Genomic DNA, 71,893 nt, shown 5'->3' with positions numbered 1-71,893 from the left:
AGGAAATGGAGAACGGTGAAGTATGAAGTGTGTACGAGAAATCTCTCAAGTTCTTTATTTATTTATTTTTTATAAATAATCTGGAGATATTCTCATACAATCTCCTTCAGTCACTTTGTTATCAGAGTATGGCTCTTAAGGCTAGTTGACTAATTCTTCGTTGAAATAAAGGGTACATTGGACTATTGACAAATTCTTTATTTTAATATGAAAATAACTGTATCCTAATTTAAAATTAGAGTAAATATTTACACACAAAAACTAGAGTAAATATTGAGTTCCATCTCTTAATGGTAATCAATTTTTTTTATATATATAATCGTGGGCATTGTGGTTAGAATCTACCCTCTCATAAATATTATCCAAATCCCTCATTATTAAACCAATCCTAAATGGTAATAATCATTCTCGAAGTTTGAAATAAACCATCATTAATTAAGTGATCAACTGTTTCTATTAATAATTGATAGGTTTTGAACAAATTATATGACTTAAGGAAAACAAACAATGTTTGATTATCTTTGGTACCATCTTTAGGAGAAGTTTAAAATTTTAATTCTTGATCCATTCCAAACAAAATTGACTCATGTGAAGAATATATGTGGTTTATAAAAAATAAAAAAAGGAAAACAAACAATTGCATTTGTGTTACAAATATTTAGAAGATAATTGCATTTGTGGCGGTAAATTGCAAAACTACATTCACACCAAATTTTTCCTATTTAGTTTTCGGTTTTATTTGAAAAGTGCAACTTGTCAAACTGTAACGTCGATCACAAGCAAATTGTAAAAAGACGATACCAAACTGCTCACTGCTCTTTTTAAATATATTCTAAGCAAAATTCTTGGCGCTCCAAGATCATTAGTGATTAATTGGCTTCGTCCTTCGAACACAATGATTAGCATGACCATGCCATCAATATAAGTTATATACATATACGAGGCAGGTTATATTTACAAACTTTTTTGTTTACAAACTTTTACAAACTACACTAAGTACGACCGGTCATACTTTAATTATGAAGTGTACGACCGGTCGTACTTAGTGTAATTTGCAAAAAAAATTTGTAAACGGATCCTATCTCTCTCTCTCTCTCTCTCTCTCTCTCTCTCTCTCTCTCTCTCTCTATATATATATATATATATATATATATATATATATATATATATATATATGGAGGGATCTTTTAACTCCAAAGTAAGACTTAAAGTCTTACTCATCATCTCCACCTTACATTTATTTTAAATCTAAAGGTCACAATTTATTTGATTTAATAGTCACGTGAGTTCTTCTACTTTCTTTCTCTCTCTATCCTTTTTTTTTTCATCTTCTTCTCTCATCCATATCCCTTTATCTGCTGCTGTCGTACCATTGGGGACACATTTCATCTTCTTCTCAAAGTTACCATTTCATCTCCTTACCTAGCCATTTTGGTTCCTTTGCTGTGTGCAGTTTCGTATTCTCCTTTGGTTCAATAGTCACGGTGAGTTCTTCCACTTTTTTTTCCCTCTCCATCCTTAGCATTAATTTTTTTTTTTATCTCCTTCTCTCATCCATATACCTTTCTCTGTTGCCATCATACCATTAGGCATTCAAAGTTACCGTTTCATCTCCTTAATCAATGTTAACTTTTTTTGTGTGCTCAGAGCTCCGGTACTTGAGAAGGCACCAATTTTTACTCTAGTTTAGTTCTTGAGGTTAATATAAGGGAGGGTTTTTTGAGACCAGAGTGGTTGAGAAAGCTGTGGTTGCTCTTTGCAATAATTATGACAGTCTGGAGTGTACTTATTTTTCTTTGTCTTCAGGTGCATTTGCTAGAACTACTCATTTTTTTATATATATAATAGCTACATGTTTTTCTTATTATAAATTGAACGAGGGAGATATTATAATAGCTACATGTTTTTTTACGACAATCTGTGGTTGCTCTTTGTTTATTTTTTTTCTATTTTTTTGTACTGGTAAAGCATTGTTATTTCTTGATTTTAGTATGTTTGAATATTTGTTCTATTCAACTGGTTGTCTACTTTTTTAGACCAAGTATTTTGTCTTTTGTGTAACCCTTGATGTAACTGGTGGTATATTGGGGTTGGGTCTTAATGATAAATGAAATTCATTAAATAGAGGAAGTTGTTTGGGTATTCCTTAAGAAATTTTTTGAAATCAATGAATTAGTGATATATTTTTTCTTAGGAATGCTTATATGAACAAATTCGCTACTGAAAAATTAGTTTACTTTCGTTTCCTCCACAAATGAGTGTTGTTCTTATTATAAATTGAATGATTCTGTTTTTTTTCCTTCTATTTTTTGTAATGGTAAAACATTGTTTTTTCTTGATTTTAGTAATATTTGTTTTATTCAAATTATGGTTTCAGTTTAGCAAGTCATGGATATGGACTTTGTCAATTATTCTCCCATAAATACGGACACTAATATTAGTTCGAACAACGGAGTGGTAACAGATTTCAACTTTCAAGACGTGCCACATTGTTCTAATGTTGAAGAAGTAATTGTTGAGCCTCATGTTGGAATGGAATTTGACTCATTGGAAAAAGTTGAAGAATTATATAAAATATTTGCTAAGGCAAAGGGGTTTGGAATTCGTACCTGCGATAGTAAAAAGAATTATTGTAGATTTGTATGTGTTAGGGAAGGTGAAAACAAACCAAAAAGTGGTAACATGGGAGAAGTTAAGAGAACGTCTTCAACCCAACGCTTGGGATGTCAATCATCACTTTGTGTGTCAAAGGATAAGAAACGAGACATATGGGTTATAAAATCTTTTGACAATAATCATAATCATATCATGGCTAGTCCTAATAGTGTGTCTTATTTGAGGTGTCATAGGAAAATGAATGGTGCTGCAAAAAATCTTGTTGAAAAGTTTAATGCAGAAGGTTTACCTACTGCTAAGGTTGCTGCAATCTTTAACGGTAGTGATTTAGCTTTTTCTAACCGGGACTGTTGGAATCATTTGAGGAATGTTCGAAGGAAGAATTTGGATGTTGGAGATGCACAAGCTGTTTTGAACTATTGTAAACAAAAACAAGCTCAGAATTCTAATTTTTTTTATGTAATACAATGTGATGATGATGATAGAATGATAAACTTTTGTTGGTTGGATGCTAGGTCAAGGGCTGCTTATCAATATTTTGGAGATGTTATTACTTTTGATACAACATATAGAACCAATAAATATAGTATGCCATTTGCCCCATTTACGGGATTGAACCATCATTTGTAGTCAATTTTATTTGGTTGTGCATTATTACAAGATGAATCTGAGAAATCTTTTGTATGGTTATTTGAAACTTGGTTTGAGGCAATGAATGGAAAGAAGCATGTTTCTATAATAACTGACCAAGATCTAGCTATGGAAAAAGGACTGAGGGAGGGAGTAAATAATTTGGAATAAGAAAAGGAGAATATGAAATTGCACACAGCGAAGGAACCAAAATGGCTAGGGAAGGAGATGAAATGGTAACTTTGAGAAGAAGATGAAATGTGTCCCCAATGGTACGACAACAGCAGATAAAGGGATATGGATGAGAGTAGAAGATGAAAAAAAAAGGATAGAGAGAGAAAGAAAGTAGAGGAACTCACATGACAATTAAATCAAATAAATTGTGACCTTTAGATTTAAAATAAATGTAAGGTGGAGATGATGAGTAAGACTTTAAGTCTTACTCTGGAGTTAAAAGATTCCTCCCCTATATATATATATATATATATATATATATATATATATATATGGAGGAAGGATCCGTTTACAAACTTTTTTTTACAAATTTTTGTAAATTACAATATATACTTCCGGGAGAACATAATGTTGTTTGTAAACAAAAAATTTGTAAATATAACCCTCCCCATATATATATATGTGGAAAAATACTTCTACAGCCACTTTAGATAAGCTTATCTACAGCTACCCATTTATAACTATGTTCTCCCGGGAGAACATAGTTATAACAATAAAGTTGCTTTTTTCTCTCTCTCCACGTCAGCAGACAGGTTCTGAAAAGTAAATGAGGAGAGAGAAAAAAAAGCAACTTTTATTGTTATAACTATGTTCTCCCGGGAAAACATAGTTATAAAGGATAGCTGTAGATAAGCTTATCTAAATTGACTGCAGAAATGTTTACCTCTATATATATATATATATATATATATATATATATATTAACTTTTATTCTTGATCCTCCCGGGATTTCAGACTAAGTTGGATGATTAATGTCCTAAGTTCCTTGTATTGTATGTTTTAAATTTTCTTGAAAAATATTAATGGCACTAGCTAGTTGAGTAGAGGAGGGTAGTATTCATGTAAGGCACTCAAACGATCAAATTAAAAATGACATAAAAGAGTAGAGAGCATAAGAGGAATTGTGTGTGTAACTAGTGTTGGATATATTAATACTATAGTGAATAGTATGTTCACATACAAGCCAAATAGGTGAAAACAAGGTTATTGAGTTCATATGGGTTCATTGGGTTGGAGCTCAATAGCTTGCAATATCTCTAGGGTTCACTAAGTTGGAGCTAACACTGTTGAGCATTCTAAACTTGATGTCTCTTGATATAATAATTCGAGTACCTAAAAACCCTTCTCTCTCAAACACATAACCTCCAACAATCTTGAAGTATTAGCTTCGTGTGTCGGATTTGAGCGAGTAAGGTGTCTATTCGATGTTCTCAACGAGAGGAACTCATATTTTAAATCACTTTCGCGAAAATTTCGGCCATTTTCAGGAAGTGAAACCTACTAGGCTTTGTTTTACTCGTCGAGAAAATCGTTTTGAGTGGTTACTTGCCTCAAACAGAGGTCAGACAAAGGAGATATAGTTGTTTGAAGTTTCAGGAATAATTTTGTGCGCAAAAGAATTTTCCTACAAAAAGGAATATTCCAAGGGAATATTCAATCATGGAATATTTTGGTGAGTTTCTGGCAACAGTGGTAGTTTATCTAAAGGTTTTTGGGTGCTCTTGATCTATTTTTGGGGTCCGTTTTGGAAAATTCCAACTATACAAATTAATTTGATGAAAGTTAGAGTCTTTGCTCTAATTTGCAAAGCCCGTGAACAAGATACACACTTTTTAACTTTTAGCTCTTATTAAAAATGGCTAGGAAGCATAATGATGATTTGTTGAAACAAGTAGCATCATTAAATGAACAACTTGATGATTTGAAAAATGAGAATGGAACTTTAAAGTTGATTGATGCTAGTGCTACTTGTCTTGTATGATTATCTAGACCACCCTAGTTGCATGCATTGCATTGGCATATTGTGATTTTTACCGAACACAATAGCTCCTCGTTTTTTCTATGCTCTCTCTCATTCTCAAACACCAAAGTTAGGGTTTCTTTGAGTGTTTTGTGAGGCTGATATTGAGAGTTGCACTAAGAATCTCACTGTAGCGCTGAAGGGGAAAGTGATCATCTATTCAAGGCACATGTTTTGATCGATTTAGAATTTGGGATTGGTTCGAAGGTGAAGGTTCCTTTCTTGCATGGTGTTCAGGTCTTGAGAGGAGAAGACGAGGATCTACTTGAAGATAGCTGCTGTTTTGAGGTGTGAAGTGCAAGATTGGAGATTTCTTTCTTGTTTTTAGCTTTAACCGTTTATGTTGGCTTTGTATATTGATGTATGATATGTTGCCTTGTGTTTTCTTGCTTGCTATTAATAGCTGGTGTTATTTTTTCTCTCTTTCCTCTGATGTTTACATTTATGAAGCGGTATTGTATAATAGCTTGTATAGCTGCTATGAACATTGTATTCCTTTTATTTGTTATTGAATAAAAGTGCATGCTAGAGGGTGTATAACAATAGTGGAGAGTTATTAACAATCGCTTTGCGGATCTATCTTTAATGACTCCATTGTGTCATTTGAATTTGCATTTAGCATTGGAGCACATGCTCTTAACAATTATAGATGTCATCCCTTACCACAAAATGTCCAAGTTTGACTTGTACTCCAATTGTTTGCATAATTTTCTTGGCGATGATAGTTTATCTAAATTTAAATGTAATTATTATATTATTTTAAATCATAATTATTTGTTAGTTTTGAATATTGATTTGTGGATGAAGATGTTGACAATGACAATGGTATTTATTTGTGTGTGGAATCTTCTTCCTTTTTCAAGGGAGTATCTAATATTCTTGATGTAAAACATAATTGACTTATTATTTATAAATTAAGTTGCCGAGTGGATCTAGTAATGTTTGTTTTGCAATTGTTGTTCTAGCTCCTATGATATTGAGAGAATAATTATCCCCACGAGATTCACTTATATTATAAACGTACAAAAGTGTAATATATAAGGGGAATGATATTGTGACAACCAAGTTGTGTTACTACCAAGTGACTATCAATCAATCTCACCGTTAGATCGATTATATTAATCCAACGGTTATATTTATTTTCATCTTTGTATGGTCATGATTCCCCAAATTTAATATTTTATATTTATTTTCACCTTTGTATGATTATGATTTCCCATATTTAATGCTTTCACTTTAAATATGGAGAATCATGACCATACAAAGATGGAAATAAATATAACTGTTGGATCAATATAATCGATCTAACGGTGAGATTGATTGGTAGTCACTTGGTAGTAATACAACTTGGTTGTCTCAATATCCTTCCCCAATATATAATTATCTTTCATGAGAGAGGAGTGTAATATTTTTTATAGAAGATATGATAGTATAGTTCAAGTATTTATCAAAATAAGTGTGACCAAATGATGGTAACTCATTTGGAGTTAGGGAACTGAGTAGGTGGGGGTGAGAGCATGTGTTCGATTCTCCTCACTACCATTTTTGGAAGGAGTTTACAGTCTTAATCCTGAAACCCATCTCGAATCAGACTAACCGCGAAGTGATGAACTGATTGGAATATTTTCAACCACAAAAACTCAAAGTAAGGGTGCGTAATTTACATTGATAGATTATTTAATATGCGTATAAAAAAAACTCAAATATATATCTCCTTGCTGGAAGGGAAAATGTATGAATTCAATCTTTCAAAATTTGGTCTCCAATTTTATATTTCTATAATTGAAACTATATTAATGGATGTTTAACAAGCCCAAGTTCTTGAAATCCTTATTCTATAACCTAATAATTTTTTTTCCGGAGTTTATCTTCGCGGTAATTGCATAGGTTTTCTATGGACTAATCTGAAATTTGGAATAGATCCAGGATTAAGATTTCAAACTCGTCCCAAAGATGATATTGGAAAGGATCGAAACATGATCTCATCCTCCCCTGCATAGCTCTCATATATCAATTGAGCTAGTATCATTTGATAACAACCTAATAAATTTTAGATATCTCAGTTACATGTACAATGTTGCATTACAGGTAATGTTTTACTTTCTTGGTTTTTTTTCTCAGTTAGTGGGTTTGGAAAGGGCGTTTTTGTGGAAACAGAATCATGAATAAGGTACGTCTGCTTTTCTCCACTCACATGTACTTGGCTTTTGGCATATTAGGCACGCGGTACTTAATTTTGGTAGTCCAAAGTGTTGATTGAGTTCTCGATTGAAATATTACTTTATGGCAACTAAGTTGAAAGTTGAAAAACTTGTCAAATTTCGTTTCAATAGACATTTATAGACATGTGAATTACGTGACAACATAAACTATAAGAACGAATCTTTTACGATACTTGAGCTTGACGCTTTATAAGCTGTAAGCGTAGCTACCTGTCGAATTGCTAGTTCACCAAACATCCATTATCCTCCTGGTATTATGACATTCTCATGGTTATATATAGCACCTTTGCTTCTTTCTTTTAGAAAATCAATGCAATTGCAAAAAAGAAAAACAATTTTTTTTTTTTGGATACAATGATAGGAATCGAACACATATTTTAATATAAACTACTCAAACCCTTTATTAATAGATCAATCCTAATAGCTTAAGAGCAAACGATTAAGCTAAGTGTTTTTCTCCCTTTCTTTCAAATAGAATATGAGTTAGTATATGATACATACATTATTAATAAATAAATAAAAAGTTACTACTGACACAGACTATTTTCAAATTAAGAGTTTAAAATAAAGTTTTTTATTTGTCTTTCAAAGTGGACATATTTTTATAATCAACTTTTAATTATGATTTAATTCTTAAAATTAAGATAACCTTTTTTGGTCGAAATCTTATTTATGAAAACTAAATTTTTATAATTCTTTCTAGGGTGTAATCCACATTGGTGGGTGCCGATGATTTTTTTTATTAGTATATATATACGTAACTTACTAATAAATACATGATTATATGTTTTAGGATTAAATCTCATGATCCCATCAATAGGTGATGATTAATATACCCAAAAAATAAAAAATAAAAAATTCACGGAATAGAACGTTCTAGCTTGTGGACTGCAAAATGCGGTGATCATTGAGACTCGTTAACTACACATTGCTTATATGGGCACAATGACTTTTCATTCTGATTCGATCGAGTTTTGACTGTTAACATTAAAGGAAGAGAAAGTAGGTATAAAACAGATGCTATCGCGTACGTATGGTTGTTTTTGTATTTGAATTGGCTTTCTTTATATGTAATGTAGACAAATAGATGTCTTGACGTATTGAGATGGAATTGCGTTATATTTCACTTGTTTTTCATTGTATCAACCTGCTGCTGAAAGTGTGTCGCAACGAGATTCAACCAAAGTATTTTAATCATAAACTTTTTTTGTTATTTTTTCTTTTTAAATTTTTTTTTTTACTTACTCTATACTTTTTAAATCATACCCCTTAATATCACTAGTTTAAAATTAACAACTCTGAAGTAAATAATCAAACGTGCTTTTTGGTTGAAATTAAATTTAACTCCTTTCTGTTTAGTTATTTTCCACAATGAAATCCAGTTTTTTCTTATCCAAAGCCAAGCTGCTATGTAGATCAAAATCAAGGTCACTAAAATTAACGGAGTATTTTATTGGAATTAAAATATATACATCATGAGGATATATATATATATATATATATATATATATATCATGAAAAGTTGACAACATTTGTGATAAGAGCAATTTCAACCAAAAACCTTAAAACGTTGTGTGAGACTTAATTAATTATTTTTGTATCTTTTGTATCTCTCTAACACCCCCTCATATAAGAGCTCTTTGAGCTTGAAGTGTTGATATGACAAAAACCTTTTATTTTACTACCTTGTATTGCACAGGCTCATTTTGGCTTACTTTGTGCTTTTCTTGATTCTACCTTAAAGTGGGGTGGTGAAATCGAACTCATGATCTCCTGGTCACTCAAGCTTTGTAATCATGAAAAACATCACTTCAACTCAAAACCTTAAGGCATTGGGTGAGGATATATTAATTATTTTTGTATCTTTTGTATCTCTCTAGCACACACCCTCGCGCAAGAGCCTTTTGAGCTTGAAGCGTGGATATGATACAAGCCCATTTTTAGTTTGCCTTGTAAGGTACAAGCCTATTTTTGGTCTGCCTTGTGTTTTTTTCTTCTTAATTCCACCTGAAAATAGGGGGCGGTGAGGATCAAACTCATGACCTCCTGGTCACTCAAGCTCTGATACCATAATAAGCGTCATTTCAACCCAAAACCTTAAGGTATTGGGTGAGACTTAATTAATTATTTTGTATCTTTTTGTATCTTTCTAATACGCCCCCTCGTGCAATAGCTATTCGGGCTTGAAGCTTGAATATGACACAAGTTCATTTTTTTTTTGTCTACCTTGTGTTGCAAAGACCTATTATTTTAGTTTACCTTCTGCTTTTTTAAATTTCACCTGAAAGTGGGGGCAGTGAGTAGGGGTGAAACTGGGTCGGGCCGGCCTACAGGGGCCTACGGCTCGGCCTATGTCAGGCCAGTCCTGACCTAATATATTTCGTAAAATAGGCCGAACTTAGGCCTTGAAAAAGCTTGTTTAATAAAAAGGTCGTAGGCCCACTTTCACAAGGCCTGGCCTATAAGCCTACAGGCCAGCCTATATAATAGTATTTATTTTAAATAAAATAAAACAAGTATGCCTTAAAGAAAAAAGAAAAAATATAAATTTAATCAATTGTAATTATTTATAACTTAATTATATTCGATTATATTTTAATAAAAATCTGAATTTATTTCTTATGTAGGAGGAACCAACATCTCAGCATGTTAGATTGTGTATATGAATATATTAAAAGGTTTTTGGGAGAGGTTATACTTACTACAAGCATCATGATGTGTTTGTTGGATTCATGTAGTTATTTTAATTTACATAGTATGAATTTGTTTGTTGGATATGATGAAATATATGTTATTTAGTTTGAGCATTTTGTTTTAAAAGTGACTTAAATGTAGATTGTATGAGTTTTGTTAAAGGAATGGGGCATAGAGAAGAAGATTTTTACCATTACTTTGGATAATGCATCTGCAAATGACTCTATGGTTTGTGGTTTGAGAAGCCAATTGAATATGCAAAAAAAGTTGTCATGTGATGGGAATTTTTTTCATGTGTGTTGTTCTACACACATATTGAATTTGATTGTTCAAGATGGAGTAAAAGTTGCAAATGATGTCTTGTCTCGGATTAGAGAGAGTGTTAAATATATAAAAGGCTCAGAATCAAGAATGATCAAATTTAAGGAGTGCATTGAACAAGTTGGTGGTCAGAAAACTGTAACTGCATTGATAGCAGATGTACCCACTAGATGGAATTCCACTTATGAAATGCTTAATCGTGCTCTCAAATTCAGGCGTGAGATAGCAATTCTCCAATTGAGTGATAGAAATTACAAGTATTATCCTTCAGAAGAAGAGTGGAATAGGTTGAAAATTCTTTGTCGGTTCTTGCAACCATTTTGTGATATCACTAATTTGATGTCTGATACTTCTTATCCCACTTCTAACTTGTATTTTCTACAAGTTTGGAAAATTCAGCATGTTCTCATTCGTATGAGTAATGATGAAGATGTGGTTGTAAGTAGCATGGCTAATAAGATGATGGATAAGTTTCAAAAATATTGGGAAGAGTATAGTGATGTGCTTTCACTAGGAGTTGTTCTTGATCCTTGCATTATGTTTACTACATTATCTTTTTGTCATAAAAAGATTGATGCTTACACACATGATGACAAGATGGAAAATATAAAGGCAAACGTGTATAAGCTCTTTGAGAATTATGTAAACATTAATTCATCAACTACCATTGATCAAAGTCAAGATAACACTCACTTTTCAAGTCAAGGGTCAATGGAAACGAGAGGATGGAATGATGAGATCTTTGATGTAAGTTCATGTTTAGCAAAAAGCTTTAATTATGTTATATCATATTCATTTTCACGCCTTTATTTATGCATGTACTTACTTACTTCAATTATTATGTTTTTGCACTTCTCAAATATGATAGGAATTGTTCTTGCACAATCAACACCTTGCAATAAATGCTAGAAAATCTGAACTTGATGTTTATTTAGAGGAGCCTATATTGGTTATTGACAACTGGAATAGTTTTGATGCATTGCAATGGTGGAAGGATAATAGTTGACGTTTTCCGAATCTATCATTAATGGCTCGTGACTTGTTAAGCATTCCTATTACCACTGTGGCATCTGAATCTGCTTTTAGCATTTGATCACGTGTGCTTAACAAATATAGAAATAAGTTGTTGTCAAATAATGTTGAAGCTTTGGTGTGTACCCGCAATTGGTTGGTTGGTTTTGATGCCAATGGTAATTTATTTATTTTCAATGCAATTAAAATTTCATTTTCATTTGTCATTGTAACCTTAATTGATTATTTACATTTTATGGTTTGTGTTTTGTAGATGATGATGATGATGAAGATGGTATTTCCCATATATTAGCTTCTTCACGGGGATCTAATGGTCGTGAAACTTTGTAGATGATCTAATGATAATGGTGTACTTTTGGATGTTTAGATTTTGATATTGTACTGTATTGGCCATGGGAACTCATAGGACAATTTTTATTTTGTAATGTGTTTGTCTACTGCTATGTTGGGATTTCTTAATTTATTGGTTATGTTTTATTAGTTACTCAGTTACTGTCTTTACACCATTATCCATTAGGCAATCAATATTTTTGGCAGTTTTGATAATTTTATGCAGTGTTGGAGAACAAATAAGACTAGTTCAACAAAAATCAATTTTTTTGAGCCAACCCGCGAGCCAACCCACTGGCATCATTTCGAGCTAACCCACGAGCTTTTTTCGAGCCAACCCGCGAGCCAATCCTAACCCGGCTTGGGTTGGACTTTCTGGCTCGTTTATTTTTTCGAGTCAACCCTAATCCGACCCGATTTGTACGGGTTGAATGCGGGTTCGGCCGGATCGAGCCGGGTTGACCCGTTTTGCCAACCCTACTTGCAACGTTACTTTTGGGAAGGCCTTCAAAGTATTTAACGGGAGTAGTTGTCTTTTGAATTATATCAAAAGAAAATAAACTGGTCATTTTCATTTTATGCTTATCAAAGTTATTTTTTTCATGTTTTTTTGATAATATAGCAAAAGAAAAAAAAAATTATGAGAAGGATAGATAAGAGTTTATGTTAATGTGTTACAGGTTTTGCAAATCGAAGTATCGATTTTCATATGGACAAATATTACTGCATCATGACAAAATAGTACGAATGTAAAAATTATGAACTATCAAAATCCTTAGTTATAGTTTTGATATTTGAATGTCTAAAATAAATATCATATGACGTAAACTAGACATATATACGTTTTAGAGGAAACGCAAAATAAGGGTAAAAGTTTCAATTTTGAAGTAAGAGTTATATAGAGTTTATAAATTTTTTTTTAAAAAGGTTATTAAAAGATTTAATTATAATATTCATCTCTGGACTCGACATATGCGAGGTGGAGGCCCAAATTGATAAGAACCAACAAGCTTGACCAACAAGGCAACTCATCTCGTGTACAAAGCATGAAAATCTCACTTGCTTGGCTAGCAAGCCAAAATAACTTAAAATGAAAGGAAACATCGTTGTCGAGATCAACAGCTTAGACAACTTGGCCATCACCTGAAACCAATGAATGAATGGCAGCACCAACTTATCACCACATCTACTGAAACTAGCCCCACCTTAAGCTTATCAACCAAGGAATAGCTTGTAAAAGACCACCCATCTCCCCCAATAAGAATGAAGATCGCCCAATGAAAGGTAATACGAAACGGGGCAGTGTACACTATAAATACATAGGCAATTAGTAGATAAGATATCTTTATTTAAATACTTAAATCATATTGAATACTAAACTGGCTTGAGCATCAAAATGCCTTATAAGTACTCCATCCAATCTCCTTCAAATTGTTCAGACATCAATCTCACGACTTTTCCAACTCACAAAGCAACCCAGCATCTTGGGAAAACTCTATTCAACCTTTATTCTCTTCATCAATATTATTCATCTTCAATCGTGTATGATTAGACCTAGTCCAATAACTGTTGGACTGATCAAATATATTATTTGTTTCTTTTATTTCAAAAAGTTCTTAAATGATAAAAAAATAAAAACATACTTGAAATAAAAAATTTATTTTCTCTTATTTTTTTTCTTTCTTTTCAAAAACCTTTAATCTCAAACATAGACACAATAAACGACAAGATTTGTGAGACGATCGCAACGGCTTAGCGTCAAGGGATGACTAGGGATTGTCAGACGGTGAACTTGCGTTAGCGTCTCTTGCTAATTTTACAACAAGTGCCATTTGGCAATTTCATCAATGTTGTTAGACCTGCTTAGTAAAAAAAAAAATTTTGTACCAAAAAAAAATCTATAATTAAAATAAGGAAAACTTATTATACCCACTGGCCCGTGAATAAGTCATATCTCAATCCACTTATTCATGTGGCCCTGCCGGTTAAGGCTGAAAAATATTCTCACACCGATGGATCATGGATCTTGGGATGATGGTAAATTGTTGCTCTCTCTCTCTCTCTCTCTTAACAATTATTTTTCGGGCACAGCAGTTTCATTTAAAATTGGATTTGTGAATATATGATCGAAACTTAATCCATTATTTATAGAAATGTTAAGAGTCTTGATGAGAGTCATACCATTCAAGATAAGATGATAGATCTTATCTTCTAGTATTTGAAATGTTTGCTCCATCTTAATTTGTTACTAGGTTATTGTTGGTAGATGATATGGGCCATACTTATGTCACAACCATTATCATTAGAACACGTTCGATATACTTCCTTTTTAACAGCCACTTTATTCGATAATTATTTTTTTATTTATAAGTGATGGATCACATTTGTCCAAATTTTATTTCTCCCTCACTCCTTGATAATCGAGCTTAATTATTTCCTATTGCTTTATTCTATTATTTCGAGTAAACCTTCGAAATTTTCAAAGGGTTTCGAACCATTATTTTTTTTTACTTTTTAATCCAGATGAGCCTCTCCCTCGCTATTATTAATATAAATCTTCAACTACTCGATTGTAAATTCATTGAGTATGACTGATCAATTATGTAATTTGATTTGTGATATTAAATAAGTTTCACCATATAATCTACAAAAACTAAATTTAATAGAAAAATAGAAAATATGACGCGCCCAAAAACAATGTAAAAATATAAAATCGAAAATCACACCTATGTCATATAAAAATAGGGTAGGATATTGTAACAATCAATTAGTGTTACTACCAATGATATTATCAATTAATTTCACCGTTTGATCAATTATATTGATCTAACGGTTATATTTATTTACATTTTTGTATGGTTATGATTCCCCACATTTAAAGTGGAAGTATTAAATATGAAAAATGATAATCATACAAAGATGAAAATAAATATAAAGTATTAAATATGAGGAATCATAATCACACAAAGATGAAAATAAATATAACCGTTGGATCAACATAATCGATCTAACGATGTAATTGATTGATAGTAACATTGATTGTAACTTTATTTGGTTGTTATAATATCCTACTCCTATAAAAATCTGTAGAAAGAGTGATTTAAAATTATTAATTAAAAAACTCATTGAGATTTGGCACGAAGTGCAAGAGAGACAAACCTTTAGCCTGCGGCGGCATGAGCTGGGAGCAGTTACTTATACCTCAACGACTTCGCCTACAAATGTGGACCTTTATTTTGCCATCTTCTATTATTGTTTCCACATTTGTTATGTGGGTCCAATGCCATAATTAATTTGCTTATCCACTATAATTAAGTAATTAACCATCCATATAATTATCATTGATTTTATGCTACTCTTAATTAATAAATATCGCATTTCTTATGTCTATCTTTGGTGCTTCGTATTGCATTCGATACTATTGCCAATTGGTCCCATATCTATATTGTTATCTCCTATATTTAAATATCTCGACTAATGCATCCCAATACAGTTTAGATACACACATGATGACCCATTACTCTCCTTATACAAAAACCTCTTTCATTGTCCATTCTTAATGAACTAATTAATTGGTTCATCCTATTCCCACTTTCTTAATGAACTCCATTGGTCCATATATATGCTGTTATCTCCTATATATAAATATCTTGACTAGTACTCTCACGATGCCTATCTCTCTTTATCCAAAAACCTTGTCGCGTGGTCCATTCTTAATTAACACAATTAGTGCATCCTATTACCACTTTCTTATCCAAAACATTTATGAGCCTTATTACGTGTCATTCAGAATCAATTCGAAGGTCACATCCATCCTTGTAAAACATACAAGTGTTTCTTCTTACCTAAAAAGGAAGAGAAAAAACAGGGTGCTAGTTTTGGTTAAAAATGGAATACACAAAGCAAAGTTGATTTGGTTCACATATATAGTGTTATGTATAATGAAGTACCTATGATCACTCAATGTGATAATCAAGTCTAAATACTCTTCCATATATTATACTAATCTTTTGGAATGAGATCTCTGCTTTATGACCTTGAATCATATCAATTAGATGTTACATTTCATTCCTTATCGGAGGAGCCAGATTTTGTTTAAATAGGTTTAATTATATTATATAACACTTTTCACTCGGTTTCTTCCTCTAATACAATTCTAAATTCGATCTCGAATTTAGGCGCGACTTGAATGTTTATGTAATAGATCACTTTCCATTCCGTTTATTTCTCTAACATAGTTCTATATTCTATCTTGAATTTTGGTGCGATTCGAACGTGTTTTTAAATAGAGCTTTGAATTTAATAAATCATTTAAGTAATAAAACACTTTCCATTTGGTTTCTTTCTCTCACATAACTCTAGATTTTATCTTGGATTCTGACGCGACTTGAACATGCTTTTAAAGGGGGACGACTTTTATGTATAACAAACCTTTTATGTTTACTAAAAATAAAACACTTTCCATTCGGTTTTTATCTCTACTTTTGGCGCAGCGGGTAATTTGCTTGCTTTCAATTGTCTCCTTTCATAACTACTGCCAAATGTTTTTCTTTTTTTTTTTAAGTAAATAAAAGTTTAGATGATATTAAACGGCGATATTTCAACATAGCTTGTTCTCTTTCCTTTCTTTGCTAATTGCTTGGCCTCAACCTTCTCCATTGGTATCTATTCTCAACTACTTATGTTCTTCACGGCTTGCTTTCAACTATCTCTGGCTTTATAATTGCAATACAAAATAACAACTTTTGCTGAACATAAGTGACTTGATGTCACTCGAGTTAAAGTTATAGTTGGGTTAATAGTTGAATAAATCATATTATAAAGGTAAACGAATTAAAAAAAAAACAGAATCTTTCTCTTCATTCGTTTACATAAACAATCATGTTAATATAAATGATCTACTAATTAAAATTTCAAAATACCATAAAAGAGTATAAATATAATATCTAATATGCTAAACAATATTATCATTTGTCTCTCTTTTTGTGAGTCTATCTCACATCAAATGAAAACCCAATGTCCTTATCAATCCAATTTCCTACAAATGACTCAGCCAGTCCCCAATTTCCAATCCAATTCACTTTATCGATGACTCAAAAGAGCAACAAATCTGAGTCATTTCAACATTTTAAGGTAGAGTGAAGAAGAGCAAATTATGTTCCGACCCAGTTTTGGTTCCGACAAGATAACAAGATAAGGCTAGATTAAGTGAGGTCCTCTTCATCTCCTCTCACTTTTTAGTCTATATAGTTTCCAAACTGTGTGCCTATAATAATTTGCACCCAAAACCAAAAAAATGAACCAATATGACACAAACCAATCCCATTAAGGAAAAAGTCACACAAAAAAGGGTAAAAAAACCAAGGGTCCCTTTTTACTTATCTTGCAGCCAAAATATTTTTTTTACAACAACCAATTATAACTATATATTTTCAAAAATATATAGTTATAATTTAAATTTTTTTTCTTTTTCCAAAAGTTATCTACTAACATCAAGAGAGACAAAAGTAATTTTTTAATTATAATTATGAGTTTTATTAATATCATGTTAAAAGAGATAAATTATCTTATGTAACAGAGACAAACTTGTGGGCTCCATCACTTGAAAAATAAAAATAAAAGAAAAAAAATGTGACACATTTATCGTATGATGTATAAGAGGAAAAACTTAACTCATGTAACATGAGAATAATTTTTTCTATAACTATATATTTTTAGAAAATATATAATTATAATCAGTTGCTAAAAAAAAATACATGAAAGGACCAAAAACCAAACAGCAGCTTAAGTTAGAGGAAATTGGACAAAAGGGTATAAGCCTATATAAGGGGTTTCTGTTATTATCCACTAGCACTCGTGGCAGTAAAATATTGGAATTTGCTTTCAGGTCCCACACTGACACAGGTGGCTAAAATCTGTTTCTTGTTCAACTGAAGGACTAGAAGTCTAGAAGTGAAACAAACAGAAACAGAAAAAAAAGTAGAGAGAGAAAGAAAGAAAGAAAGACACTGTAACAAGGACTCTCTTATGTTTCTTTTCAGTTCCTCTCTCGGGTTTGTTGGTGTTTAAGGAAAAGGAAAAAAAATTCCAAAGTAAGAAAAATAATATTTTTAATAATAACATTGATAAAGGTTGAAACTTTTTACATCACAGGCCATATTTTCTGCCTTATAAATGGGTATGAGCGAGCGTTGCATTTGAAAAAAAAACTCACACGCACTCTCTGTATCTCTCTGTCTATTTTTTTTTTTTTTAAGGAGGGATCTCTTCACGTGCCTCACCCCTTTCCTTCTTCTTATTCTATTCTCTTCTATTACGTTTTCTCATCTTAACTTGCTGTTCTGTTTGTTTCCCAAGAAAAAACGTAATTGGGTTTTTCTCATTTTAAGGCACTTTCTCAGGCGGTGGTTGATGTATCTTTGTGGGGTTGTCTCTATATAAAGACTCTCACTTTGGTTGAAGGGGTTAAGCTATTGAGTTTGATACAAAGGTTTTTAGGGTGATAGGAGAATAATGGAAGGAAGAAAGCATAAGGGTACTTCTTCTTCTTCTTCTTCCTTCACTTCTGAGCTCTTTGGGTCCAAAGATTCTCACCCATCTTCTTCTTCTGGGATTTTCGGGTCTATATTTTCTCCTCCATTGCCTAAGGTGATGTTTTTCATTTCTATAGCTTTTTTCTGTTTTGTGCTTTTGCTTAGTTTTTGTTAAACCCCTTGGTTTTTTTTTTCTCTGCATTTCTTGTTTAAGTTGATGATGTTTGTTATATATTGGTTATGCTGTGATTAAAGTTTGACCCTTTCTATTAGCTATCTCTTTCACTAAATTTATATTCTTTTTTGCAAAGCAGATAGACAATGAGCATTTAAACCTTTTGAAGTTCTTATTTTGGATCCTTAAGTTGGGTTGAATCATATAACAAGTTCATTGCATATCGTTTCATGTTGAAGCAGCTCTGAGATTTTTCTGGGTTGTGTTTATTCAGGTGTTAGGGAGAGAATCTCTGCGCGCTGAACTTAATGGCAAAACTGCCAATGATACATGGAGCTCCAAATTTGGTACTAAAGGTAGGATACTCTGTTTTTAGCCTCTGGTTTTACAGATTTTGGTAAGTATGTGTAATTTTTGGTAACGTTTTAAGATATAGTATTGACAAAATCACATAATAGCATATTTTTTATTTATTTTTTGGAGATATAGCATATTTCCTATTGGCACTATTTTCCATTTTTTTCTGAACTCTCTTAATCAAGACCACCGCCCTTAATAGTTAGTGGTCTTGATTCCATTCACTAACATCCTAATCCTCCTGACGGCTAATTATTATTTTATATTGAAAAAGATCATTAAAAAATATCTTTGTAGCTGTAATTTTTTAGATCAGTCCCATTAAATTTAATCGGTTAATTTTTTATGTGTATTAAATAATATATCTTGTGTATCTTTAAGACTAATTCTTTAATAACTTTAGATATATTATTTCTTTTCTTTTTTCTTTTTTTGGTGTCAATACAGATGACATCTTCAAGAGCAACGATGGTGATGCTCAGAACACAACAAATAAGGATATGAGTTCCATCTATCAGGAACAAAGAGTTCAACCATGTCACCTTAGTTCATCAATCTATTATGGTGGCCAGGACATATATTTTAGTCCTCAGAGTACACAGAATGGGGGATTAAATACTTTGGTGAGTGGCAATTTTGTGTGTGTGTGTTATAAATCTCCAGAAATTGTATCAAGGACATAACCAAATTTCAGACTACATGTATGTGTTTTGTAAACACCATTCATGGGGCAGGCTTATTCTTTAATCTGTGCTAACTCCTATACAAATCTTGAAAATACAAATGATGAGTACTAAATAGAAATATGTGGATGATCATGATTAAGCTAGATTATACTCAAGAAACTTTTATTATTTGAGTTTATTCTATTTTATTTGGTGAATAATTATTTTCTAGTATCAGGAATACCTAACATTGATTTCTTGTGTGACAGCCCAAGAATGATGAAGGAGAAGATGATTCAGGAAGTGCTTGCAGAGGGAACTGGTGGCAAGGTATATTATGATGACATATACCTGTCTAATAAGATTTGTGGTCTGAAACTGGTTTTCATTATGTTCTCATTCTTTTGCTGACTTGTTAACTTTCTATCCACAGGTTCTCTGTATTACTAAGGTCACCCTTCCCAAGACACATGCTCCTCCTCAAGGTACACATCTGACAATGTAGGATTTTAGTTTTATTTTCTGTTTTATATGTTCAGATTTTGATTTTAGTGTTTGGTATTCATTCATCAGTTGAATGCATATTGCAGGTTCGTAGAAGGATAGTTTAGCAGTATAGTGCATCTTATGTTATATGGAAGAACTATAAAGCAGTCAGAACATTGTGAACAGCTAGTTGTTTTCTCAGGCCAAACGACAGAATCATAATATGAATCTGTGGTCATATGCGTTTCTTTTATTTTCTTGTAAATATTATTGGGTTGGTCTTCCTATTAGTATATTATAGGAATTTTATGTAATCATGTGGCTTAAACTCTTATTTTATTTAATGGGAAAAAACTATATTTACTGGTTTCCGCTCTATTTTGTATTTAAGCTATGATTACTGATAAATATACTTGTATCAACAATTGTTATGTGGCTGCAACAAAAATCATTCACCTTAGTTGGAACAATATTCATTGGTTTCCCTTCTGCTTTGTATTTTAGATTTGATGAGTATATGGAAGAGTTCTTGCTCTATACCTTGTTCTAAGATTCTCAGCATGTCTTATTTGTCTTATCAACAAGAATCTTAGCAGGGAATATGGTCGTGTTAGCAGCATAATGCGCATTTTTTTTGGTAAACTTTACTCTTGAAAATCAACGAGGCTGAAACTTGCTCACTCGCCAATGATCTATCTTTCTCTTTTTCATGAGAAACTAAAACTTATAAAAAAAAGTGGTGTAGATTCTTTAGTCCTTATTGCTACACAGTGATGTGTGTAGATGTTGCACTACTGGGAACAATCAAATATTCCTGAAAGGGTTATGTTAGTTGCATATAGAAAGCAACTTACATAACTGACATTAACCAAATCATCACCATCTATCTATCTGTGTCCTTCTTTCTGTTCCTCTCTCATTCATCAATATAAATGGTAAATGATTCGTATATGACAGTATTTGCATAAAACTTACATGCAAGAATCATATCTTTAATTAACATGGGTCATATATGGATGTGGTGTGTGGTCCATCAAGTATAATTATGTAGAAACCTGTCCAACACCACTTTAACTAACGTGTCCGTTCAATTTCTTATCTTAGCTCAGAAAGGTTTTGAGTCTCAGATTATACCCCATCCAAACTCTGACATGTCACCTTCTCCCATCCTTATCCATCAACGTTGCGACAAACAAGGCCTCTTGACCATAGGGGGTAGTTGTGTCTGGTCTCTTTTTCTTTCTTACCGTTTTTTGTTTTTAACTATAATGTTCAAGATTTTTTAAGATAAGCACAGTTGATTACCTACACATCTTACTAAGTCAATGAAATTCCAATGTTCTGACATGTTTCAAGATAAAAAATAGAAGACAGGTGTAGGAACATTAAACACTAAATTTGCATGTTTATTAAGGAAGTACACCAGTGAGCTGCTAGCTATTATTGATTAGAAAGTTACAAGGACAATTAAACGTAGTTATAGTCACAGTAACTAGTAACTAGTAACTAACAGCTGTTGTGCCTTTATGCCCCCCAGTCCTTTTTGTTTCACAGCATTCTTAAGGCAGAGTGTAAGCTGCAAAATCAGCAATTTCATAAGAGTAATGAACTAGTTGTTAGATCAAGAAAAAGGGTATATAGGAAATAGTGAGAAATAATAAATTATACACCAATAACTATTGATTTAACTGATAAAGAATGTGTCATCCTTAATCAAAGGTCTTGAATTTGAGTATGGGTTCGATAAAACTACAACAGAGGGAGAAATTAAAAAAAAGTTTATCTCCATTAAACCGCGACTAAACATGTGGGATGAAAGCAATTCTTATACGCAATTTTATCCTAACATAATTATAAAGAGACTATAAAAAAAGAAAAAAAGAAAATTATACTTACGACCACACTTGTAACCAATAGGGCGATTAGCAAGGTTGCAACGTTTGGGGATGGTTATGGCAACCTTTGGGTCTGCTCCAGACAATTTGGCTGTGTTAGAGAGCATAACAGCACATAAGCAACTTGGGTTCTTGCCAAGTTTCTGAACCTGAGCACAGCAACTCTGAGAAACACTAGCATTTTCATCTTGTGCTGCAGTGGCACATGGAGCAAGCTTCAGTGCTTCATTATCTGGAGTGGTAGATTTCCCACATTCTCCTGCAGCATTCACTCTATGAATCTCTGAAATGCTAACAAATACTAGTAGCACAAAAAGGGTTAAGAACTTAGTATAAGCCTCCATTTCCCAATCAGTGAACTAGTTATCTCACAATGTAACAACATTATGACTCTAATGGGATTTTATAGTCTAACTTGCATACAAAATGTGCTTGGTACAGTCACCCCTCTCAAATTAATGGAGCTAGCACTGGGACAAAAGGTGAGTGTCTTTTGCACCACTTTGCTATAAAAATCTAATATGAACCAATACGGTTCCTTCTATTGACCGACCAAGTTTGCCAAGATATGTTTTTGTTGATCCTTCTAGCTGTTGCCATTATTCACATTATGTTAATCAATGGATCAGGTTATCTTGTCTAACCAAGACAATTTTTTTTTTTTTTATCCTTCTAGATGTTCCTTCTCTTTATTACTTTTTTAAAAATTGAAATTACGGGTTTTCAAAAGTCTAAATTTATCAAACAGAATAAATCAGCTAAATCAAATTTGTGTTCATGATTGAAAAATCATTATAGAATAAAACGTTCTATTTTGTTATCTTTAGTTTCATTTCTTTTAGTTAAACTAAAATTTATCATTTTTTAATCCTATTTTATGTTTTCATATATTGTGTTACGTCTCATTCTCACATGTGTAACAAATATCACCTAAGATTGAACTCGAATAAGTGGACTTTCGATTGCTCTTTAAGTAGTGTATGACCTTGTTTATGCTTACCAAATAAATTAATATTATATTGGTTATTTTCAGTTTATTGTTATTTAATATTTGGGAAAAATATTTTTACTTTTGCTATAGATATTTTTTTTTTTTGCCATACACATATAAAAGTGAATGAGTTCTATTGTGATAAAAACAGAGCAGAATCCACTTACTTTTATGTGAGTTTTGGTGGAAAAAAAATTTCTTTAGAAAAATTAGAAATATTAAACCCTTAATATTTACTAGTGTTGTTGTTTCAATTGGATACTATAAATCTCATGCTGGTTTTTATTGTAAAATTTGTAAACCGAGAAATATAAGTTCTTTGTGATCACTATATGCTAATAAAATATTAATGCATCGTTAATTAATAATTAAATATCGTATGAAGCCACTAGATTTGGTCTAATGGTGAGGGATTTGAGTATGTTGTATTAGGTTATGTGTTTAATTCTCACTTATATAAAAAAAAAACTATAATTAATAATAAAAAGTTCCTATACACAAGCACCAGTCATTAAACTACTAGGCAACAAAATAGAAATGCTCTACATGAAAAAAGATCGGAGACTGGGGGTGAAAATGGTTACAGTTGTGATATCTAATACTGGGAATAAATTCTACACAGTAGGCCTATTCCTCATATGTTTTGGATGTGACAAATATGGCATAACAAAGAAAAGCATTCAGAAATAGTTGGACATCAACAACAGACTCGTTAACAAACTATGGAAAGACTAGAGAAATGATAACTAAGGAGAAATCCGGCCAGGGTCCTTTGATGGTGGTCATTGGCTAGAACTATAACGAAAGCGGAATGCTCTCCATGATTCTTGTAATCCTATAATTTCAGAAAATAATGAGCGAAATAACCTCATGAAAAAGAGGGTAATTAATGTAGAGGATAAGATCAATAACATATAATAAGGAAAATGGAACGTATCCTGTAATTTATGTTGTCGGGATATGCATGAAGTAAAATGGAATGTATGCTAAGTAAGGAAGTGGAAAACTTGGCAATCAAGCAACAAATGGATACATAATTTGAGATGTAAGTGCACCTAGGTTTATTGGGCCTTTGGTTGCCATTCCATGTCAATTAGGTTGAAAATGAAAAATGATGCTGCCCAATTTTCTTTAGGGTCTATGATTACTTCCATTTTAAGATAATCATAACTCACTCAGTTCTTTGCCAAATGTGTTGTGTGAGGCGCCAAAATAAAACTTAGAATGTCTACTCTTATGTCCTAAAATATGGAAAAATTTTGGGTTGGAATTCGTCCCCAGCTATCGAGAGGGTGTGACCTACTCAGATTAGCAGTAATGCTGTCAGTTTCTGGTAAGCTCTAAGAACGATCGTATCTCCTTCGTTCCTTAACAAAACGGGGCGTACCATATATCAAATTGAAGTCCCAAAAATCTAGTTTCTTTTATAAAAAATTTACAATAAATTGGGCGGTGGAACATTCCGAATTTAAATTTGAGTTCGCTGCCCTGCTTTCCGGTAATCCCATTTTAAGCAGTTGACTTATGTCGGACGTATCTTGAGTTTTACATGTCCAATTGAGGCTTATAATATGTCGTTGGAAAGCTTAAGAGGTTTAATTTAACATACTAAAAGATAAAAATTTATGGTCATATAGATCAAACCCAGTTTAGTAAAACGTAAAGAATTTTAGTGTTGAACATGGTAAAGTTGTAAATTTAGCATTGTTAGTTTATGGGGATCACTTGGCATTTATGTAAAGCAATGTATGATACGTTTAAGCCAAGTTTAAATATTCCTTAATGTTACAGTGTTATAATTACAGATTCAGTTTGTTTTAAATATGGTAATGATTTAAAATGGAAATGTGTAATGTTTAAAACGAAAAAGTTTAGCCGTATTTTAATTTAATTGTTGTTATTGTAACTGCGCTTAATATCATACGTAATGATAGCATACCAGAGTACTACGGGGTGTTACAAATTGCTCTTAATATGCTATATATTTAAAAGCTAAACAAATAATTTTCTTCAACTACTACTGTTACAAAAAAAATTTAACTTATTATTATCCACAAAATTATCAAAGTGTGTTGTATACGATATATTTCAGTGCAAATTTGGATATGCAACATGCTTAGACGTCAATAGAAAATTTCATTTTTACTGATGCGCAGATGAAATTCTCTGTTGAAACATATCATTGCTGAAAGATTCATTTTTACTTATGCTATGTTTCTAATTTATTTTATATTTATAAATATTTAAATTTATTTTTTTTATATTTGAAATAATAAATTTATTTTTTTGTATATATAAAATAATGAAAATTTTGATAAAGAAAAAAGTTTGACTCGCAAGCCAGCTAACTCAACCCACTAAATTATAGGGCTTTGAGGGGGGAAAACCATCATTCTAAGACTTTTAGGAAAAGAATTTATCTAGTTAAAGCTGATTGAATAAGTTTTTCCAAACTAATGGAGTCAAAGATGTCATTGATACTGACGGGACTCGTGCTATGTCAGTGCCACGTAGGCAGTCCCGCTACCGTAAAATTTTGGAAAGCCATAACTTTTGACTAGGGTATCCAAATCATATGATTTTTTTTTTTTTGATTTCACATAACTTTTCGAGATCTACGCAATGACACCTCATTTGACATATTTTATCTCCCAAAAATATAGTTCGAATTTGTAACAATGGTACCACAATCACAAAAGCATTTTAATCCAGAAGATAGCACATACGGCAGCTCATGGTGTTGGTTCGGAAAGAACTCTGGATCTTCTGGATTTAAATGATCTTGTAATTGTGGTACCATGTTTACAAATTCAAACTATGTTTAGGGGAGATAAAATATGTCAAATGAGGTGTCATTACGTAGATATCGAAAAGTTATGTGAAATAAAAAAAAATCATCTGATTTGAATACCCAAATCAAAAGTTATAGTCTTCCGAAGTTTTATGGTAATGGGACTGCCTACGTGGCACTAACATAGCACGAGTCCCGTCAGTATTAGTGACGTGTTTGGCTGCCTTAGTTTGGAAAAACTTATCCAATCAGCTTTAACTGGACAATTGTTTTGCTCAAAAGTCCTAGAATAATGCTTTAGCCGCTTTGAGGGTTAGGGCCAAAAATTGCTCAACCACTGTAAAGAACCACTTAAATCCAAAACCTTAAGGTTTTGATGAGTGCCTTTTTAATGATTTATATTATTCTCTAACACACCCTCCTGCGCAAGAGCCCTTTGGGCTTGAAGCGTAGATATTGCATAGGCCCAATTTTTTTTTCTTTTTGGTTTACCTTATGCTTATTTAATTCCACAAGTGGGGGGCGGTGAGGATAAGGGTGTTAAAATGTCCAAAAAAACCAAACCAATCCATAACCAAACTGCTCCATATTTTAAAAATCGATTTCATATGAAACTGTATTTTATTTTATAAACTGGTTATTTACCAAACCATTAAAATAATGGTTATCCATAACCAAACTGCTCTACAATAAAAGAACAAATAAGTAAATCCGTTTTGGCTAATAGGTTTATGCGGTGATAGAATACTTGGGCCACATGTGCTTATCGATGGATCTTTTTCCATAAAACTCCAATCTTCTTCAACATGTTTGTATTTTTCTTTTTTGATGAGTCATCATCTTATTCTTCTAATTAAGGTGAATTCATCATCTTCCAGTGATAGAATTGAAGTTGTTGTCAAGTGAATTGTTTCTCTCTACAAATTTCCCATTGTTTCCTGCAGAAATCGTAGATGCAATCTGAAGCCACACACACGCCACTCTTTGTGGTGCCATACGCAGCTCTCATACCTTCCTTCATCAGTTCAAATGAAACTCTTCGTAACGTAAATCTTGAGAGAACGAAGAGCAATTTTTTTTGTAATTTAAAAAAATTCAACTGTTCTTCTATCAAACATTCTCAAAACAACGAGAAGCAATTTCTATAAGAATCCTTTCGTCCGGAGAGTTCCAAAACAATGAAGATTCTTGCAAGAAATAGTTGGGCAACTACTTATAATCTGGAGAAACAAATGACTACATATACAAATAGAACAATTCATCAAAAACCGATTTTGAATTTGTTATAAAATCAGTTTTGAACTTGATAACCGGTTTTGATTTAAAACTAGTTTTGAATTAAAGCTAGTTTAAAACCGATTTTAAATCAAAACTGTTATGAACCATAAACTGGTTTGAAAAATTAAAAACTGGTTTTTTTAATAATAAAAAAATCGGTTCGATTTGAAAACCAAACCGTTTAAAACCAGTTCAGTTCGATTTTTGTCAAAACCAGTTATGAACTGCTCCATGAACACCCCTAGGTGAGGATGACCTTATGGTCATTGAAGCTCTGATACCATATAAAGAACAACTTCAATCCAAAACCTTAAGGTGTTGAGTGAGGGCATACTGAAGCTCTGATACCATATAAAGAACCACTTCAATCCAGACTTTAAAGTGTTGAGTAAGGGCATTTTTTACGGTTTATATTATTCTCTAACTGAGTTAGGGGCTTTGTTTGGGAGTTGGTTTTAGGAGGAGAAGGAAAGGAAAGGAAGGGTTTTAGTAAGCCCTTCCCTTATTTGGGAGTTTATAAAAAAGAGGGGAAGGAATTGGAGATTTTTAATAAACCCTCCAAACCCCTCCTTCTTCATAAAATTAAAGTTCTCCCAATTTAGGGGAATTTGAGGGGGAAAATATTAAAAATTACTTATCTACCCTTACCATTAAAATGTAAAAACTACATAAATGTGAATCATTTTTAAATGTAAAATTATTAGAAAAGTCTCAAATACCGTTAGAATTTATCGACGAAAAATATTTCGTCAAAAAATAGTGATGAAATTTTTGATGAAAATCATATACGTCAAAAAATTTCCGACAAAACTAAAGACCAAATTAGAGACGGAACCATATTTTTCCACAATCACTCACAAATTTTTTACGGAAAAAAAGTTACGTCAAAACTTTCAACGAAAATATTTTCGTCCAAAATTTTGACGAAACATATTTCCATCGAAAAATTTCAACGTAAAAAAATTACGTCAAAATTTTTTACGAAAAACATGTTCATCAAAAAATTTCGCAAAAATTTTCGACGAAAAAGATTTTCATCAAAAATTTGTGATTAAAAACATTTCTTTAAAAAATTTTGACGAAAAATTATTTTTGTCAAAATTCTTTACGGAATCTAAATTTTTGACGAAAAATATTTTCATCAATATTTTCTATGAAGCACATTTCCATCAAAAATCTTTGACAGAAAATTTTTTTCAGCAAAATTCGTTAGAGAATTTAAATTTTGTCAAAAGTTTTCGACGGAAACATTTTCATTAAACTTTTTGACAAAAAAAATATCCGTCGAAATTTTTAACGAAACACATTTCTATCGAAAATTTTCTATGGAAAAAAGTTCTGTAAAAATTTTTGTTAAAAAAACATTTTCACCAAAATTTTCAACGGAACACATTTCTGTCAAAAATTTTCGACTGAAAATATTTTCGTAAAAATTTTTGACGAAAAATATTTCGATAAAAGCTTTAGACGGAAAAATATTCTGTCAAAATTCTTTACACAATCTAAATTTCGTCAAAAGTTTCGAATGAACTATTTCCTTCAAAAATTTTGACAACAATTTTGCTTCAAAATGTTTTTCAAAATACATTTCCATCCAAATTTTGAACGGAAAATATTTCGTCAAAATTTTTGACGAAATTCTTTTTTTGTTTAAAATATTTGATGGAGGAAATCATTATCGACAAAACTTTTGACGAAAACTAAATTTCGTCAAAAATTTTGATAGAAAATATATTTTTGTGAAAATTTTCATCAGAGAAAAAATTTCGTCGCTTTTCGACGAAAAATATTACGACGAAAAAATAATTTTGTGACGAAATTTTCGTCGTTTGCAACGTAGAACTTTTATAAAAAAATATATTCTATTTTAGTAGTGTGAAAAGTATATAAATAATTTTGTTAAAAATTTTAAATTTAATTTAATTTGTAAAATGTAATAATTATATTAATTTTTAAAAAAGGTTAAAATGGTAAAAATATGTCATTAACCCTTCACTATTTTCCCTTACCATTTTTTTAATTCCCAAACAAGGGAATAGAATACCCTCCAATTTCCTTTCCTTCTCTTCCTTCCCTTCCCCTTAGATTTCCTTCCTTTCCTTCCCTTCCAAATAAAACCTGACTGAGTTAGGGCTAAATGTAAGACTTTGCAAATTGGTCTGTGGACTTCAACTCATTCTTGTATGATAAACTAATCTACTCCTAACACAAACAGTTCGTGAATGTTTATATTTTGAAAGCACGTAATGTTCATTTCTTCACTCATTTTCTTTAACAACTTTTATTTTTAACGCTCGTTATACTTTTAAGTTCTTGAGAAAATAATTTTGCGGATAACCAATAAACTTGAAGGTGTTTGGATAAGATTGTGGGGGAGAATTTAAATTTTCCATCAAACTTACCGCGATAGTGGGTGTAAATTTTGTGTTAAGAAAAGTGTAGATTTCTGCATGTTTTTTGTTTTGGGCATATATTATTCTTCCCCCGTAAACCCTTATACATCAATCTTAATGCAGATTAATAGTTCCACTCCATTGATTGTTACTGGACATGCTCTTGGAGGATCAGTTGCTTCTCTCTTCGCTATATCACTATCAAATGGCATTGGTTCAGGAAATAATTGTCCACTCTGCATCACCTTTGGTTCTCCCCTTATTGGTGACAAGAAATTACAACAAACCATATCACGAAATCCTAATTGGAATTCTTGCTTTCTAAATGTTGTGTCACACAAAGATCCACTTCTAATGCTCTTCACTACAAATCATGAAAATTTCACTTGTTTTGAGAAATTGACTCAATCCGTGATCAAAACCAAGGATTTCAGTAAGTAGATTATGGAAATGTAGTGGAAAATCTCTATCATAAATCAATTTGCAAGGACTTCACAACAAAAGACATGACTTAATTCTTTTTCTTTTTTGAATCCATTAATTGACTAATTGTTACGGACCTTGAAGTCACTACCCCAAAAGCTAACTCAAAGGGTGAAAATGCCCAAGGTCTTTTGAACCCTACATTAGTTATATAGGCAACCAATGTGGAACATGTAACACTAATCTAGTTGCTTCAGGCAGGATCACAAGTGCGGCATATTTATTAATATATTTGCATACTTAGGACTCGAATTCAAGATTACTGAATAACCACGTATCATTTGATCAAACATACTTGATTATAAGACATGACTTATTCTAATTCACTGTATGAAAGTATCCGTTTGCAGTTGCGGGTGCTAGGATTCACACCATATATGCACGTAGCTGAATGTTTTATTTCTTAAATAACTTTTATTCTAAGCGTGAACCTTATTTGAAATTAGACTAGTATTTGGTAAATCCAATTTTTCCTGATCTCTTTTCTAAAATTGATTTGGTAGGAGCAACAACAGCAGAGCATTGATATCAATACTTTGGTAACAATGATGGAAACCCTGAGAAAAAAATTTAGTTTTCCAAAAGAGGGAAACAATTGATCCATCCAAGAAAATGAATTTAGTGCAGGTAGACATGGCCCAACTTGAATGGTACAAGATGGATTCTAGAGATCGAATCATAGGGTACTATGACTCAATAGAAAAGATATTCTAATGGAAATTACTGGACACATCCCTGTAATTTCCGCTGACCAATGCGAAGTACTTTCTCGGAAGATTTTAAAAATATATTTCAATTTTTATTTTTCTATATCATTAGCATTGATTCAAGTGGCAATTAGCATATATAATACCATAAATTTTATAACCAAACCGCGGTAGCTTAGTCACTACTAAGAGAGCTAAGTAATTGACAATGAAAAGGTATTAGTTCGAACTCTATATGTTATCTTTAGGAAGAGTTTAAATATTTTTATCTCCATTTCGGATTAGTCTCATGACCCTCAAAGAGTCGAAGTTTGTGAGAATATCGAGAGAAACCAACTCATCTCAAAGAACTAATTAGAGTTGACTTAATTTCAAATATATATATATACACGGAGGCACCTCTTTATAATATAAAGATTTTATCCACTCTGAATAGTAAATATGCGAATCCTTCTACATATTTCAAATACATACAAAGAAGCTTTAAAGAAAAGCAGTAGATAAATGCCTCAGCAAAACCCTTTCACTCTAGCCATGCCCTGTCCAGTTCCTTGAGCTTAGCATCTTCTTCAGTGAAATCATTGGACTCCATATCTGTTCCAAAAGCTGATTTATATGGAGGGCTTTCCACAGGCACTGAGTATGGAACTGAAACACCCTTGTGAGTAATTACACCAACTTTTGAGAGACACGAGAATTGATCAGAATGTTTGGTCAAGTCATCTACATAAAGCACATCATCAATGCGTGCAACAATATTAGATGCCAAACTCTCTAGTACTCGAGAGTAACTCTCTAGAATGGACTTTCCAACATCCTAAACAACAGAAGACAAATCAAATCAGTAGGATCAAACTTCTTGATACTCAAGAAATAAAAAGGCCTTAAAGATAGGAATGTTATTACGGAAAGAATCGATATCGTGCGTGTATTATTACAGAATAAACATGACATATACAAACCTTGTTGCATTGGATTTTGCTCATATCTAAGGTTGTTTGAGGGAGACCAGGGAAACGGTGTTTCAAGGATAGCAGAAGGTTTTCTGCTCTCTCAGCAAGTATTTCCCTTTTGTCTCCCTCAACAATAAGATCCTTGAACATTTCCCATGATCTTGAACTGGATCTAGTGCGACCTGAAGGCTTTGCTGAGTTGGTCTTTTTATGCCAAATATAAATGGAAGCTTCTACTCTGTTGGCAACCTCTGAGGCTTGATGTTCAGAGGATAAATCAAGGTCAGCAAGAAAACATTCAGGAGAAAAATTGTCTGATGTAATGTGTCGATAAATTATATCCCCCAAGCTGGCTCTTGCAGTCTGAAAGAAGGGTTGGATTAGAAATTTGATGATCATGTCATTTCATCATATCATGATATTTGAAATAAAGGACCAACAATTATTATTCAAATGATAAAGAACTTGTTTCTATTAATTAGAAGTCTCGAGTTCTATGCATAAGAGGGAAGAAAATGGTTGCTGGGAGAGCCACAGTTATATAGGTCTAACAGCTCGAACCTGATTAGTTGAATTTTTCAGGAATTTGTTAAAGATGGGTAAAGGGAAAATCCCTGTCTACAAGGCTCCTTGACTCGGGTAAAGACGAGAGTCGATTGTAAGTAGTCTTACCTTTATATTTTACAAAAAGGTTCGAATCAATGACCTTCCAATAACAAGAAACAATATTACCACTGCTTCAAGACTCGCTCTCGCCCTCGCCTTTGGATGAACTGGTTGGGAAGCTAAGAAAAAAAAAATAGAGGAAACATCCATACCTTTGGAAGAGACTCCAAATAAGTATCTGGAATCTCCATTTCAGCTAAAGTAATGCTGTTAATGGCCATGGCAGCTTTTAATATTTGGTTTGTGCAATCCCGCTTGTGTTGCAACTGCTTTCTTGAATTTTCATGGAGACCACAAGGAGGGACTTGAGGTACAGGAAGCCACCATTTCTCCTCTTGCCGCTGAAGTGCTTTACTAAAAGAAGATGAACCATCTGCATCTGGGGCCATAACCCCTTGGTCCACATACATGAACTCTGTATTGACAAAACTCTCTAGTATTTCCTGTGGAAAGAAAAAAAAACATTTTAGAATGTTTTACTTATTGAAACTGGATTAATGTGCACCAATTTTAGTCAAATCTTACAAGAAGCATGTTATCTAATTTTCGCAAAGCTGGTAGATTGACATAAAGATCTGAGCGGGGTCTACAAGTCATAACCTGATTCACATTTTGAGAATAAACAGAGTTAAGCATCAAAACTAACTATCCTTATTTAGTAGAAAGGTTAATCAATCAAAAAAGAAGAAAGCATGGATAATAGATCTTTTCTCCTGCATCATTGGATGATCCTATAATAACAACAACCACCAAGCCTTATCACAGAAAGACATTGACGATCATCTCACAAAACATTCAACTTCAACACATCTATAATCTAGAATTTCAAATGCTAAATGAGAGTTATATCAAAAAGGTTGAGGGGTAAAAGAAGCACATATTTGTTACCAAAACATACATCAAACAGCTACATAAGTCCACATTAAAATTATTTCTGAAGTTATATCTGTACCTCTAGCTTGCTTCCGTCCGCAAATGTTTGCCAAGTAGGCTTCAATTCAACAATATAATCACTGACACAAAGAAGCCACTCCATCTCTCTTCGCCACTTTGCTTTCTTCTCTAGTGATAAAGGTTCCAATCTCCAGACTTGCCCAAAGAGTGTAGCTACAGAATCAGGCAATGTATTCAAATTCAGAAGCAACATTGTAATCAATATCACCTTTCTCTTAAACAAGATGAGTGAGGTTCCATAAACCCATGTAAAAACAATAACAGATAAAGGAAAAATAAATAATACATAAGAAAAGTTATAATATATATATATATATATATTGGTGTAAGTTAAATTTTCAATCTTGGTCGACGATCCTTTTGATATCTAACGGCTCTAATTTATTAAATATTTGAGCCTTGGATGCAAGGAAATCAATGATCAAAATTTGGTATAAGCGTCCTACCGGTGTAATTAAAATTCTCTACGGCCCTTTGCATAGATTTATAAAAAATACAACAACCAAACAAGAAAATAGGTACTGTTCAATGGGTGCATACCACATAGATTAGTTATGGCATTGGATATAGCCAAAGCTGTTGGGACCCCATTTCCACAACCTGACATATCTTCTCCAAGTAACAATTTTGCAAACCTCTCCTTCATCATCTCAAGCTCTCGCACTGAGCATCAAAATCAAAATCAAAGTACAGAACAAAATCATGCTGATATTGTCAGCCTGAGCACTTCATTGTAGAAATTACGCAGATTATGTTTATAAAAATACTCATTGAATTTGAATACCTGGTAACACAGAAACTTGTTTCTCAAAATTCTCATTACCCAAGTCCTTTTTATCTGCATCTTCAACTGCATGTGGACTAGTACAATTAGATGCAGAAATTTCATGAACAGGCCATCCCATTGAAGGTGAAGAAGATGAGTCCTCAGCACTACTCTGACTCATCTCAGATGGCATAAGCTCAGAGCTGGAACTGCTCTTTTCTTCGATCAAATCAGCAAAAGTCTCATTGTTGAAACAATTTCCTTCAATAACTTCATTCTTCTTAATCGAACCCACACCCTCCATTGCAGCTTTCCCTTCAAGAAAATCAGGAGCAGAATAGAAAACAGAGTTGTTTATTACCATGCCATTGAACTGAGTCCTTCTCGAGCAAGACCCTTCTGAGAGTTTATCTCTGTAGTGCAAACTTTGAAAAGGTTGAGACACCCAGAACCTCAAAATGGAAAATGGGTTCTGATTACAGGGCATTGTAACTTGTAAGCCTCAAAAATGGGGCACATTGCTTCAACTGCTGATGTTGTTGTTGGGTTTCTAACTCTTTCTATTTGTTCGGTGAAGGCACCTTCTATAAGCTGTCAACAATGTCTTATAGTGAAGGGTAGATAGATATATTAGTGGACCATTTTGTGGGCTAGCTCTGATTACTTACTTATATGTGAAGGATGAAGCTAATCATGATTACTGAAGATTGTTCAAAGCTTCTGATGTGAAAGAGACACAAATTCCTCCTCATTACAACGTTAAAGTCAAATTTGCTTCTTAGCAAAATTTTCAAATTTGCTTCTTAGCAAAATTTGCTTCGTTATAGGTTAATAACAAATAAGGAATAGGTTATTCTACTTACTTTTTTTTTTATCATTTTCAAACACTATTAGATTAGAATCTCAATTAACTTTTATCTTTCTTTTTTTTTTTTTTTTTGAGATTCTGATATAACAATGTTAAAGAGTGATAGGTAAAAATAGGCAGAAAAAAAGTAAGTAGAATAGAATAACTTATCTTAAAAAATAATAACATATTTATTTGTAATATAGTATATTTATTTTATTAGATATCAATCTATGTCCGAAGTCTTAATGGAATTGATTAATCTGGTTTCAAGCTTGAGTCTCTACATTCTATCTGAGAATTGTGACTCTCACGAATCGAACACATTATAGTTTTCATATTCTCTTTAGAAATTGTGACTCTCACGAATCAAACACATTATCCTTTTGACAGATCAAACATGAACTCTTGTTGAAATTAAAGGATTTAGTTTACTCAAGAAGGAAGGAGATAAAAAGTTTAATAAAAAAATATTATAAATTGAGGCTTCAAAGATACAATAATACAAAATATAAAACTATAACCCATATTTATAATAAATAAAGGATCATAAAATAAGAAAACTAATTTGGATATTATATACATACAATTAAATAATGCACACAGTTATTTGAGAAATCAAGTCTTAGTAGTCACTCTGTCATTTTAAAATTACCATTTATTTTTGCACGTTAAGGTCATGCCTCCGCTCCAATATGTCCTTCATTCAATAAAGTCACCGCTACCTTTTTTAGACTAGTGGTGAATTTATGCCAAACTATAATTAGAAATGTTCATGACACACCTATAATAAATTGAGATGAACGTGTGTAGAAATTTAAATGGTTCCAGTGAAAATTTTGTAAATTTGAAGTGATGCGAGTGTAGTATTATTCTACAGTAAAAGGCTGTTTGGTAAAAATTTTATTTCCCGTCTCACCCATCAGAAGGTTTGTTGGCTCTTGTGGTTAGTGTTTGGGAAAAATTTAAAGTGGTCTTGTTTTCCGGTGGATCTTCCACTAAAAGAGTGACACTCTGAAGATTTTTTTTTTTTCCCTCTCTTCTATCTCCTCACTCTTTCTCTCACTTCCGACCCACTTATTAAAATATGCACTGCCAGCACAAAATTAAAGCTCCAGTGTTTGATAGTAACAAAGGATAACCTATAAAAGGATGTTTCCGTCTCTGTACACCGCACATCACATGGGAAATCCCCAAAATCATAATGTTATTTGGCTCTGGCTAGTGCAAGAGGAAATATTTTTTTTATCGAAAAAAATAGATTTTCAAAAATATGGTGATAAATTTCTTTTCCGTGATAAATTATGAAAAGATGTTTGGTAATGTTACGTTAGATTGATTGTAAAATATTGCTGAGAATTTAAATTGAAATGATAAAATTATCTAATTTTACACACATACTGATATATTGTATAAGGACATTTTTGTCTCAAAATATGAAAATTTTCTTAGTTGGTTAAAAAAATAATACCATGGAAGAAATGGGATTATTTTTTTTCTATATATAGTTAAAATGAGAATAATGAAAAAAAAGTATCCTAAATTTTTTTTATTTTCACTGAAACATGGTAACAAATGACGAATATTTGACCATGACTGAGACAATTAAATTATATACATGGGTCAGAATCTTTGCGCTGCTGACACATCGATGTTTGTTACAGGAAAACAAAAAATTAAGTAAAACATGTGGGCCCGTGGATTGTTTTGTGTCAACACTTCGATTTATCCTATATATATGGTACAATATTTTTTTGTCCGTCGTACGTCTAATAATAAATTTTTTTTTTTAAATAATAAATTTTATACCATGATTGATTATAATTTCTCGCATTTAATATTTTTATTCATTTTTTGTATGGTTATAATTTTTTGAATTTATTTACTAGACGTAAAGCGGCTGGAGACAAAAGTAAAGCTATATATATAAATATATAAATATATATATATATATATATATATAGCAAGATTAATTTACATCAGCATAAGAATAGTAAGTCTTACACTAAATTTTAACTATTGATTTTCGTGAATCCAACGGTTGTTATTTATTGAGTCTCACTCATTATTTAATTATTAATTTTTAAAAATTGTTAGATATACGAAAATGAACGGTTAAGATTTGATGTAAGACTTAGTATTCTTACACCAATATAAATTGATCTTATCTCATATATATATATATATATATATATATATGAGAAAAATATTTCTCAAGCAGCTTGAGATAAGGTTATATTCGGCTACCCCAAAACTACGTCGTTTTATTTATTTATTTTCTTATATTAATTAATTCACCTTTGAATGGTTATGATTCCCTTTTTCTCTCTCTTCCTTTATCACCATTAATTCATCTTTGTACGGTTATGATTTAGTAGCAAGAGATAAAATTATCTCAAGCAGCTTGAGAAATGACAAGCTCTATATATATATATATATATATATATATATATATATATATATATATATATATGGCAGGATATTCTTACACTAGTCTAAGAGTTATAAATCTTACACTCAATCTTGATCATTAATCCACTTGTATTCAATGACTTATATTACTAAAAAAATTAGAGCACTTAGATATAAATGAGATCAATGGTCAAGATTGAGAGTGTAACTTACACTGGTGTAAAATGATCCTGACCTTATATATATATAATTTTAGCAATTGATTTTCATTAATTGGATGATTATATTATATTCAATTTATTAGATATAACTTAATACATTATAATAGTTAAATGAACGAAAATCAATGACTGAAGTGAGGAATAATACTTTTTAATCTTATACTAAAGTCAAAAGATCCTCCCTTATATATGACTCCAACTAGTTTGGTATAAAAGTGTTGTTGATGTTAATATATATATTTCTTAAGAAAAGATTTGAAAACAAAAATGTCACGTTAGGTTACCGCAATATGTGTATAGTTTGTACGAGGTGTTTAACATTGATGCTACCATTATTATATTAAAATATAAAATTAGAAATCTAATCGACTAGAAACTAGAAAGGGCACAGGTATCATTGAAAAAGATCAGTTGTAAATCACAGGGAAAAGGACATTAGTTTATGATAAGTGAGTTGCAGTTGAGATCTGATAAGTAACCCCTAATAACATAATTTCTGACTTTCCTTGCAAGGCTTCTCCTAGTCTCAAAACTAACACATTGTTCTCTTTGATCATAATGGAGGTTGTTCCAACAGATTTTGCAAAGGGAAAAAGACAATGGCTTCTACCAAAGGCTAACACAACAACTGGGTTGGTGCATGTGGACTAAAAATTTGAAAAACTTTAGAGGGAAAAAGGGAACTTCAACCTCAAAATTTGTATCAGTTTCATGCTTCTCCATTTGTTGATTTTTCTTCTTTAATATGTTAATTTTCAAAGTCACGTGTATAGGATAGTCCTTGTTTTAATTCGCATTGGCTCCGGTTGAAGTTTTGAGTGAAGAGAGTAAATACTTGATGATGCTCATTTATTGGCTCATTTGGATAAGGTATTTTTTATTTTTTTATTTTTGGTAAGTTGGAATAACTTGGCCAATACATTGGTTCAATGATGTGAAACAGGTGAATAAGAAGAAATGGTGGTTTCTACTATTTTTTGAAATTTGAATATCAAAGTGAAATGGATATTGAGCTCTTACACATTTTGTAATAAATTATACCTAATTTATTAAGAGCGTGTGATTTTCAAACTATCAATGCATTTGATTTTTGGGACCGATTAGACTTACAACTGAAAATTTTTACTACTCTTACTATTAAATTAATCACCGTCAATTTTTGTCAATCTCACGGTAATAATTTAATTTTTATTACAAAAGGTAAATAAAGGCATAAAGGATCTTTAGCAGAGTGGAAGTTTTGAACCCATACATACACACAAAGAATGAGGAGTCTTATCCAATTTCATTTAACAAGTTGAGAAACTTTACATTAAAAATTGCATAAAGCTGTAATTGGGTTAGGTTTAAAAATAAAAATTAATCCAATCAAAGTTTTGCCAGATTATATTAAATTAAGAAAAAAAATTTAACTCAAACTAACTTAACATAATAATGGTATGCTTGATTTGTGTCAAATGACCTAATCGACATCAACAGCACGACGACACAAAAATTTGATATTGTTTTACAAGTCACATACAATCATATCTATAAGCAATATATATACACATGTTTCGGACTGTTGGGCCTTGCCTCGTCACTTGGGTAGCTCTTCCTCATCAGGTCCATTATAATTTTATATCTCTCTTCTACTTCTACACACATAACCACTACCATCTACTATGTCATTGAGCCCACTGTCTCACCACCAATACTTGCAGGGCCCATTATAAACACTCTCCCTTCAATTGTTATGACTTCCCCTTATTTATATGGGTTTTATTAATTTTATATTAAAAAAAAATTATTTTATATCATAGAGACAAATTTATAGATTCTACTATCCAAAAAAAAATAATATTATTATCGAATGATTGTAAAAAGAAAAATTATTCTCGTAAGAATAGTTTTTCCTACTTATATTACCCAATACAAAGGAATTTCACTAATAATTCTTCACATTCCTCCCTTATAGAGCAGCAGTACCTGCAAAATTCTGATCCATTCCATACCAGACATCTTTAACTTCGTCCTGTAGATTGACATCCCAGCTTCCATTAATTGGGTTGGACATTTCGAACCGTCCACTAATTATTATTATTTTTTATATTTTCTTCTTCTAAATCCTTGTGGAATATAATATTGATTACAATCAAAATTAAAAAGTTTGTATTTTTCACAAGAAAATATGTTCATTCATATAAAACAAATTATTAATACCAAAAAAAATGAGTTTATTGTTTCTTATGTTGTAAAAGATATACGTACATATAAAAGTGTGTGAGATTCATATTTTTTTTTTCTATCTTTTCTTCTCACGTGGATCCATATGAATTCCACATATTTTTATGTGTGTGTAGAAGATAAAATTTATCTCCTATATAACATGAAAAATATTAATCCAAAAAAAAATTTACTTTAGGATTTGATTGTTTCTTATGCTTTAAATATACTCCATATATATACAGTATGCTAGGAAAAAAAAAAGATGATGCTGAACTAAATAAAGTTAGGGAAAAAACCTACTTGCACAAAATTATCTTCTCAAACATTTTGCTTAAATATTAAATAAAAAGGAAATGATTAAAATATATAGATAGACGAAATAAAGGGAATTTAATGATGCTGAACATTTTGCTTATGAGGTTTAATTTTTTTTCTGATATGCGTAAAATGAAACTTAATTTCTTTTTTTGAAATATGGGGAATTTAAACAACAAAAAACTAACTTAAACGCAACAACGCTGCACCAGAGCCCTAACACAAGCACTGCCTTGGCAGGCCTACGGCCTACTCCAGCTAGGTCCCTAATGATCATATGAGCACACCCCGGAACTTCATTTGATGTCTGATTAAAATTATAATCATTTAATTGCTGCCACATACACACTTATGTAAATCAGATAATAAAATATTTGCAAGAATGTCTCTAACTTGACTGTTTTTTTAGAGTAAACACCTTTTTTAGTTCTTTTTTGGTCTCTGAAAGTACAAGAAAAGGGTCACTCTACATATTTGGGAGTTGACCTAAGGACTAACATGACCCTTTTTTTGTAATTTCAGGGACCAATTTGGTCCTTTTTTATTGTCAGGGACTAAAAAAGACTTCGTAAATATTGACAAGGACTAAAAAGGGTGTTTACTCGTTTTTTTTATATGTTAGTAATCAGTCCCATAACTATTGGATTGGATCACACACATCCAACATTTATTGGGTTATATGATGGGATTTATTACTCTTATGTTGCATAAAATATAATCTATCTCCTACACACACAAACTCAAAATAGGTCCCACTTTACTTTTTCTCTCTCTTCCCCTAAAAATGGACCCCACCTGCACCAATGAGTGTGTAGAAGATAATACATATCTTCTACAACATAAGAAAACTATTACCCATTATATGATTGAGTTGGCTACGCGAGAATCGGGTTTGAGCATACTCTACCTGCATGATGTTTGGTTGGTTGAGGAGATGTTTGGGTTGGAACTTATACTTTTGGAGTAGCTTGGAGAGATTGGGTAAAGTATTTGCATGGCACTCCAACGATCAAATTAATAATTATTCAAGGGTTCAAGTATTAATGAGAAGATGATCATACCTGAACTTAGTGTCTCTATATTTATAATAAATGAGTGTCCTAGTTATGTTGCCTTGATATAATTCATTCCTATTAATAAAGAGAGGTAATCTTCGTAAGCTACTCAATAATTATTAACTCAAGTGATAAAAAAATTTCTCCCTAATTATAAATGGATTTTATTGCTCTCAAGTAACAGGAAAATAATTTTTTTCTTTCACACTCAATCAAAAGCAGGATCCACCGGGTGAGATTGAGAGAGAGAGAGCAGCTCACTTATTGATGTAAGTGCATAAGAGAGTTTTATTTCACTGTTACTTGACAGTAATAAAGCCCATTATAAATTTATGTTCTACCTTGATTAAATCGGTTTGAACTTCATATAATGGTTTAAATATAGTTTTTTATTTATTCAACCAAAAATAGTTTACTCATTAATGAATGTTGGTTCAAATCATATTTTGAAAATTATTTTATTATTTTAAGTTTAAATATATAAAATGTTATATGAAGCCATGTTAACCAACTAAAATCCATGTAAAAATCAAAACAGAAATGATTACAAAAAAAATGAAAATGAAAACAGAAATAAATAAAAATAGACAAACCGACCTAAGAAACTACTATGGGGTGTTTGGTACGCGGGATTCTTCAAGAATCTCAGAAAATTAAATTTTTCTAAATTTTAAATTTACGAATATTATCATAAACTGAAAGTAAAAATCATATTTTTGAAAATTGAAATTTTCGACTAATTTTTTTTTTTCTTGTACCGAACGCCCCTAGAGTAGTGATTAGATTAGTGAAGCCAAAAAAGTTTTCTCGCAATCCAAAAAATTCCCATTTCATGAGTTATTTCTAGGAATGAGGATGTTATAATAGTTATAGATGTATATATAAATACATTTTCTTGTACACAGTTATAGATATATTATATTACGAGCTTCGAGGAAGCTACCTACCCACCAACCCCCCAAAGTTGACCGAAAACATCACAACTAGGAACAAAACAAACTCCAAATTCTAACTTCGTGGGGGTGTTGTGAGTAATCCTTGTGCTCTATAAAGACCAAAAGATATTAAACAAAACTCATAAACTAACAATCACATTAGGTTGCTACACAGTTCAGTTTTGAGCTCAAACCAACCACTAACAATGGCTTCAGAGCATGAAGAAGTAAAGCTATTGGGAAAATGGGCAAGCCCATTTAGCAACAGAATAGATCTTGCTCTGAAACTCAAAGGAGTTCCATACAAATACTCGGAGGAAGATCTAGCCAACAAGAGTGTTGACCTTCTCAATTACAACCCCGTTTACAAGAAGGTCCCAGTTCTGGTTCACAACGGAAAACCAATAGCTGAGTCCCTTGTCATTCTTGAATACATAGACGAGGCATGGAAAAACAACCCCTTTTTGCCACAAGACCCTTATGAGAGAGCCTTGGCTCGTTTTTGGTCAAAGACCCTTGATGACAAGGTTAGTGTCTTGTTTTGTTCTTCCAATGTTTTTATTCTATTTAGAGTAGAATTTTTAATTATTTGTTTATTTTTTTGGTTTAGATCTTGCCACCTATATGGAATGCTTGTTGGTGTGATGAGAAGGGGCGTGAGAAAGCTGTGGAGGAAGCCTTGGAAGCTTTGAAGATATTGCAAGATGAACTACAGAACAAGAAGTTCTTTGGAGGAGAGACCATAGGATTAGTAGATATTGCTGCAAATTTCATTGGGTATTGGGTTGATATATTACAAGAAATTGCAGGGTTGGAGTTGTTTACCATTGAGAAATTTCCCAAACTCTATAAATGGAGTCAAGAGTTTGTGAATCACCCTGTGATCAAGGAAGGCCTGCCTCCCAGAGATGAACTGTTTGCCTTTTTCAAAGCTTCTGCTTCAAAGTAGAATCCATTTGAGAGGTAGGATTCATAAGAATCATAACTAGTTTCCATAATTTTCCTGCTGAACAATCATCTTGTAGTGAGCATAAACTTGTTATGTTTTCAATTGGGTATCCGCTATTTCAGTTTCGGAATTAAAAAGTAGTGTTGTGTGTTGTTGCCTGATTTTTCAACTGATTGAATCAAGCTGATAAGTTGCCTAAATGGGTGTACTATTGGATTTTTGTTGCAAGAGAATTGAAGAATTGTTCTTAAACTTTACTTCATTTCTGTAGTCCTATCTCTCTCTGCGGTGGTGTCTATTGGGCATAAAACCAGAGGTCAAACATGATTAGAACTCATATCTGTTCTGTTTCAATTATCCTGATTAGAAACGTAGATGATAGATGGTGCTCTATATAAAAGACGTGGTCATTTATTATTACATAAAAAGCTGAGATAATGACAATTGTGACAGTTTCATAACTTCAACTCTCAAACTTTGGATTGTATCAATTGACATAAATAAAAGAAAATGAACAGAGAGAGTATAACATACCTATAAATGGGTAACTAATTTGTAATCCTAAACATAGTCTATGCCCAGATATATTAATTTCTATACTTCAATTGTTATTCCTTGTCATGGTCATGTGTTTCCTGCTTGGCACACGCGCGCTAACAAATGACAAGTTATGAATGCTCTAGCAAAATCAATCTATTCCAATAACTTCATTTTACAACCGAGCATATTGATGAGAAATCATTAAAATAACTTCATTTCACATCCCCAGCGCAACTCTTTTTTTTTTCAACCAATTCCCCCCCTCCCCTAGAAATATGGAAATTCAAGCATGCACAAGTATAAATATGAAAAGAAAAAAAGAAACAAAACCTCTCTTGTTGGGCAAGTGGCTTCTTACACGGGACGCTTACGGAACACCTAGAGGGGGGATGAATAGGTGTTCTCAACTTTTTCAAAATCTTTTTGAATTCAGTAAACAATTACACAATTTTTCTTCAATCCCTATATGCCCAAAATAGTTTTTCGCAATGCTAAGAACAATGTAGTAATAGAAAGCGTACCTTAGCAATTATAGAGTATAAACGCAGCAATTATAATAGAATTAGTGTAACTGTCAGTCTCTAAACAAAATATTCAGAAATTAAATGAGAGACAAGAGGCACACGATATATCCTGGTTCATACCCACTAATAAGTAGGGTGCTACGTCCAGACTGAAGTAGCTGCAGATATTTTATTTATCACAAGTGTACCAGTTTTACAAACACGTGTCACACATGCAATCAAACAAAATATCAAAAATCTTCCTAGTGCCTACACTGCTCCAAGCTCAGAGAATACTCTCAAGCCGAACCTAAGGAGTTCACCAACTCCTCTCACACAAGACCTCCACTCTCCCTAGTGGATTCTTGAGGCTCCAAGCCTTGAGACACACTCTCAAGCCAAGCACAAGATCGCCAACCCACTCGGTTGCACCCACAACAGATTTACAGCACGCAACTACTCCACTTTAACAATCAATACAGAATTTTCAGAATTGTAACAAGTGAAATAAACCAAAATTACAGTGTCCTATCACACCAAATATATCACAGTAATATCAAACTAAGCTCCACAAATTTATGCCATATGCAGAAAATTAATCCAATGACATATGTATTAAAATCTCTAAAATTAATGCACAAAGGAGCTTGGATATTTCACAATTTTTTTTCTAATCAATGAGTACCAATAAATCTGATTTAAACAGTAAATATCACAATTATAACATGAAAAATCAGATTTGAAATTTATCTCAAAATTTCACATAAAATCAGAATTAATTCTAGATTAATCTTCTAACACGTAACCACAAGAAAATCTGAATTAAACACAATATGCCTCAATGAAACCAGAAATTCAGATTTAACATGCTTAACCAAAATTCTTCAAGATTTCAGAATATAGGGTTCAAATAGAAATATTAACCAAGAATATGAGTTGATTAGAATTTACCAAAATGAAGCCCCAAATTCTTATGTATTACCAAACCTGAATTTTTATCTTTCGTATACCCACACCTTCGAACAGATCTTTAAGTATGTAGATTTATTTCTCAGAAAAATAAATCTTCATCCAAATCGGTTGAGCCAGATACTTGATGTCCACCACTTTTTGCCCCAAATAGATTTCTCCAAAACCCAAAGTTTTCAAACGAAGATGCAAGAGAGAAGAAGATGAATTTCTTGGAAAGTTCTTTCGCTGTGCTTCAATGATAAAGTGAAAGAAAGGAAATCGATGTGTATTGACAAAACTAATATTTTTCTTTCAGAAGATGAAAAATAGTCAAGAAATCAAGATGAGTGAGTATTGTCAAATCGGTTATAGAAAAGAAAAATGTGCTCTGCACTCTGGAGGAAGAATATCGCTATTTTCAAGGTAATGAACTCAGTGTGCTTTCAAAGAAAATTTTGTACGGATGATAACAAGAGGCGAAGACTGTTACCAAAAAAAATAAAGCAAACTATTATATATAAAGCTAATTTCACGTGACATGGTGACCTGATTAGAATTTTTCCATTTCAATTGTATAAAGCTACTTTAATTGCTTTACCGTCAGCTTTCCTTAAACTCAAATTGAAAAGGTAACGTCCTTTTTATTTTATTTATATTAAATATCTAATTGATTTAGTTTTTAATTTTAACTAAACCTTTAATACTCATTTAATTGTTTTAAATTTTAAATCTTAACCATAACAAACAAAACTAATCATTATTATTTAAACTCAAATTAAATGTATGAAATGCAATGATATGCATTGGAGCTTAGGAAGATACTATATGATATAATATTGTGTGTAACAAAATATCTAAAAATACCTAATCACTTGTATCTTCAAACTCCAACTTAATTTGAAACTTTTTGTAAACCTTCTGTCATCATCAAAATATGTATTCCATTATGCTTAAGAGGTATTCATCTCTGCCATCATCAAGGACAAAAACCTCTCCATGCTCAAAGGGAGACATGGTGCCAGCTTCTATGTACAAGTCCGGATCTGCAAAAAATTTATAGAAGAGGTACATACTGCATCAGGTTACTTGAGTTGCAAAGAGAGAGAAAGTAGTTGCAAGTTTTTTTTTTTTTTTTTTTTTTTTCAACACAAAACTCAAAAAAAAAAAAAAAAAATAAGAGAAGGAAAAACCAGTTCCGTTCGGGGAGGGGAGCAGAACTGGTTGTGAAAAAAAAAAAAAATCAGTTCCGTTGGGAATGGGGATTGGGGGTGGTAATCAAAGCCGCTAGTTTAAAATTATTCAAGTACAATTCAATGAAATTCATAGTATTTAGGGGCCGTTTGGTACACGGTATTTGGTCGGATTTCTGAGAAACTGAATTTTTCTAAATTTTAAATTTTCAAATATTATTGTAAACTGAATGTAAAAATCATATTTTTAAAAATTAAAATTCTCGGACAAATAAAAATTTCTCCTGTAGCAAACGCCCCTTTATACATGTATCTTCACATGAATATTTTATTAATAGATCAATAACGAGTCTGGAGAGGTTAAAAATAATTTCTTAAATTAAAATTCCTCTCATTCAATATTTTAAGGGTAAATTATATAGAACCACCTCCTAATTAACTGTTCATTCAAAAAAATCACCTTATAGTTTCAATTCAATCAATTAACACCTTTACACTTTTAAATGGTAATAATTAAGCATATGTTTTAATTTTAAGACAAAAATAGCCTTATCCATCAACAAAACTGTCGGTAGAGCCATCAAAATGAGCCAGCCCGACTCGTTAGGCCCTAGCTCATACGGGTTAAGGCCAAAAAGTCCATAGGACCAAAAAGCCCACATATTAAACATCTCACACGAGCCAAAAAATTATATAACCCCACGAGCCAAAAATCTTAGTTTTCAAATTATAACTACTGTAAATTAATATCATGGATTGGACCTTCACCAGAGTGCCAAACCTTTTCTTTTTAATGGGATATTTTTATAGTTAAAATAATACACAAAAGTACTGTGAACAACTAAGAATTTATGGCTTTAACCCATGTCAATATCCTACAAAACTCAAGTCATTTCTAGAGATCATGGCTCCATCAATGGATACTCCTCAAGCATTTGTATGCTTTTACACACGATTAGCCGAAAGCAAATCATTATGAACAAATATTCAAATCTTGCACTTCAGAGGTAGTCTTCTAACTCATCGGGTATATGCAATTTCTTAATGGCAGCCTGTTCGAAAAGAATAAGAAGCTCCCAAGTCACCTAGGAAAAATAAAGAAATAAAGAAATGACAACAACCAGAAGTTTTAATGTCTTCTAAAGTGGTCATCAACAAACTAATAAATTTTTAATTCCAATTCCAAGTCTCTGCAGCATTGTGATCCCTCTGGGATTCTTTGTGTAGCGTCGGATAGCAGGAACAAAAAGCCGATCATAGGGTACAATGCTTAACAGCATGAAGATAGTTATAAATGATGTAAGAGATGCAGGAGGGATTTCAAAATGGGGTCCCATTCTCCTGTTTAGCGTGGTGCCTTGTTTGATGAAGAGTGTGCTCGCTTGAACTATCAAGGTGCTTGGAATAATTGTTGTAATCAAAATAGGTATCATTTTTATCATTTGCTTGGTTTCCTCAACTTGGGTCACTGTACAAAGCATCCATGATGAAGTTTGTCCAGTCTTGATAGCTGCTTTGTCAAGGAAACTGAAAGTAGAAAAGGGAGTGAGATTTATGCAAATGAAAATGATTCATGCCAAATTTCAGTGACATAAGTGGTTAAAAGTAATTAGACTTTAACCTTAATGCAGAGCTGTGATCAATTCTGTTTCTCCCGTTACTTGCATAGTCTTCCATGTTGAGCTCATGTAGCTCTTTTGGATCATCTAGGACATGTACCTTCCACTTCCTTCCAGCAGCCACAAGTACCTGAAGGATCCTTGTTATAGGGCTACCTGAAGGCAATTTGTGCCTATAAAATGAAGATCTTAGCAGAAACACCAATACTAAAACAGCAAGCCCAAGGGTTGGAAGGGCATATCCAACGGTCCAACTCACTTTGTCCTGTATGTAAACCAAGAAAGTGTTGGAGAAAAGGGTACCAAAGAAAATGCTAAAGAACCACCAATTGAAGAAGGAAAGCTTATGGGATCTCTCTTTAGGCTCAAACTCATCAAATTGGTCTGCACCCATAGTAGAAATATTGGGCTTGATTCCCCCTGTGCCCACTACAATGATGCACAATTCTACAAAAATTTTAATTCCTTAAGCTCTTCCAGGAATTCCAGAGCCTCGTCAAAATTTTCCAGGCTAATGAGTATGTTGGCCTTTTGATACATGGGAAGTGGACTTTTCTTATCCGCTAAAATAGCCTTCTCCATTATGGTCAACGCTTCCTTACTTCTTTGACAACTCATAGAAGCAAAATTTTATAACCCTGGATACAAAACACAAGCAAAAGACTAATGCAGTTCTATTTTGTATTTGTACTACTACAATTAATGCAGCAAGAGATAAACCTTTAAAGATTGCAAAGCAGTTCCAAGGTATGACAATATAACAGAAGATCGTGGGTTGATTTGGAAAGCCATACGAAAATGATGTTCAGAGAGCTCAAACTTCTCTTGGTGAAGATATATCATTCCAAGTCCATACCAGGCGTTATAGTGCCTTGCATCAACCCTGAGTGCACTCTGGTAGCACTTAATCCCATTTTCAAAATCTTATAGTGCAACGTATCTTAGCATCTGAGAGCTAAGGAGCCAACAACATAAAAGCTTAAAATAAATAACATTGTACAAGCTTTGATAAAAATCCACTAATAAAGAAATTCACAAAAGAAGATAAAAAGCACGAAATATCTTACGTAAATGGTAGAACAAAACATATCAGGTGGGAATCAAATGGTGGAATCTCCTCTTTCATAATTAAAAATAAAAATTAAAAATAATGAAATGGGGGAGATTTTGATAATCCAAAATCTCCAACCTGGGAAAGAATAATCAACAAAAAAACTAACATCAAAATAAATTTCAAAATCTCAGCAGCTATAAACTTAAGGAGCATCTTCATTCTTTACATTAACAAAAAATAAGAAGAAACGCTAGAACAGGAATTTCATCAAACATGTAAAATACATAAATAAAGAGAATAACAAAGAAAAGAACTCTAATTGCAATGCATGAAGATGATTAATGATTAACATGTTTTAGTATTTCACTCAATGCATTGATTAACAGTATGAAGTGTGGTAGAAGAATGATAAGGCGAACCTTCTGGAAGCGCCGGGGTGCACTTGAGCCTCTGCTCCGTTCCTCTTTGAAACTCCCCGAGTTAACACGATTCGACTCGGTATATTGAGTAGGAATCACGTCAGCAGAACGCAGCAACAAAATCGCCAAAATTTGAATGGGAAGGTGGGAAGAAACACTGCAATAGCCTATGTGATAAATTGTACAAAAGGAAATTGTTTCCATTAATTCTCTATCGTATGAAGTGAACATGAATACAAATAAATAGGCCTACGGCTATTCCTGATGGGTGCAACTACTTCCTAAATATATGCAAAAGCTAAGATGCTACTATCCTAGAATACATCAGATAACAAAATAAGCAAGGAAAAAGGTATCCTAACAAACTAAGATAACAACCAATCTACAACTAATAACAATCAGATCAGATCGAATCTTCTATTCCAACACTCCCCCTCAAGTTGGAGCATGAAGATATGAAATGCCTAACTTGGGAAGGAAAGCCATAAAGGAAGCGCGTCCAAGTGCCTTTGTGAAAATATCCGCAAGTTGGAACTGAGATCGAACAAAAATAGTACGGATAGTCTTGGATAACAATCGTTCCCGGACAAAGTGGCAGTCAATTTCAATGTGTTTGGTGCGCTCATGAAACACAGGGTTGGCTGCAATGTGTAGAGCCGCTTGATTGTCACAACACAACTCCATTGGATCATCATGAAAAACATTAAGAGATGCAAGAAAGGACTTCAACCAAACTAATTCAGCCGTGGTGGTTGCCATGGAGCGGTATTCAGCTTCTGCCGAGGAGCGTGAGATGGTGAGCTGCTTCTTTGTTTTCCATGAGATAGGTGAATTTCCAAGCATAATAAAGAACCCAGAAACTGACCTACGAGTTAAAGAACAGCTGGCCCAATCGGAGTCACAAAAAGCATGAATTTTGAGATCACTCTTGGAAGGAAGGAGAATTCCTTGGCCAGGATTCATTTTGAGGTATCGTAATACTCTGATAGCAGCTTCATAATGCACTTCCTTCGGAGCTTGCAAGAACTGGGAGAGAATATGCACGGCATAGCTTAAATCAGGCCGAGTTATTGTAAGATAGACTAGCTTACCCACAATTCGTCTATAACGTCCCGGATCACCATAGGCAGGACCATCATCTAGAGCCAAACGATGATTTTGTTCAATTGGGAACTGAACTGGTTTACAATCCAACAAACCAGTTTCTTTGAGAATATCCAACGCGTATTTACGTTGACACAAGAAAATACCGTCATCATGACGAGCAACTTCGATGCCTAAAAAATATTTCAACTGGCCCAAATCCTTAATTTTGAAGCATTTGTTAAGATAAGCTTTAGCCTCTTGACATGCCTGTGAATCATTCCCTGCCAACACCAAATCGTCAACGTAGATCAAAATGGCTAAGAAACAAGGACCACGCTGCAAAGTGAATAAAGTGTGATCTGCTGCAGATTGAATAAAACCATATTGGACAAGAGAAGTGCTTAGTTTTGCAAACCAATTTCTGGGAGACTGTCGCAAACCATATAAGGACTTTTGTAGGCGACATACTTTGCTTCCTTGCCCTTGATTAAAGCCAGCTGGGATGCGCATGTACACTTCTTCATCAAGATCGCCGTTAAGGAACGCGTTATGAACATCCATTTGATGTAAATACCAACCTTTTGCTGCTGCAACCGAGAGTAAAGTTCTAACACTCACCATTTTCGCTACTGGAGCATAAGTCTCAGTGAAATCCTCGCCTGGAATTTGGTGATTGCCTGCGATTACTAATCGGGCTTTGTAACGCTCGACGCTGCCATTTGAGTGATATTTAATTTTATAGACCCATTTACATGGAAGAGCATGCTTCCCAGCTGGTAACTCGGTGATAGCCCATGTATGATTTTCTTCTAGGGCTTGGATCTCTTGTGCCATGGCTTGACGCCATTCGACATTTGCCATAGCTTCTTTAAATGAGCGAGGTTCAGTTCCTGTGTCAATAGCAGCAACAAACATGCGATGTTTTGAAGAAAATTTGTTAGTGGTTACATAGTTTGCAATAGGGTACCGCATACCTGAGGTAGAAGTGGAAGAGGTGAGAGCAGGTGGTGGTGTATGTGTTGTGATCATATTACAGTTGTAGTCATTCAAGTATGATGGTGTCCGTCGTGTTCGTGCTGGACGATGAGACTCAGGTTGAGTTGTTTCTTCACTTCGGGGCCCCAAATCACAACTGGGCTCTTCAGTTCTATGTACTAGAGTAGGTGCTGGATTTAGATTCCCTTGCATGGGATCAGGAGGTGATGGAGAATGCTCAAGGTGCTCAGAACTGCACTCTGTTGCACCACGCGTAGAACTCCCCCTGGCGTCGGGCTGTGCTTCAAGTACAGAACTTCGTGATGGATGATCAGGGACATGTGGGGTCACTTCATTCGAATCTTCTTGAAGAGAAGAAGGCAATAAAGAACCTTGGGATACACCACCCCAAAAGCTAGCTCAAGGGGTGGGAACGACATGGAGCAAGAGGAAGAAATTACAAGAGCTATTGTCTGCGAAGAGGAAGAAATTGGAACGACATGGAGCAAACCAGAGAAAATTGGGAATTAGAATTTAGAAAATAAACATTGGGCTGCCCCGTTGTTAACCTCATCCCAACCCAAAAGATATGAGAGGTATTGGGGCCAGGGTCAAAAATGGCTTTATGAAATATGGGCTGAAATAAAATGGGGCTGAAAAGTAGGGTTGTAGGGCTGGCCCGTTTTGACAGGTCTAACTTATGATGCACGGACACGGACACGGACACGGACACGGGACACGACACGACACGACACGCTAACACGTTAATTCTAAAAAATATCATATTTGGACACGTTGGGACACATTTTGATATTAAATAAATTTTTAATATATGTAATATAATTACATATAGCAACTCATAATAACTCATATACTAATCAAATATTCAAATTTCATAACGTAAATATTAAAAAAAAAAAATAGAACATCTCAAGAGTATAGAGTATAGAAAAACAGAAAAATTATTATAATGATTGAAGAGTTACAAATCCACAAAAAACAAAAACTAAAAAAAGAAAAATAAATAAATAAAACTAAAGTAAACACAACTAGGAGATGCAGTAGATAGAAAGGATAAGGACGACCTTCACCAAAAAAAGAAAAGAAAGGATAAGGACGATTACCAAAAAAAAAAAAGGATAAGGAAGCATCGAAAACTGTGTTTTCCAAATGGTTTATTGCTCATGCGTTGTAGGTCTGCTCCAGCAAAAAATTTATTCAGAGAGATGCGAAGATGATATTCTTGAAGAAAAGGAAAAAGAAGAGAAGAATGCACACAAAGAACAAAAAGAAGAAAAAGAAAAAACTCAGGTGCAGGTAAAGAAAGGGCAGAGTTTAAAGTCGTTAATGGAGGAAGAGAAGAGAAAAAAATGAGAACTTAGTGATGATGCGATGCCACCCTGATTGAAGATGACCGGCGACGACCGACGACCGACTAGCAGCCTCCTCCAGCGAAAAAGAAAGGGTTCCAGATTTTTTAAATTTTATTAAATATTTTTTATTTTTTTATTTTTTATTTTATTTTTACAAAAAAAAATACCAAAACGTGTCTAAATACGTTGACCGCGTGTCGGATTCGGTCAAACTCGCGTAGTCAACGTGTCCTAAAAAGTTGACCGCGTGTCCGAACGTGTCCGTGTCGGACACGCATTTTTGGCCAATGGCGTGTCCGTGCTTCAGAGGGTCTAACTATCGGTTACCTTTCCCTTGTACCATCGCCGCCCACTAACAACCACCCTCCGCCACCACCCATTTTTGGCCACCGCCTTATGGGGGTGGATTTTTGTTGTTTAATGATGATTTGTGGGAATTGTGTGACAATATTTTCTGTTGCGGATAGGTCATTCCCATGTGTTCGTCCTTGTTCAGATCTGGCATCCCCATCCAACATTTTTTGTCCCCCCTGTATGCGTTTTGGTTATCTCAACGTATGTAGTGAATTTTTTTCTGAAGTACATAACACAATACCCAGTTGAAAATCCTATTCAATAAAGAGAAAGAAAAACAACTTCAAAGATAATTTGGTTTCAATCTCTTTCAAAAATTTTTTGGCAATATGACACGTTAGGATTAACATTTTTTTGGATATGTTTTTGGTGAGGGAAACTGAAGCTTGGCAAGAACGAAAAATTAGGAAAGATGGATTTTTGTGGGGCAGCGGTACAGGCAGGTGATGCCTGGCAATGGCCGAAGGTCAACAGGAACAATGGTGAACGATAAGTTGAGGATGAGGATATTTTGGTCTTCAAATTAATAAATATGCTTAATCGTTACGATTTGAAAGTTGAAGGGGTTTAATTGAGTGAATTGAAACTACTGGGTGTGTTTTTTAGGAGGTGGTTGTATATAATTTACCTATATTTTAAATAAGAATACTTTTTTGGTAGAATAAATAAGAAATTTTTTAATTTCCTAGAATTGTTGATTGAAAGCAATCTTTCTTTAATTTCAAAATTATCTAAGTAAACGATAGTCGATAATCACACAATGCTACACTTACCAAAATTTGAAATCATCATGTTTAATGGATGTGATATCCGATCACGATAGACAACATGTATAACACATGATCATAATAGGCAAATCGTATTACAATGACCGTGATAAGCAACATGTGTTTACACATGATCATTTTAATGGACGCATAATTTACTCGGTAAAATTTTTAATCAGTTCTTTTAGAAAATTATCTTGATTATTTGTTTGAATTTTAATTATAAAAAAAAATTATTATAATTATTAGTCTAGATTTTAAAAATCGTAACAATTATTAATTATTTTCGAGAATAACCTGATAATTACAACAATAATTATCATAATAGATAGTAAAAATTATAATAATTATTATGCATATGTTATCATTAAGTTATGCATCATTTATTTTATATGACAGATTATTACATAAAGCATATTATCAAATTACATAATTCATCCATTCATAAAATAAAAGTAATAATAAAATAAACTTTAATCCATGGTTTCTTTAAAAATCTTACAAACCAATATTATATGGCCAAAATATTTTCTCATTTGTCTTTTTATTTTTCCCCTTCTTTTAGACCTATAAGGTTTTGATTCAAGTTCTTTTGGTATAGGCTTAAAGGCCCAAAATACAAAATCTTAGCAAGAAATCCCTTTCTTGGTACCCTAGTTGTCGTGTGTGTTGCACCACCTTAGGACCTCTGATCAACACACTAGTTACATAGTTGGAACCGCCACGGAGAGAAGATCAAACTGCTACTGGAACCACCGACAAATAGCTTTCCACGCGCTACCTCTTTGCAAATGAGTGACGCCAATATGTAGTCGCATGATGCGGGATATGGAGGCGAGTGTGGTGGCCATTCTGGAGATTTTGGTGCTTGTTGGCACGTTTTTCCATCACCTTTCATGTTGTCGTGTTAGTTTCTTGAATCAGTTATAGTCGATCATAAACAAAAAAAATTAAGGAAGAAACCTAACCATAAAAGATTAGCCCCCTTATTACAATAAAAAAAATACATACAAATCTCTACGATGGATTGAAGTTGAAAACTAAACTAAAGCATTAATTTTTATGAAAATGTTTTTTTTTAAAAAAGCATACAACCCTTGTTATCAAACAAACTATAATAACTCAAATAATAATAATAATAATAATAATAATAATAATAATAATAATGCATATCTTTATGTATATCATTATATGATGTTATACATATTGACTTTGGTATAAAGTGGTGTTATAGGAATAAACATTAATATATTTATATGTTGAGATTTACTATCATTAATTGTTACTAGTGTGTCATTATTTAATTATAAAATTGTAACGTTAATTGGTGGTAATGTTGATTTGTAACATTCATCATTTATTTTTGTTATTTTTAATTCTATAACCATTAAGATATGAATTAATGATAATTAAAGCAATTATGATTACTATTAATAATTATTTAACCATTTTAATATTACCTGCAATTATTTAAGCATGACTACCTTACTAGCTCAAGGCTACAGCAGTAAGGGCCTTGTATCCAGTCTCAGCCAAAGATCTCTATAAACAGTAGCTTGTTTCTTTATTTCCAAAATCTCCATCAAAGACATGACATCCAAAAACTATCTAGACAGGATGCAAAATTTGCATATGCATATGCTCTAACATTCAAAAAAGGAGTTGGCTGAAAGCAATATTCCTTGAACACGACCATACTTTGCTTTGAGTAAAATCAAGCAAAGGCTGGATGGCACCACATGTGCAAGAAACTTAGTCTATAATCATTCAATTCTTCCCATACAATTTTCAATTTCGTTTTAAGTATTCGTTTAAAGAAAGTTGACCTTAAACCAAACAATCAATTTTTTTCCAAGTTGAAAAAATGTGAGGTTTATTCCTTTGTTCAAACCCATCTTTACAATAATTCCATGATCCTCAGAATAATTTCTTTGGAATCAGAATTCAAAATACAAGAATCCACCTACAAATCCACATATCAAGAAGCTTTGGAACAAACACGAAGGACCATTCATGGTTGAAAAATCAGATAACAAGAATTGAAACGTTACTTTTGAAGTTGAATTCTTTAAATCGTTAGAAAATCTTCCAGAAAAGAAATGCAAAAGGAAATTTACAAAATGATAAAAGAAATCTACAAAATAAACCCATATTTTCTTCTTGGAATCTTCAACAATTTCAAGAGTGCCAAAACCTCCGCATTTTATTTAGATATTCTTCATTTGCTCAACGAGATCGTGCTTCATAGAAGCTGCTATAATATAGAAATAACAATATTGAAATTGCTTTGTTCACATCCATAACAAAATACAAAAATGTAATCATGTGGCTATTCCTACATATGCTTTATAATATCCTTAATTAAAACATAAAAAAATGATAGTAATCATCCTATCAAGGACTACATAGCAAATTAATTCCTTATAAACTTAAATAGAGAAGCTAGAGCAATTAAACACCCACATTTGAGAAATCCATCATTCTTGCTTCAAAAATGGTAGTCTTATCCACTTTAAATCAAAGTCCATTGTCTAATCAAAGGAAAGAGGAGACATTCTTGAACCAATGGTGCAGGGAACAACTTGAAGTAATCACAAGAGTACCACTATCTTCCACAGCCTAAAAATAGTAGATCAAACGAAGGCAACAAAAGTTTTGGCAAGCAATTTTTAACTACTAGAACAACACCCTAGTCTTTTCTCTTCTCCATCAAGTCTCCTCACGAGCAACTCTCCACCAGGTCTCCATTTTTATTCTTTCACTGTTATATTGAGTCTCTATTTTTCTGTATTCACTTTGAGTATGTCATTTCTCTTCTTCATGTTCGTCTTCATCAACTTGTATCTCGGGTCTATGAGATTTCAAGTTGTTAAGACATTGTATGTATTTTCAGCCATGTCTTTGAACATAAGCTAATTTCTTTTTGGAATGAAAAAGTTGTGGAGTTGTTAAACCTCTGTAATTGAGTAAGCATTTTGATATGAAGGACCAGCGAAAGCCAATTATATTCTTGGTAAGAAACTCTTGTTGGCATCACCTTAGGCTACTTATATTGACAAAACTCTTGCCAAAATTCATCATTGGAAATTCTAAGAGGTGCATCATACCTCTCAGACGTGGAATTCATCTTCCTTAGGTTTAACCTCTAGGGACTCATGAGAAGGAAGAATGCATGAGTATGATATCTTATGCTTTAGCAATAGGTAGTCTCATGCATACTATGTTGTTCAATAAACCAGACATCTTTCACATAGTGCGAGTAGTGAGACGGTACCAATTCGATCCCAGAGGAAAACTAGATTGATGCTAAGCATGTACTCAAGTATCTTTGGAAAATGAGAGGTTATATGTTAATATATTATAGTGGGGGTCTTTAAAACTTTAGATTACACATACTTAACTTTCCAAGTGGATATTGACTCAAGAAAATTTATCTCGGGTTATGTGTTTACACTAAACCAAGATAGCATTAGAGGTAAATCTACTCGACCTTTTACCAAGAGGTTGCCTGAACTTGTGTTCAAAAGACATGTTTCTTCTTTGGGTCTTAAGAGGATCCCAAACTTGCATTAGGCGAATAGGAGATATTGTGTTCATTGTGCTCTTGGAGTAAGACAATAAAACAATGTAATTCTTTCTGAATTTTACAAATGATCTATTATTCATTATTTTGAGCACACAATTTACAAACATTAAAGTCCAGATCAATTGTGAAGTATATGGTCACTTGGATACGTTCATGAGGACATGATCATAAGTTCTCACAATTAATGAATAAGTTCACAACTATTAAATAAAGTTGGGCACTTTATTTAGGCTGCAATATTTAATGAAATGATTTTGTAACAATCATTGTAAAATATTGGTGTGAAATAATATTCATATTGAAAGGATCAAAGAGAGATTTGATTAAGGTTGTTTTTTTGTCATAAGTTATCAAGTCTCTAGTTAACTATAGTTATGTGATTATTCTTAATCTTGAGTTTATTATAAATAGGTAATTAAATAGCTTTCATTCTTTGATTTATCAATGAGTGAGGTCTGATCTATTAATAGCCAATAACTCGGTATTTTAGGAGTAAGACTATTTAATTATCAGTATTTATGAGATAAATAATATGGATTTTGTAGAAAATGTTCCACTGATATGTTTTAGTACTTGGATATTGAAGTCAATGGCCAGTGCATGTAATCCATTAGAGAAACTATAACATTCAAGGGAATAAATAATTGATTGAGTAACAGAAAGTTCATCAATCAATTATCAACATTCTACAAAGGGGCTACGAATATTTGTGTTATAAGTATTATTAATCTTGGAGTTCAAGTTCGGGCTTTTGGTTGAATAACACAGAATTAGATAATCATTAGTTGATTATTATGAGCATTTATTAATAATAGATGATAGATCCTCAGGCTAATTTGAGACAAAGAATGTGGTAATCTCAAGAGCAAGTGAGAGATTGTTGAGTTTATGCTATTTTATCAAAGCCTAATTGGAATCAGTGTATTAGAAAAGCCCAAGAAGCTTGAGGCTAGGGTTTATTAGTACCCATAAATATATATATATATATATATATATATATATATATATATATATATATATATATATATATCATTTTAGTCATAGTCATCAGCCTCTAAGCTATTGTTGTTGAGGTAATATTAGATCCGAAAAACTAAGAGTGCACACACACTTTCCTTTTCCTATTGAGATCGTCTAGAAGATTTGCCAGAAGCAATCTTCGATAAGGAGGTCAGTTCGTACTTAGATGCTGAGAAAGTCTGTTCATGTTGTGACGCTAAGGAGGCCAGTTCATGTAGAGGAGATTTCGTGGTAACAGAGGCAAGAAAGACCACCACACCTACACAAGGGATGTTTCTCATGGGTATATGCTACAAGAGGTATGACCTTTGTAATATCCAAAAAAAAAGAGGTATGACCTTTGTGGTTGTGAGACAACGATGATTCGTAAATGTACAAATGTACTAGATCCTAAATTGCTTTCACTAATCCAATATATATATATATATATATATATATATATGTATATATATATATATGAGGGAGACATAATACACTTAATTTGCTTCATTAGCAGATGTTGGAAACTGAGGTGATTTCTCTGTCTTGTGGTTTAGTTTATATTCTCTCTATCTTGTGGTAATTTTAAATTTTTCTACATTATACATTATTAGCATGACCAAGTCATATTTTTCTATGTTGAATTATACTTCGAAATGGAAGTTTCAATTGATAATGTGTCGAGTTTGATGCATTGGCTCATGGATTACTTAAAATACTAGCCTTGATTGTTATCAGGTAAAGTTAGAAATAGTTTAGAATGGATTTTTTTTCAAGTTTAAGAAATGATAAAGCCCATGGGTTGGCCTTAGCCCATAAAGTTTTGTGGGCTTTTGGCTAACACAGGCTTTTCTTTGGGGAGCTTTTTGGTTTAGTGGGTTCTTAGCTTTGGCCCATTTGAATGATGGCCGAATGAAATGAGCTGGCCCATTTCAACAGTGTTAATTTCCCATTATCTGGAGGACATATTCATCCAATTCCTTCAACTATAATGCGTTATTATCAATATTGGAGTTTGCAAGATTATTTATTCAATTTACTTTTTGTGATTGTAAGGGCACAATTTGCAGTTATGTTCCAAACCCGTTTTTGTGACTGATTTAGCGTTTTATTTTATTTTATTTTTTTACCTTAAACACACACACACACACTATTATAAACCATCTAATATTCAGATTCGAACCACGCGGATCACAAATGCGGCAAAATATCTTTAGTTTTAATAGTCATGTTATTGTTAGTGAAGGAAATTAAACTTAATCTAAAACTTATACAGTTTATATGTTATCATATTGATGTAAAAGATTTGAATTTGTTGAATGATGCCCAAATATTTTTTTTATAAATATATGGTGACAGTATTAACAAATTTAACTAATAAAAATAAGAATTTATCATAACATTTATTTAATAGTTAATTGTATTATTTTCATTCTTTCAAAAATTAATCTGCTGACTTTAAGTAATTTCGTATAAAACAATATAGTTGATGTTTCAATAATTAATAGGGCATTAATGGCGCTTGAGATACATACGTGGTGGCTTGTGCAACACTAATCCTACCTAACTCTCAAAGGGTAGGACCTACTGACTTTCATATGGCAATAACTTTCGAAGGGTACTAACTACTAGGTCACATTCTCCAAGAGGAAAAACCGTTTAAAAGCAGAGTCCACAACCACATTTGTGTAGGAAAAAAAAAAGTTCTAGACTTACAATGGCCAAAGACTCTGGAGAAGTTCAGTTGTTTGGTCTTGGGGGAAGCCCATTTGTTCGAAGGGTGCAGATTGCTTTGAAACTGAAGGGTATCCAATACACTTACTTTGAAGAAGATATTAGAAACAAAAGTGACCTACTTCTCAAATACAACCCTGTTCACAAGAAGGTGCCTGTGCTTGTCCACAATGGAAAACCCTTAGCTGAGTCTCTTGTGATTCTTGAATACATCGATGAGACTTGGGAGAATTATCCCATCTTGCCTCAACAACCCTATGAAAAAGCCTTGGCTCGCTTTTGGTCAAGGTTCATTGATGATAAGGTATGTTACGAGTGTTTTAATTTCTTTCTTTCTTTTTCATAGGAACATAAGATTAAAATATGGTAACCCATGGAATGGATTTCATCTTGGAAACCAATATTTTTGCGTTGATTATAATGATAGCTAAATTATTTGTTGTATGGCTTAGTTACATATGAATTATGTTAAATTTATTTCACTTTTGGTTGAATTTACATAGTTTTTATTTTCTTCTTTTTTTCGGCTTATGCTTATAGTGAGGTGGTGTGAAGAAAATTACTAATCACAAGATATATATATTAACTTCAAATCCATGCTTAGTTGTGCTAATTGCTACCAACATTGTCTAGAATCAAAATCAAAATCACTCCCCATAAAATTGGCTAACATTTTTTAGAACATGGCATAAAAAATGTCACATCTTCATGCATCAAAATCAATCATCATTGTTTATTATGTAAAATTAATGAAATCCTTTTTTCTCTGAATATAGTGTCTGCCTGCAATATCTAAGGCTGCATGGACTATGGACAAGGTGGAACGTGAAAAGGGCATTGAAGAATCAATTGAGGCTCTTCAGTTTCTTGAGAATGAGCTCAAGCACAAGTTCTTTGGTGGAGAGACTATTGGTCTGGTTGACATAGCTGGTGCCTACTTAGCTTTCTGGCTCCCTGTGATTGAAGAAGCCGTGGGGTTGAAGTTGCTGAGCAGTGACAAATTTCCTAAGCTCCATAAATGGAGTCAAGAATTCACCAACAACCCTGTTGTGAAAGAGAACTTGCCCCCAAGAGATAAACTATTGGGCTTTTTCAAAGCTCGATATGCTGCATCCATCACAACTTCAAAATAGACCAAATTTGGGTATGAGAGAGATCATAATTCAGAGAATTATTAGTAATAAATCTTGTTAGGAATTATGACTCTAGTTGAGTTAGAAGAACCCCGGTGATAGAGTTACTTCTTTACATCTGAATTTTCATGTATCTCTAAGTTTTAATAATAAATGCGGTTTTCTTCTTTGTTTTTTTTTTATTATTGTTTTTGAAAAAAAAAAGTTATTTTCTTCTTTGCTTTTCTTATATTCTGAAAAATGACAATTGAAATGATAATGAGCTTGAATTTAAATATTAAAATTTTAACTTAATGTAAACATAATAGTAAAACTATACACACAAAAATGTAAGTCACTATTTTGATAAATGATTAACTACCAAATGAAATGTACATAGTACTAAATTATAAAGTCTTTCTTAAATTGAATATTTTAGTATTTAAATATAGGGCTTTACAATTGTCATGTCATATGACCGAATTTTTTTTTCCTAAAGACTCAAACAAGTGTGGGGGCTACACTTGTTTTTTTTTCTCCTTTGCTTTTTTAATGGGACCCATGGATTGTTTGTCTTGGTGGCCGGAAGAATCTAATTTCCTGTAACATAATACTTATAAACCCTTTAAATATAACTTTGTTTTGTAATCTAATACTAAGAAGTCTAAAATATTTGAACACCAATATGCGGAACACTATAAACAATTTAACATCAATATATATCATGTTTTAATTCATCCGATATAATATGCCCTTGCCCAACTAGCCTAAATGGTTTTTCGACAATGTATGAGGTACTTAACACATCCCTAATATATGTGTTTCTCTCGTATTTTTCATGCACGCATTATCTTTTCTACGTTACACTACAGTAGGGCTCACATGGCTGAAACGATTATTGCGTCACATTTTATATTCTGAAAGGAAACTGTTTCCCATAGTATAAATTGAGGGTTTATCTCACCAAATGGATCATCTTTTCCATTGTCTAGGTTTATTGTTACTCTGTCAAATATCAACCCTCCTTGCACTATTAGTTCGCCTAAGTCCAGCATGGTGACTCTTAAGAGTTGTAGTTGATACCGTTGCCTCCTTAGTCACATCATATCAACATATTTCACCTATTTAGGGGAAACAATGTCCTACTTTCAATTTTTGACTAGTTCAAAGAATATCAATGACCTAGAAGGTTGACTTACATGACACTGTGAACTCTAGGACGAACAAATTATCATAAGAGTAGGGGTTCAAATCTTGGAGAAAGGACAATAATCGTCATGCTACTACTGGATAATAATAGACTTAGGATTAATTTTATACTTATGCGGGTTCCTTTCTCTAATCGGATCAGAAGGATACATCTAATGTTTTACTGAAAAAAAAAATTTCTATATTGAATATAATATAAAATAAATAATTTATATTTTTGGATACATGATTTTTTTTATTTTAATCCTTAATACTGAATCTTATTTAGATGATATAATTTTGTAATCATAATAAATCTAATTAACAAATTTAAAACCATAAAGGATCAAGGGATAAATCATGTATCCACATTAAGTTATCGTAATATGAACTTGGTAGTAGTTATTGTTTTTTAGGGCAAACTTAAAATTTAAACCCTTTTAACATTGCAGCTAAATTTTGCCTGAAGTTACAATCGATCCTAATTTAGTTCCGCTGCAGCCGATAGTAATCGTTCCATTGTAATGCTTTGTTTAACCGACCAATTAAAAAAATCATGTGGGTTAAGATTTTATCATGAAATATCACAATTGTGTGTGTTTATTCTTTGATTACATTTGTGTATTGATCTCGGCAACATAAGAATTCTTCAACAAATGACATAATCATATACCAACTAAAGGTATGTTTTTTTTAACACCGTTTTGGTGTGATATATGAAGTCTAATAGCATAAATTTATATTATATATTATGATATTTTTAGTTATTTGTTGTAACTATCATATTGTATAAGCTTATACAACATAATCTTTTAATATATTAAAATAATATAATACTTAATTCAGTCTAAAAGAATAGGATTAGCCTAATAAAGAATTGTTATATTAACATCACTGACCAATACAATTATCAAGAATAAATATATTATTTTAATATTAATATATTTAAATAAAGGGTTCATCTAATCTCATGTTATATGAGAGATGATTTCTTATGTTATAGATACACATGCGTTGGAATCCACTATCTACAAAAAAAGAAAAAGAAAGAAAGAAAAATCACAATTTTCGATGGATCTATAAAAAAATAAACTACTCTTATGTTGCGGCTTTTTGACCCTTATAACCCTTTACTAATAATTAATTACCAAATTGACCTTCATTATAAACTATTTCAAAAATTTAACCCCCACAAAAAACATAACACTAATCTGCCCCTGTTTGACCGTTGACCACGAAGCCTACCCGGGTACACTCCTACCTACCCGGGTATCTTTTGAATTTTTTTGTTTACCCGGGTAGAAAGGTGTGTACCCGAGTATTGTTCTTGATTGCTTGAATTATTTACCCGGGTACGGACGAGTGTACCCGGGTAGATCTTGTAAAGTAAACAACCCTTCAATTATTGATAGCAGTGAAAAGTCATTACCTAATATCTGGGAAGCCACACAAAAAAGAATAAAAAATTGTGTTCACGTGATTCTCATGCCTCCATCTATAAAAAGGAGGCTTTAGCAACAAAGGCACCCAAAACACAAATATCAGATCCAATTCTAGGTCACCGTGTCTGGCACCATTGGCAACATCGTGGACACTGGTAAGCAACAAAGGAAACAATATATGAAAGCATCTTGTGTTTTCACTCCCATTTCACAAGGTTCGAAGATGTTGCTTTAGCTAAATGGATTTCACTCATTTCACTTCCACTTCACTTCCATTTCACATTTCATATCATTTTGAATAGTGAATGAGCTTAAAATCTGAGGATTTCAGGGATCTTGAAACCACATTGACCCATTACACATTTTCCAATTCATAGCCATACTGCTTGTCTGGCATGCTATCACACTGATTTGTTACTCTGTACTTGTGACTTGTGCTTTATTACCAAGTTTGTTACTCTGTACTTGTGACTTGTGCTTTATTACCAAGTTTGTGCTTGTCAATTTCATACAAGATCTACCCGGGTACACTCATCCGTACCCGGGTAAATAATTCAAACAATCAAGAACAATACTGGGGTACACACTTTTCTACCCGGGTAAACAAAAAATTTCAAAAGATACCCGGGTAGGTAGGGGTGTACCCGGTAGGCTTCGTGGTCAACGGTCAAACAGGGGCAGATTGGTGTTATGTTTTTTGAGGGGGTTAAATTTTTGAAATAGTTTATAATGAAGGTCAATTTGATAATTAATTATTAGTATAGGGTTATAAGGGTCAAAAAGCCCTTATGTTGCATAAGAGTAGTTTTTCCCTAAAATAAAACATGCATTTAAATTCAACTACTATTCAAGCTATTGGAACAACCAACAACGTTGATAGACCAAAACCCAAGTAATACCGACCAAAATGTCATTGTTTACCAAGTTTTTTATCTAAATGCTACGCGAACAATGTTATTTCTCAATCTCCCACAGGGGCAAGCTCGCTACCCGGTGTAGTGAACTCGGCTTGCTGACGTGTCACATTTCTAGTGAATAACAAGTACCAAGTTAAAAAAAAAGTATGAAGTTCGCTACATTGGGTAGAGACCAAGTTCGCAACTCCGTGTAGCGAATTTGGTGTCCACTAGAAATGTGAAACGTCAGCAAACCGAGTTCGCTACACTGAATAGCGAATTTGCCCCTGTATCAAATTGAGAAATAACACTGTTCGCGGGACATTTAGATGAAAAACTTGGTGAACAGTGATATTTTGGTCACTGTTCCAAAACCCAAAAGGTAACAATTACACAAAATAAATATACATGGGATTATCTTAAATTAAATTATATATTGAAAATATATTTAAATTTATTAAATTTTTATATCATTACGTATTCAATTTTTAATATTAATTATATTATTTTAATTTTAAACACCGCCATCTTATCTGGCAGATGTCATTGAATTACAATTACATATCTTTCCTTTTTTTAATTCTTTCTTTTTCTTCCGTCCCATCCGTAGCTGTCATGCACTGTGCTCTGTCCCCGAAATAGTACTGGAAAATATTTTTTCCTGAGATATTTATTTCGGCAAGACGATCAATGTAATATAATTTTAAAACTATATTAAAATAATATAAATTTAAAATATATTATCGAAGTAAGTAACGAATCTCCCACTAGATGAGTGTGGGACCGATCTCATGCGGAAGATTCACAACTTCAAAGGATAAATTTAACGGATAAAAAATTTAAAAATTTAAATGATAAATTACAGAGTTAACTAATAACAATAAATACCTCATTTCTGTTTCAAAATAATATTATTTTGAACTCAATATAAAAAATTTATCTGTATTTATTGTAAAAAAAATAATCCTTATATTATACATATGACAATTCTTTTTTTTTAATTGTTTCAAGAATAACATCAGCTGAAAATCAAAAGCTAATTCCCTTGAGACGAAAATATCACGTAATCATAAGTACAACCTTATTCAACAAAAATTTTTTTATACACATATGACAATTCTTAGTGCCACATGACAAGTTTTATGAGTTGCAACCCCAATTTATATTTGGGCACAACTCGTTTTATTAATTATATAAAATATTTGAAAATAATATTAAATTTTTAATTTATTATTTAAATTACAATTTTATAAAAAAAATTAAACTACGATTTATTTCTCATGTTTTTTTTTCCGGTAAACTTTGTCATGCTTTAACTATAACGAATATCTGTTTAAAATATAATTCCTAAACTTGTTGATTTTCGAGATGTGATTCAATCTAACAAATCTTATACCTCTTCCTGCAGGATTTATCTCGTACCCATAATATACGGCACTCATTACATTACTTGAATAATAAATTATAGAATTTCATTACTTTGTTTACCAAAAAAAAAAAAATTCATTACTTCAATAATTGTTTTAAAATCACATGGATCATTTTGCCTTTTTTAAATTTTAGGAGGAAGATTTCTTCTTTCTGGATAATCCTAATATTAGATCTACCTGTATTATGAGTCTTATGCAAATATTAAAAAATAGTCATGCTTCTAGAGGATTCTCTCTCCATAACTTGGCAGAATTTTTAACCCAAAATTTGAACCGACCAATTCACGTGACAGTGGATGAACTTACATAGAGAAACATTCACCCTCTTTCTAGAGAATAATACAAATTAAAAAAACCATCATCTAATATTTTAGGATTTTGAATTTAAATAATTTTTTATATGATATTAAAGTTTCAATAATCATTAAGATCACGAATTTTTTTTTTTTTTATATAACCTGAAAGTATCTTCATTCAACTTTCTCCAATCACTTTTCTTCGGAGTATGACTCTGAGAGCAATCTCTCATTGGATCAGCGGTGCATTAAACTTTGCTAACCCCGACTCAAGCAAATCCTTGAAAGCTTGCCAACTAAGCTACCCTTGAGAAATTAAATAAACACAAAATAAAATTAAATAAACACAAGATAAAATTAAAAAAAAATTGAGACAATATCAACACTTTAAACTCAAAAAATTCTTAGATGAGAATGTGTGTTAAAACCCAACGCCAAATTGAGAACGCTGAGTAGGCTTACAATTAGAACAAAAGCAGAAAAAGGAAAAATTCCCTTCCAACAGTCAAAAGAAAAGGCATAACAAATCAATTTCAATTTGTGCTTCTGGTTTGGTTTTTCTAACAAACCCCCTTTCATTCAAATTGTGCTTTATTCATTCTTTTTTCATTATTGCTGACCATAACAAGGCCTAGCAAAGTCCAAAACTTTTCAAGAAAAATATGCGCCAGAAAACATAAAATACTTTGGATTTTCAATACGAATTGTCAATACAAATAACATCCATGGTATGGGTCCGATTGTGCCTAGCATGTCTCACTATCGAGGCAATTGAAAACCCAGAAATTCCAATGACTATAGGAATATTTTGGAGGCCTATTAGACTAATATGGCACTCAAATTCAATTATTTCTTCAATAGTCAAGGATAGAAACCTAAAACAGTATTTCAAATATAATGCCAAATTCTCAACTCTGAAACCAAAATAGGAACATAATACGACCCACTAGAGCTCAAGTACAGTGCCAAAAACACATCAATCGAAATTTAAATGCTCTCCTAAATTGATCATCTTTACTTGCTGCAGCTAGAATCCTTGACAATAGTCACAGGGCAAGGGGCATGGGTCATCACAAAGTTGCTTACACTTCCCAATAATATCCTGCATTTTTATTTTCCAACAATCACAAACAGACATATCAATGAGACCCATGTTTTAATAAATAAAGCCAGATAACAGGAGTGAATTCTGGGTACCACTGCCCTAGTTACACTCTTTCCCCATTTAGAAATAACAAGGTATAAAAGTAAATAAATAAAAAATACATGATATACATGGTATTAAAATTTTCTTATTTTGAAAAGATGTGGTACTGAATTCAAATTTTTTCAGATAACAGAAGTTTCATCACAACAAAGAAATAATAAATTGGGAATATCATAAGGATTTTATAAGAGTTATGTTGTAAAAAATGTGATTGTGTAATGTTATAGAAATTCATTTTGCGTGCGGTAAATTTTTTTGTTTTTCTTAAAAAAATGTGGGTCCTACAAAATGTTGTGTGTGTAGAAAAATTTGTTGTGTCATGTTAAATGACAAATGAAATAAATGACAAATGCAAACCATCTGTTATAAATAAAAACTATGAATGTAGCTTCTAAAGAAAAGAACTACCCTAATAACAAAAGGGAGAAAAAATATCATAATTTAACTGCAAAATCAAATAGCAAGGTCCTACTCACCCCAAAAAGAACAAAAATTAAAAGGTATAATATGCCTATTTCCATATAATCTTATACGAATAATTCTCCCGAAATCATCGGTGAAAGGAAAAAAAAAAAAAAAAAGCAGCCACCTTTGGATTGTACTCAGACCCCTGCTTCCCATGACCAGAGAATCCAGCTTCAGATCTTCAATAGCATCCAAAAGTTTCTCTCTTGCATCACCCCAATACAATTTTGTAACAATGTTCACCTAAACATGAACATAATAATAATAATAATAATTTCATTCACAAGTGCGAAAACTTGGTTGTCAAAAATCTCATTATTTCAAAACTCTCCAAAGAGAGAGAAAAATAGAGGGAAGGGGGAAAAAAAAAAAAAAAAACCTCTTTTTGTCTGGAAGCAGTGTCAAGCATATCAAGAACCTCAATATCAATTTGAACACTGTATTTGTTCATAACCTCAGGCTCTCTGAACTCCTTCAAAGGAATAAGAGCTGCAAAAAAAAATCAAAATCAAAGCCGATCAGATTTTAGATCAAAACATAGAAGAACATAAAAATAATTAAAATTTTACAATCAATAAAAAAAAAAAAAAAAAATTACTCACCAGAACCAGATTTGGCCCAAAGCTGGTTGCGGGACTCATCTAGAGAGTTGGAATTGATGTGGATGATGTAAATGGTGTCACCTTTGTCAGCTAAGTTCTCAAGTGCCCATCTCAGAGCATTCTTGCTGCTCTTTGAGAAGTCCAAAGCCACACCGATACTCCTATCCTTTGCCATTTTTTCTTCCAAGTTTGGATGTGAAATGTTAAGAGACAGAGTCTAACAATAAAGAACTTCAAAAGAGCAAAACAGTGTTGAAACTCTTAAAAGTAATCTAAGGCCGGGGTAATGATAACGCATGTAATATGTATATCATATTTAATAATGATATTCATTTCACCTAAACCATTAACCGCTTTTATTCTTTTCTCTTGTTTTCATTTATGGCCTAGATTAATTTTATGGGAATGTCACAGAATTTTTTTTTAAAAAATATTTCGATCAGTTTAATTTTTAAATATTTCGATCAGTTTATTTTTTCGCGATTAATTCAATTCAGGGTCAAGATTGAGATTTTAATTTTTTGCTAAAGATAATTGAACAAATGCTCTTACTCTTCCATCTACTCAACTCTTATGTATCAATTGAATTATCGATAAAAAAAGTATTTCAATATTTGTACGAGTAATACAACTCAAATATATATATATATATATATATATATATATATATATTTGGATTATGATTATTTTATATCAGTGTAAGTTATACTTTCCATCTTGATCGTTGATCTCACTTCTTCTATCTAAGGACTCTAATTTTTTAGTAATATGAGATATTGGATACAAGTAGATCAATATTCAAGACTGAATATAAAACTTCTAACTTTTGCACTGATGTAAGAATATATGCACTTATATATATATATATATATATATATATATATATATATATATATATATATATATGGGGAGAGATCTTTTGACTCTAGAGTAAGACTCTCAACTCTCACTCCTCATCTCAACCGTTGATTTCCGTCTATCTAACTGTTATTATTTATTTGAAATAAATAAATAATTAATTGTTATAAATAATCGTTAGATGGACGAAAATCAACGGTTGAGATGAGGAGTAAGAGTTGTAAATCTTACTCTAGAGTCAAAAGATCTCTCCCTATATATATATATATATATATATATATATATATATATATATATATATATATAAGAGTTATGTTGTACGAAAAGTGATTGTGTAATGTTATAGAGATTCGTTTTTCGTGTCATAGTTTTTTTTCTTGCTTCAAAAAGTGTGAAACTCACAAAATGTTGTGTGTGTAGGAAACTTTTTTGTATCATGTTAAATGATGAATGTAAATCCCTATATACACACACACATATATATATATATATAAGTAAGTAAAAAATTATAAGAATAATAAAACAATGGGTGTTGTAAGAAAAGTGATTGTGTAATGTTATAGAGATTCGCTTTGGGTGCCGTAATTTTCTTTTTTTTCAAAAAGTGTGAGCCCCACAAAATGTTGTGTGTGTGAAAAGTTTGTTGTGTCATGTTAAATGATAAATATAAACCCCTGAAACAATATACAGAGAATCTAATAAAGTAACTGGACAAATTAAATTATTAAAGCAATAATGCTGTGGTAGTGATAATTCTATTGCGCGTGTTTGTGCCTCTCATGTTTGATGATTTTACTTGCATTGCAACCGTTTAACATCACCCATCAGAGGTTTACTTAAATCAGGTCCGTTTGTTATTGATCTAGTAGGGGGCTCACATGTGTGGGCCGTAGGTGATAATGGCTTTGCTTACCGTATTATAAGGACTTTGCGTATCGCAATCAAAGACCAAAACCTTGGTAAGGGAAAGAAATGAAAAGAGAACACGAAAAATATCAAAATGGAAAACCGAAAACCACATGTCACGTTGATGGTAAAAATGTGTGATTTGCTTCACAATTTGCACGAAAACTTGTTCCGCTTTAGTGCTTTACACATCAAACTCTGCCGTACCATCAAAACCGCGTGAAACTTGGTTTCACTTTATATTATTGGGGGAATAATATTCTCCTCTTATATGACAAAATTTGTTGTTCCTGCAATATATAATAATAGGTGGGTCCATCTTGAATTTTTTTCTCAATTTACTATTTTATAGATCCCAGTTATATTATGAATCAGTAGGTGAGAAAATTTTTATCTTGTGAAATGAGAAAACTATTCTCCCATATTATTAGATGAAAATCACAGCTAGAATAAAAATGGTGGAAGAGAGAAAAAAAAATGATTGAAATCATGATGTAACAAAACCAACTAATCTAATTATTGTGGGCCGATGCTAGAAAGCCCACAAGCCTAAAATATCACAAAGATAAAAGCCTATAAGACTAGAAGCCTACTAAGCCTTATGGATTAGGCCAAAATCATGAATCATACAACTAAATTTAAAAGAAGATAACTTAACCATTAAATGGGCTCCCCTAATGTAACCCATTTAGTAGGGAAGTCTCTTGTACCTAAATTAAGAATAAACAGTTGCAAGATATACATGTACAATATAAGATCATTAATAAACAAGCCAAAAGACATGTTTACTAGGAAGAATGAACAAATTACCATTAATAAACTAAAATATAATTTAGTGCAATCACTAATTTTCATTCAACAAATTACTGCTATAATTAAAATTACAATAATAATTAACAGAAAAATGTAAGAAATAAACAATATTCCAATTACAATAGGATTTTTGCATATTGCTTACTGTTATGTAGGAGCAATGCAATGAGCAATCGGAAGTAAACTTTCTATAACGTTCATGTAGCTAAGCCAATTCCACGAGTATATCGAGCAAAAAGATCAATTACATAGTCAAGAATCAGCTAGTTAAAAGCGGTAAATATAATTATCCTAAACATTAAGAAACATTCACATAAACTATTGCTCAAAACCGAGAAAAAAATTTGTGAGAGGAGGTGAAGACTGAAGAGTCAATAAATCTACCTTTATTTTTTAAAATATTTTTCATACATGAAGAATAATGAGAATAAAAATTGAAAGGCTGAACTTGAAGGGAGGGACGACGTGAATACTTATTTTTGTCCTTAACAAAAACCATCAGAGAAGGAAAAATAATGAAAAATGCATTGAAGTCCCACATAGGATATAATCAGCCCAATTCTCCTTGAAGTTTCACATTAGAGAGCCTTTGCTCCTTCTCCTCCCTCCCCCA

General features: G+C 32.4%; 7 protein-coding genes across 9 annotated transcripts; 3 read left to right on the top strand and 4 right to left on the bottom strand.

Annotated features, from left to right (window-relative positions):
* Positions 1-17,851: 17,851 nt before the first annotated feature.
* On the top strand, positions 17,852-20,500 carry LOC133318387 (uncharacterized). Its single transcript, XM_061520372.1, has 7 exons — positions 17,852-17,972; positions 18,270-18,528; positions 18,863-18,944; positions 19,393-19,568; positions 19,880-19,940; positions 20,044-20,095; positions 20,201-20,500. The coding sequence occupies exons 2-6, from the start codon at positions 18,394-18,396 to the stop codon at positions 20,058-20,060; spliced, it is 471 nt and encodes a 156-aa protein (XP_061376356.1). The 5' UTR covers positions 17,852-17,972; positions 18,270-18,393; the 3' UTR covers positions 20,061-20,095; positions 20,201-20,500.
* A 1,005-nt stretch (positions 20,501-21,505) lies between these two features.
* On the bottom strand, positions 21,506-22,335 carry LOC133318388 (putative lipid-transfer protein DIR1). The gene is made up of 2 exons (XM_061520373.1): positions 21,993-22,335; positions 21,506-21,672 (listed from the first exon to the last, which is right to left on the bottom strand). The coding sequence occupies exons 1-2, from the start codon at positions 22,333-22,335 to the stop codon at positions 21,656-21,658; spliced, it is 360 nt and encodes a 119-aa protein (XP_061376357.1). The 3' UTR covers positions 21,506-21,655.
* Positions 22,336-31,157: 8,822 nt separating this feature from the next.
* LOC133318378 (rop guanine nucleotide exchange factor 7-like) lies at positions 31,158-34,460 on the bottom strand. Its single transcript, XM_061520362.1, has 7 exons — positions 33,992-34,460; positions 33,748-33,864; positions 33,206-33,360; positions 32,779-32,853; positions 32,406-32,696; positions 31,597-31,950; positions 31,158-31,451 (listed from the first exon to the last, which is right to left on the bottom strand). Exons 1-7 carry the CDS (start codon positions 34,458-34,460, stop codon positions 31,158-31,160), a joined length of 1,755 nt encoding a protein of 584 aa, XP_061376346.1.
* A 7,667-nt stretch (positions 34,461-42,127) lies between these two features.
* Positions 42,128-43,072, top strand: LOC133318401 (probable glutathione S-transferase). The gene is made up of 2 exons (XM_061520392.1): positions 42,128-42,493; positions 42,577-43,072. The coding sequence occupies exons 1-2, from the start codon at positions 42,173-42,175 to the stop codon at positions 42,913-42,915; spliced, it is 660 nt and encodes a 219-aa protein (XP_061376376.1). The 5' UTR covers positions 42,128-42,172; the 3' UTR covers positions 42,916-43,072.
* A 4,178-nt stretch (positions 43,073-47,250) lies between these two features.
* LOC133318399 (protein NRT1/ PTR FAMILY 5.2-like) lies at positions 47,251-49,269 on the bottom strand. 3 transcript variants are annotated; one of them, XM_061520390.1, is made up of 4 exons: positions 49,192-49,264; positions 47,978-48,907; positions 47,721-47,848; positions 47,251-47,626 (listed from the first exon to the last, which is right to left on the bottom strand). In XM_061520390.1, exons 2-4 carry the CDS (start codon positions 48,110-48,112, stop codon positions 47,251-47,253), a joined length of 639 nt encoding a protein of 212 aa, XP_061376374.1. In that variant the 5' UTR covers positions 48,113-48,907; positions 49,192-49,264. The 3 variants fall into 3 exon arrangements, with proteins under 3 accessions (XP_061376374.1, XP_061376373.1, XP_061376372.1); XM_061520389.1 differs by having other exon boundaries at positions 47,721-48,356; positions 49,192-49,269; XM_061520388.1 differs by having other exon boundaries at positions 47,721-48,907.
* A 10,706-nt stretch (positions 49,270-59,975) lies between these two features.
* On the top strand, positions 59,976-61,361 carry LOC133318395 (probable glutathione S-transferase). The gene is made up of 2 exons (XM_061520381.1): positions 59,976-60,369; positions 60,842-61,361. Exons 1-2 carry the CDS (start codon positions 60,049-60,051, stop codon positions 61,196-61,198), a joined length of 678 nt encoding a protein of 225 aa, XP_061376365.1. The 5' UTR covers positions 59,976-60,048; the 3' UTR covers positions 61,199-61,361.
* A 5,938-nt stretch (positions 61,362-67,299) lies between these two features.
* LOC133318389 (universal stress protein PHOS32) lies at positions 67,300-69,000 on the bottom strand. The gene is made up of 4 exons (XM_061520375.1): positions 68,704-69,000; positions 68,481-68,590; positions 68,226-68,344; positions 67,300-67,531 (listed from the first exon to the last, which is right to left on the bottom strand). The coding sequence occupies exons 1-4, from the start codon at positions 68,876-68,878 to the stop codon at positions 67,444-67,446; spliced, it is 492 nt and encodes a 163-aa protein (XP_061376359.1). The 5' UTR covers positions 68,879-69,000; the 3' UTR covers positions 67,300-67,443.
* Positions 69,001-71,893: the final 2,893 nt, after the last annotated feature.

The sequence above is a fragment of the Gastrolobium bilobum genome, unplaced genomic scaffold (assembly GCF_033153095.1).
Source record: "Gastrolobium bilobum isolate Gb01-03AN ecotype WA unplaced genomic scaffold, APGP_CSIRO_Gbil_v1 utg53169, whole genome shotgun sequence".
NCBI classification, from domain to species: Eukaryota; Viridiplantae; Streptophyta; class Magnoliopsida; order Fabales; family Fabaceae; genus Gastrolobium; species Gastrolobium bilobum.
The sequence above is the reverse complement of the archived record's forward strand: the minus strand, read 5'-3'. Positions and strand labels throughout refer to the sequence as shown.

Bases quoted from the DNA above. Each gene is read 5' to 3' on its own strand.
- LOC133318378 (XM_061520362.1), bottom strand. From the start codon at position 34,460: ATGCCCTGTAATCAGAACCCATTTTCCATTTTGAGGTTCTGGGTGTCT. The intron at 33,865-33,991 runs GTATTCAAATTC...GCTCAGTGCGAG, and splicing joins ACAAGTTTCTGTGTTACCAG to AGCTTGAGATGATGAAGGAG. The intron at 31,951-32,405 runs GTATGGATGTTT...CCCTTCTTTCAG, and splicing joins ATTTGGAGTCTCTTCCAAAG to ACTGCAAGAGCCAGCTTGGG.
- LOC133318395 (XM_061520381.1), top strand. From the start codon at position 60,049: ATGGCCAAAGACTCTGGAGAAGTTCAGTTGTTTGGTCTTGGGGGAAGC. The intron at 60,370-60,841 runs GTATGTTACGAG...CTCTGAATATAG, and splicing joins CAAGGTTCATTGATGATAAG to TGTCTGCCTGCAATATCTAA.
- LOC133318401 (XM_061520392.1), top strand. From the start codon at position 42,173: ATGGCTTCAGAGCATGAAGAAGTAAAGCTATTGGGAAAATGGGCAAGC. The intron at 42,494-42,576 runs GTTAGTGTCTTG...TTTTTGGTTTAG, and splicing joins CAAAGACCCTTGATGACAAG to ATCTTGCCACCTATATGGAA.
- LOC133318399 (XM_061520389.1), bottom strand. From the start codon at position 48,112: ATGGGTGCAGACCAATTTGATGAGTTTGAGCCTAAAGAGAGATCCCAT. The intron at 47,627-47,720 runs GTTAAAGTCTAA...TTCTACTTTCAG, and splicing joins GATCACAGCTCTGCATTAAG to TTTCCTTGACAAAGCAGCTA.
- LOC133318387 (XM_061520372.1), top strand. From the start codon at position 18,394: ATGGAAGGAAGAAAGCATAAGGGTACTTCTTCTTCTTCTTCTTCCTTC. The intron at 18,529-18,862 runs GTGATGTTTTTC...GTGTTTATTCAG, and splicing joins TTTCTCCTCCATTGCCTAAG to GTGTTAGGGAGAGAATCTCT. The intron at 18,945-19,392 runs GTAGGATACTCT...GTGTCAATACAG, and splicing joins CTCCAAATTTGGTACTAAAG to ATGACATCTTCAAGAGCAAC.
- LOC133318389 (XM_061520375.1), bottom strand. From the start codon at position 68,878: ATGGCAAAGGATAGGAGTATCGGTGTGGCTTTGGACTTCTCAAAGAGC. The intron at 68,591-68,703 runs GTGAGTAATTTT...TTTTTTTTGCAG, and splicing joins TTGGGCCAAATCTGGTTCTG to CTCTTATTCCTTTGAAGGAG. The intron at 68,345-68,480 runs GTTTTTTTTTTT...GTTCATGTTTAG, and splicing joins CTGCTTCCAGACAAAAAGAG to GTGAACATTGTTACAAAATT.
- LOC133318388 (XM_061520373.1), bottom strand. From the start codon at position 22,335: ATGGAGGCTTATACTAAGTTCTTAACCCTTTTTGTGCTACTAGTATTT.